The sequence below is a fragment of the Tenrec ecaudatus genome, chromosome 7, assembly GCF_050624435.1.
Source record: "Tenrec ecaudatus isolate mTenEca1 chromosome 7, mTenEca1.hap1, whole genome shotgun sequence".
NCBI classification, from domain to species: domain Eukaryota; kingdom Metazoa; phylum Chordata; class Mammalia; order Afrosoricida; family Tenrecidae; genus Tenrec; species Tenrec ecaudatus.
In genome coordinates, this window is record NC_134536.1 from 108,506,300 (window position 1) to 108,578,388 (window position 72,089).

Below are 72,089 nucleotides of genomic sequence, written 5' to 3' on the forward strand. Positions count from 1 at the left end.
TGCTTATTAAAACTTTCAAACTTAAAATATCTAATTTTAATTGTACATTATGACCACAAATATTTATTTCCTGGTTAATGCTGACAACTCAATACATACAGATGAGGTGCCAAGAGCTTTAAAATTCCAAGTAATGCTAACTTTTATATATTTTAAATGACAAAATTCCATAAAATTTCACTCTGCTTTGTTTTCAATGAAAACAATTCTAAGACATCTGTAAATATGAAATTTGAGGGATTAAATATAATTAATAAATTGTGGAGATAATTATTAAAAGAGAAAAGAAACATCTTACAAAAGAGAAAGGCATGTGGAAACATTAAAAACCAGAAGTTAGCAGTATATGCCTTAGTTAATCTAAAAATAAAGTTGCCACGCATTTGTTCCTGTGGGTGTATTTATGCTAAAGCTCTCTTGCACATCTTCATTCATCAGGCATATGGAAAGGGATTGCATCTGAATTGTTCCTAACCGTTCCTGTTTACTAGCTTTGTGTCAGGTCATCTTAATAGGACAAATGCTCCTGAAAGCCCATTTGTGAAATCTGGGCTGCTCTGCTGGAATTTTTACTTTTCCACACTAACTGTGAAGTGGTTTTGATACAAGCTTGATAAAACAAGTGACAAATGAGATATTACATTGCTTCTTGAACTAATGCATCAGGGACTATAGCTATAATACTTCATGTTTTGATCTAATCTTGACGAAAGGCTAAGTCAGAACAAGAGGACTTAGATATAATTAATTCACCAGACCATGGCAGAACAAAGCAAATGCTCTAACATGATGTACCATAATAGGGGTATCAAACAATTTAGAAAAACATTACGACTTTAAATCAATCCCATTTAATACAAATGTTAAGGCTGTAACACACATACCAGAACAGATATGAACTCTGTTGTGTCTTGAGTTACCATATTAATGAAACTTGCTATATTAAATTTTTTGAATTGGTTCAGTTCTTCTCAATCAAATCATTATAAATATTAATGAGTTGGTAGGTGGGTTAAATTGATTTTTCCCTTAAAAATCATACAAATAAAACAAAAAGCCACCAATCTGCCAATTCTTGAAAAGTCTAATTTTTATATTTGCATAATATTGGAAATAACAACAGTGACATGTGCAGAGTGCTTAACAGGTGCTTGGAATGGTTCTAAGCACCTTTCATGTATTAAATCATTGAGTACACCTCACAGCAATTAGCTTAGGGTTAACATATTCCCTCCAAGCTTCTGAGAACTTACACCACAAAAAAACCCAGATCTTATTAATTAGATTAATTAAAGGTATCAAAAAATCAAGATGTTCTAAATCTCATTGATGAAGCAAGAGGCTTATACATCATTTAGTCCTGAGAGCAACACTTAATTAGAGAGCTCTAATCTATTTCAGTTCTCTATTGCATCTTTCAATCAGCAGCTAAAAGCACCTGTTGATTTCTGCCCTCAGCTCTGGCACCTAGCCCACAAATACCTGCCAACCTTGTTTGCCAACACTGAACAACAGGCATAAACTAACATGGAAATAGCTCCTGGTTTGGAGTTTAGGAATGATAACAACCATATGCATCAATCTCCTTATCCATTTGAAATCTGATATCTGCTGTCAGTGCACTAGGACTGCAATGTTTAACTCACATATTAGAATTTTTTTGATTCAGGCATTTTTTATTCAGATGCCTTTTAGATGCATCTATCTACTCCCATCAGATTATAGTGAACTCCAATATAAAACTCATTCTATCTTCCTCTTTGAAAAGACTCAATTGGAAGAGTTTGGTTGGTTTGGGGTTTGCATTAAAAATGCTAAATTCAACAATTCCCTTTGCATTTCACTCATTCTTTTATTTAAATTTATTTTAATTACTTTATTTACAATTACTAAAAAGACAGGCAAATCCTTATAAAACCCAGATGTTCACATATGTTTCTACCATGAAATATTTCTGACAAAACAAAATCTCTATTATTTTTTTTCAATAAAGGAGAAATTGAATATCTTTTTATGAAACCATTTTATTGGGGACTCATACAACCCTTATCACAATCTATATATACATCCACTGTGTCAAGCACTTTGTACATTTGTTTCCCTCATCACTCCCAAAACATTTGCTTTCTACTTGAGCCCTTGGTATGAGCTCATTTTTCCCCTCCTTCACCACAACCCGCTCCCCCATGAATCCTTGATAATTAAATGTATTATTATTTTGTCATATCTTACACTGTCCGTCATCTCCCTTCACCCACTTTTCTACTATCTGTGCCCAAGGGAGGTCATATGAATATCTTAATGAACACATTAGAAATCAGAAGTACCTTACTTCTTTTTTTTTATTAGGGGGTCATACAACTCATCAAAATCCATACATACATCAATTGTGTAAAGCACATCTGTACATTAATTGCCCTCATCATTTTCAAAACATTTGCTCTTCACTTAAGCCCCTGGCCTCAGGTCTTCATTTTCTCCCCTCCCTCTCTACTCCCCCATCCCTCATGAGCAATTGATAATTTATAAATTATTATTTGTCATATCTTGCCCCGTCCGACATCTCCCTTCACCCACTTTTCTGTTGTCTTTCCCCCAGGGAGGAGGTCACATGTAGATCCTTGGCATTGGTTCCCTCTTTCCAACCCACTCTCCCTCTACCCTCCAGTATCGCCACTCACACCTGGTCCTGAAGGAATCATCCTCCCTGGATTCCCTCTGTTTCCAGTTCCTATCTGCACCAGTGTACATTCTCTGGTCTAGCCAGACTTGCAAGGTATAATTCGGATCATGATAGTGTGTGGGAGGGGGGAAGGGGATAGGAAGCATTTAGGAACTAGAGGAAAGTTGCATTTTTCATCGCTGCTATACCACACCTTGACTGGCTCGTCTCCTCCCCTAAACCTCTGTGCAAGGGGATCTCCAGTGGCTGACAAATGGGCTTTGGGTCTCCACTCTGCACTCACCCCCCTCATTTACTATGGTAAGATTTTTTTTGTTCTGATGATACCATATACCTGATCCCTTGACACCTCCTGATTGCACAGGCTGGTGTGCTTCTTCCCTGTTGGCTTTGTTGCTTCTGAACTAGGTGGCTGCTTGTTGACCTTCAAGCCTTTAAGACCCCAGATGCTATACCTTTTGATAGCCAGGCACCATCAGCTTTTTTCATCACTTTTGCTTATGCACCCATTTGTCCTCAGAGAAGCTGTGGGGTAGGCATTGGGCTGCTATCAGAAGGTCAACAGGTCAAACTCACCAGGCTCTCCACAAAAGAAAATTGAGACTGGCTGCTTAGGCAAAAATATGCAGTCTCAGAAACGTTATACAAGATCACTATGAGTCAGAATCAACTTAATGGAAAGAGATTTGGTTTGGGTTTTCAGTCCTTTTTACTTTATGCAATATATATATTTATTGTTAGTTTGAAAGGAAAAGTATCAGATCATCATATTTATTAAGATTTCTATATCTTAAGAAGCAAGAGCAAAAATAAAAATTGTATACCTAGTGGCCCTTTAAATTATTTTGCATGTCCTAAGTATTCTGCATGCATCCTTCTTTAGACTTTTCTGGAAATATTAAGCTATTTTCCCAGACTTTCTTTTTAATGTATAAAATATTCAAGATAGAAAATAAAGTAATTTAATTCTATTAAATGCCAGTTGAGCTTCATTATCAGTAAATATAAATGTTTCTAGAAAATAAATAACATGAATATATTTAATGGAGTTCCATAGGCATCTTTACAAGTTAAACACTTTTTCATTTAAACAAGCAAACACTTTACTGCCATTGAGTCGACGTAACTTACAGCGACCCTACAGGAGAGCGCAGAACTGCCCTGTGAGTTTCTGCAACTGCAGCCATTGAGCAGAGTAGAAACCCCGGTCTTCCTCACACAGAAAGGCTGGTGATTTGGGACTTGGGACCTTTTGTGTAACCACTAAGCAACCAGGGATCCTCACCTAAACCAGGACTGTGCTAGTAAGTCTTGTTAACGCAACTTAAAATATGTATTAAGACTTTGTGAGCCATATGGTCTCTACCACAAACACTCAACTCTAATGCTGTGCTACAAGAAGCCATACTTACACACCAACAATGACGATGACAGCAAGCCTACCACTGTCAAGCCAATGCCAACACGCAGCTGTTCTTCCGGACAGGGCAGAACTGCCCCTCTGAGTTTCTGAGCCGGGAGCCTGTCTTACTTACAGAGTGGCTGGTGAACTTAAACTGCTGATGTCTTGGGCCACAGCCTAATGCATGACCACTACACACCAGAGTGCCTCATAAGACAGGCACAGACAATACGTTCCCCTAAAACCTTCTGTAGGAAAACAACAATCTCCTCCACAGAGGGCCCACAGGGCGGGGAAGAGTCACCAGGGGGCAATAACGCATGATGAAACACACACTATTTCTCTGGTTGCTTGAGGCTTGCTCACCCTCAACTACCCTGGTCCCAGTGCTGCTTCCCAGAGCAGACTAGACCAGTACCTGTACACAGGTATACAAAAGGGATGGGAGCTCACAACACACAGAATCCAGGAGTGGGAATGGTGATGCCAGAAGGGTAGGGGTCGAGGGGGAGAGAAAGGGAGAAAGGAGGAACAGATCACAATGATCGACACATGGCCATACAACCCTCTGCAGGGGGAAGAACAACCGAAAACATGGAGGAAAGGGGAGAGCGGTCAGTGTGAGAGATGAAAATAATAACTATGTACAATCTATCAAGGGGTGATGAGGGTGGGGAGCGAGGTGGGGGGAAGAGCTGATACTGAGGGCTCAATAGAAAGTAAATGTCTAGAAGAGATTGAGGGCAACATATGTACAAACATTCCTAATTCAACTGATGTATGGATTGTGATAAGAGTTGTACAAGCCCCCAATAAAATGATTTTTTAAAAGAAATAAACATGATCATATACTTAAAAAATGATGATGGCAACATATGTACGAATGTGCTTGACACAATGGATGTATGGATTGTTATAAGAGCTATAAGAGCCCCCAATAAAATGATATTTTAATATAAGAAAGAAAAGAAAGCAATGCTGGCCTTTGCTTTCAAGATAAATCAAACATCCTTCAGATTTAAATGTTGATAGATGGCGATACTTCCCCGGCAAGAGGTGAGCTGAGAGGGCGGAGCTCCAGAAGAGACCTCTGTATCAGACAAATCCACATCAGGGAGCCTTATACAAAGTATATGACCAACACTTTTTTTTTTTTAGAAATATATGTATAATTTTATTTTAAATGTATAGTAACTTTTCATATCACTTTGTTTTTTGTTTGTTTGTTTTTTACATCATTTTATTGGTGGCTTGTACAATTCTTTTCCCAATCCAGGCATACATCCACTGTGTCAAGAACATATGTACATTTGTTGCCATCATCATTCTTAAAACATTTGCCTTCTTCTTGAGCCCTTAACACTTTTATTTTAAATTAAAGTTCTATCAGAAAGACAAAATGCATGCGAAGTTGTTCAGTGGTTATAAAACAGTGCGTCGAGAGGTGACTTCAGAAGATCAAAAGGATAAACTGACTCGAACAGTTAAAACTCTGTCAGTTGATGCCCCATCTGATGCAGGCTGGACCTGATCAGGTTGTCAGTATTGTCTGCATTGTGTTCAGTTTGGGTTTTGGTTGTTCATATTGGGGTTTATCTCAGAGGTGTTATGCTATTGGGGGTCACCCTCCTGAAGCTGTTGTGTTAGTCTAGGTACTTTAGAGAAACAAATCCACAGAAACTCATGTATAAGAGAGAGTTTTATATAAAGGGTAAGTGCACATCAAGAAAACATCTCAAACCAGTGCTGCCCAAGCCCACAAATCCAACATTAACCCATATGTCCAACACCAATCCACAAAGTCTTTGTCCATCTCACAAAACACATGCAATGACGCCGACTGTAGTAGGAGGAACGCTGAATCAGTGAGCGTGTAAACATCTCAGCGTTGGCATGGGTCTCCAAACGGCTGCTCCAGCACCCCGGGCTGCATCTAGGTAGGTCCATGCTGCTTCTCCTCAGGGATGTCTTGTAGGAAGTGAGCCTTGCCAGCTGAAGCAGGGAACTACTGGCTAAGGCATCTGCACCCTGGTCCGACCATCAGAAGCAAGAGGCCTGAGAAAAGTGAGATTCGCTAAGCCATATATCCCTCCGCCCTTCAATTAACCTCGCATGTGTTTATTCGCCAGGTTAGCACAATAAACTTTAACTAACAATAGGTATTTATCTATTTTCTACCTTTTGATTCTTAAGAAAAGTTTTTCAAATACTCAAAAGAAAGGTCAATTAAAAACTGGCTTCTTTAAGTATGTGCTGAGCCAGTTATATTCGAAGCAGAAAAGTCACTTCAGAAGATTATGTGAACTGCGTTTTAGAATTCCTAAAAGGCAGTCATGATAGATATTTCAAATGACACAGGAAAATCGTGTGAGCTTATTGGGAAGAAATGTTAAGAAAATAGAAAACTGCACTAGTGAGAAGGGCCAGGAAAGTTGTACTGAGGACTTTTTTCCCTCCCCCCATTTCATCTGCTCATTTTTCTCAGGTAAAGGACTATCCTGTGAGAACTTCATTGGGAAACCCTAGCCCAGTTACCCACATGCCTGATCTTGAGTCTTCAGTCTTCTTTTTTTGTTTCCAAACCTCAGGAATCTATAAGAGTGTGTTCACACTCTGAGCGCTGTGAGGATGCCCTAATGGTGCCGTGAGGTATAGCCTGAATAGCGCAGAGTTATTTGGGTCAGGTTAGAGAGCTGGAGATGGTGCCTTCGGAAGTGCATAGACTCTCATGGGCGATATGTCACGTGACTTCACATTATGTTATTATGGCTTATGTGTGTATTCTTTTATTGTTAAGCAGTGCTTTTTGACTCGCCCTTTTCTATGAAGGAGTGTTAAAGAGTTTGTGGAGAAACTGAATGCACCATGAGGTAGTTAATTGCGCCAACCTGGCCGATAAACACAAGTGGGATTATTTGGAGAGCAGAGAGATAAATGGCTTGGTGACCCTCACCTTTCTTGTCTCTTGCTCTTTGGTTATTTGACCAGTGTGTGGCTGCCTTGCTTGTTCTGTGCCTCACTTTGAAAGCTACACTACCTACGGGACACCTAACCCGTGGACCGTGTCACTAATTTGAGGTTCCTTCAAGACATGCTTCACCACATTATTGGAATCTCTTGAGCTGGTGATTGTCGGACCCTGTCATCTGGCTGACTATTGGTGATCTGCCTTGTTGTTTGCTACCTGTGCCAGGATAGCCTGAATTGCTCCAGGGAGGACTTCCAGGGGGCCCTCAAGACTCGAAGGACTGCCAGTGTCTCACAACTGTCTCATGGGATTGAGTTGTACTAAGCCATTTGTACTGCTTTATAATTTAATTAACTTTTTATTTCTTCTGTTATATATCTATTTGTATAAATATATAGAAAATTATTAGCTTTCTGGTTTTGTTTCTCTAGAGTACCTTGTCTAACACTGATGTTTTATATGTTTGTTAGCGTATGACACCCAGGATTGATGAACCTATAGGAACAGCAAGTAGAATGAATTTTTTTTTTGTTTTCTTTTGTCTGGGGGGAGTTTACTGTGGTGGTGATGGAGGTTGGGGGTAAAAGGGAGAAGATGTCAAAAGTACAGGAAGAAAAGGAATGTTTCAAAATTGATTGTGGTACCAATTGTACAATTCTGCTTGATGTGCTTGAACTATAGAATTATTTGATATTTGCATTAACTCCCAATTAATAATAATATTTTCTTAATCTAAAGATACATAAGAAATAAATGTAATGTGGTGGCCTTGATAGGATACTGAAGTAAAAAAAGGGAATTAAATAAAAATTGAGGAAATCTAAATAAAGCATGGATATTATCTAAAAGTCATATATCAATATTGGTTAGCAGATTGGGATAAATAACTCACTAATGTAAATTATTGATATTAAAGGAAACTGGATGTGGCATATATATTGGACCATGTATATATTAAATATATATATATAAAACATAACAGCATATAATTAAATCATAAATTAAATAAAGAGTTAAACATGCCTGAACTGGAGTATTAATGAGAATAAGTAATCATTTTTTAGGTATGATGGATTGCTTTTTCCTTTATTATGCCTTCATGAGTTATCATTTAAGGCATTTAAATAATAAATTGTTTACTTGAATAAAAACTTTTAATTTTAGAAGTTTTTGTTCCAAAGAAGAATGTTGATAAAAATGCAGTTTCCATATCCTCTCCCCTCCCCCACTACTAACCCTCATGAGAACGTCTACATTCTGATGATATTGTAGTAAGTTTGTCACTATTGCTGAATATTAACTGAAGTCCTCAGTTTACATGAAGGCCCATTCTTTGTGCGTTCCTCGGACGTTTGCTATAATGCCATATGTCTATCATTATAGTAAGGACTCTTGGTGGTGTTATGACATAAGCATTGGCCTGCTAACTTCAAGTTGACAGTTCAAGCCCAGCAGCTGTTCCACTAGAGCAGGAGTCCTCAAACGTTTTAAACATGGGGACAGTTCACTGTGTCTCAGAACACTGGAGAGCTGGACTATAGTTTTTTAGAAAACTATGAACAAATTCCTATTCACACTGCACATATCTTATTTTGAAGTAAAAAAACAAAATGGAAACAAATACAATATTTAAAATGAAGAACAAGTAAAGTTAAATCTACAAACTTACCAGTATTTCAATGGAAACTATGGCCTACTTTTTGTTAGTGAGATGGTCAATGTCCAGTTCCATATCTGTCACTGCTAGTCATAACAAGCGATGCAAGCGTGCATCAGTTAGTCTAGATCTGGTTGGGGATTTCAGATGTTTCTTTCTGGAAAAAGTCTGTTCACAGACATAAATGCTGCCAAAGTTGGCTGCCATTTGGAGTGTATGGTTCCTGAGACTAGGACATGTCTCAGGGGAGCGAGGCATAGAAATTAGGGAGGCTGCTTGACTTGAATGCTTCTTTCAGAGAGTCACAATCCTGCAGTTCAGCCAGTTCCATTTGGTAAATTATATCCACATTTTCAATGTCAATAGAAAATGGGTTAGAGAAACTGTATGTCCTGTTCATGATGATGAAGCTCTTTAAATCTAAATTGGAACTCCTTTTGCAACTTTTCCAATGAATCCACAAATTTGGTTTGGGAAGGCAACCAATGGTTTTTCTGCTAACAGTTTGGGATGCCCATGTGATAACACTGAGCACTGATCGTTTGCATTAACAATGAGCACTTACTATTATCATTACCACTGAGTACTATTTGCATTACCTCTGAGCACTGACCATTTGCATTACATCTGAGTGCTGATTATTTGCATTATCACTGTGATGCAACCCCCCTAAAAGCCACCCCCAACCAACTAACCAACTTTTAAAAAAATGACTTCCTAATTTCAGAAAAAAAGGCCCTACTAACTGCAAAAAAACCCCAACATAGACCTCTTAACTTCAAAAAAATCCTAACTTGTTCTTACCTCTCTTACCTCATTCCTCAGCAAGCAGCAGGCTCTGCACAGACAAGCTCCTGACTCCTCAGATCACACCTGAGACTGAGAGGAGGCGTCTAGAGACAGAGAGAAGGAGGGGAGTCAGAGAGTGTGGTGCACATTCCACACATGCGCACTGCAATCCAGGGGCCATATGGCTGCTAAGGAGGACAGGCAGTGGTGGCAAAAACACCTGGCAGGCCGGATAAATGTCCCCGGCGTCCGCAGTTTGAGGACCAGTGCACTAGAGAAAGAGGAGACTTCCTGCTGTCTAGGACCCATATAAAAGATCGGAGGCCACTATTATTAAGAATCCACTCCATAACAATGGTTTTGATTAGGTATCACTGGAGCATCATGAATACTGTTTGCATGTCCTCCTATTTCTTTAGTGCTCTATTGATTCACCCCTCCCTTCTCTCCGTGTTTCTTTCATTTGTTGCTGTTCAGTACCAACCAATTTGATCATGTCCCAATTCAAAGCAGAATAAAACACTGCTCAATCCTGATAATGTCCACAATGCATAAGACAAACTGACCATCCTAGTCTCCAAGGAACATTCTGACTTTACTTTTCCTAAGACAGTTTGATTTTCTAGAAATCAATAATGTTTTCAATATTCTTGGCAAGAGCATATTTCTAAGGCATCAGTTCTTCTAAAGGCTTCATTGTTTATTCTCCACCCTGCCTTTGTACATGAAGCACATGAAGATACCATGGTTTGGGTCAGGTGCAACTTAGTGTTAAAAGTGGAATCTTTGATTTTTAATACTTTTAAAGGTTTTTTGCAACAGAGTTTCCCGGTGTGATACTTCATTCATCTTCTTGACCTTTGGTAGTGGGTCCAAGAAAAAGAAACCCCTGACAACTTTGAACTTTTCTTTATTTATTATGAGGTTGAATGTTGGACTATTGTGTTTTCTTTATGTTGAGTTGTAATCCACACTAAAAGATGTCGTCTTCATTAACGAGTGCTTCAAGTCCTCCAGGCTTTATGCAAAGAAGGCTATACATCTGCATATCATAATAGTTAAGGAGACATTACTCAGTTCTAATGGTGCATTTGTCTTCATGTAGTCCACCTTCTCAGATTACATATTCAATATATAATGAAAGGTGAAAGGGTGCAATTTTTACACATACCTTTACCAATTTTAAACCATGGAGTATATTAAATTTTTTCTGCTCAAACTACTGCACCTTGGTTCATGTCCCATTTCCACATAAACAACATGAAAAGTTATGAAATTCCAAGTCTTCTCAGGGTCATCTATAGTTTGTTATGATCCATACAGTTGAATGACTTTGCATAGCCAACGAAAAAAAGCAAACACTTTTCTAGTATTCTCTGCTTTCAGCCAAGATCCATCTGATCACAACAGCATAACCACTCTGCTCGAATCAGAATTTCTGCTAGTTCCATATCTATGTACCATTACATCTGCTTTTTACTTATCTTCAGCAACATTTTACTTACAGGTGCTATGAACAACATTAATAGATAATTTCTATATACTGTTTGTTTTGAAAGGTCATAGATAGTGATCTCTTCAAATTATTGACAAAGATGTTGTCTTCTAAATTGCTTGTTAGAAAGTAGGAAGACCTTCCAGTATTGGATTGCCATGTTAGCTGCCATTGTTTTTATATTCTTCAACTTCAACTTGATCTTGTATATGAGCAATTGATAGTGCATTCCACAGACAGCTCCTGGACTTGTTTCACCTGATGCCACTGAGCTTCTCCATCATCTCTAGCCATAGGTGTAGTCAGACTGATTCTCGTGTATTTTATATGACAAAGTTCAGGTGTATCGTTGCAATTTAGGTTGTTGTAAAAGGGTATTTACAAATAGGAATTCCTTGGTCTTGCAGAATTCTATTTTGCTCCAGCTTTGTTTATATTATCAAGGCCATATTTTACAACTACTGATTCTTTCATATTATTTCTAAATTTTCCAATCTTGATGGTCCCACATAGAGTCACTGAATCTTGGTTGTATAGTTGATCATTTTTAGACTGAAGATTTTGGTACAATTATTCAATAATTTCATCACTAGCTTTAGTAAATTTGAATAATAGTTGTATTCATTGGACATCCATATATATATATATATACACACACATAGTCAGTATTGTATTCCAAAGTCAGTATTGTACTTCTAGATATCTTCTTATTGACAATGAATGTATTACCATTCTTGAATATGCCATTTGCATCATAATAAATCATATAATTTTCCAATTCAGAATGATCACTACCAGTCCATTTCAGCTCACTAAGGCCTAGAATATAGACCTTTGTGTGTTGCATTTAATTTCAAATGTTGCATTTAATTTCAAATGCCTTCCAGTTTTCTTAGGTGCATAGTGAATTCCATATTCCAATTATTAATGGATGCTTATAACTATTTCTTCTCATTTTTGGTGTTGGGTAATAAGCAAATTAAGTTCCTGAAATCTTTACTCCATGCAATGTTTACTGTTCTTTGAGAAGCTATTTCTTCTGAGTGGCTTCCAACGTGAGGATCTCATCTTGTGGAAGTATAACAATGGTTCAGAGCTATTTGTAAGCTATTCAGTGGCTAATACTTCAAAAAGGTACCACCTGTCCCTTCTTCATAGTCTTTTCTGAGTCTGGAAGCTCCACTGAAACTATTCACCATGCGTAACCCTGCCTGTATTTGAAGTATAGGAGGTAAACCTGCCGACAATATGTGCAAGTTGGCGTACTGACCCACTAATGCTATTTCTTCCACTTAAAACTGTTTAAAGTTTTTTTCATGTCTTTCAGTGATACAAAACCTCATTTATTTCCTTCCTTCCTTCCCTTCCTTCACTTCTTTTCTTCTATTTTCCATTCTTCCTTCTTTCATTTTTTAATATTTTGAATATTATCCCAGTGCACAATTATCCCTGTAATAATAAAATAAAACTTCAATAAGGATTAATACACTCGAAGGGATCAAAAACCTACTTTTTCTAGATTCTTGTCACTTTCTGAGATGACATTGCATTTCAAAATATAGTCACTCTTAAGACCCTGCTCCTTTGTTTCCATCAGGTATGCTGTGTAATACCTGTATTTATTTTTCCTTGGTGATTTAAGTTTACTCATCTACAGATTTTTTACAAATTCTTCATGAGTATTATTAAATTTTGAATTTGTCTCCTATTTTTCATTCTTTTTTTAAATAAAACTTTTTATTGGGGCTCATACAACTCTTATCACAATCCATACATACATCCGTTGAGCAAAGCACCCTTATACATTTGTTGCACTCGTCATTCTCAAAATTCACCTTCCACTTGGGTTCCTGGATCAGCTCGGTTTCCTTTTTTTCCCTCCCCCTCCCTCCCTACTCCCCCCTTCCCCCTAATTATTTTATCTTATCTTACACTGCCCGGCGTCTCCCCTCATCCACCTTCCCATTGCCCATCTCCCAGAGAGGAGGTTACACATAGATCTCCAAGATCAGTTCTCCCTTTCTACACCCCCTTCCCTCCGGTGTCGCCACACCCATTGCTGGTGTTGAGGGGTTGTCTGTCCTAGATTCCCTGCGTTTCCAGATTCCTACTGCACCGCTGTACATCCTCTGGTATAACCAGGTCTGCAAGGTAGAATCGGGGTCATGATAATTGGGAGAGGATGAAGCATTCAGGAACTAGAGGAAGGTTTTGAGTTTCATTATTGCTACACTGAACCCTGAGTGACTCATCTCCTCCCCACTACCCCTCTGCAAGGGATGTCCAGCTGTCTACAGATGGGCATTAGGTCCCCATCACGCACTCCCCCTCATTCACGGTGATGTGATTCCCACCCGCCACCCCCAACCCCCACCTTTGTTGTTTGAGACCTGGTCTCTGCCCTTCACGATCACCCATGTTGGTGTGCTGCTTCCATGTGGGCTTTGTTGCTTCTGGGCTAGATGGCCGCTTGTTTTCTTTCAAGCCTTTAAGTCCCCAGACGCTATATCTCTCAGTAGCCGGGCACCATCAGCCTTCTTCACCACACTTGCTTATGCACACCTTCGTTTTCAGCGTTTATGTGAGGAAGGTGATCACACAATGATTGTTTTTGTTCCTTGGTGTCTGCTACATGGTCCATTCAACACCTTGCATTCGCTTAGGCTGTGTGCTTCTTCTCTGTGGGCTTTGTTGCTTCTGAGCTAGATGGCCGCTTGTTTGCCTTCAAGCCTTTAAGACCCCAGACGCTATATCTTTTTGATAGCCAGGCACCATCAGCTTTCTTCACCACGTTTGCTTACACACACGTCTGTCTTCAGTGATCATGTCGGGTAGGTGGGTATCATGCAATGACAGTTTAGCAGGGTGAGGTGCTATTGTATTGGGGGAGTATCCGTGAGGAGGCCCAATGTCCATCTGCTACCCTACTACTGAACCTATAAATATATGCACATATATTTCATTCTTATCACAGAAATCATTTTCCAAATGATTTTGTTTTGTTTTTGGTCGAAGAACAAACATACTCTATCTATTTATATCTCTTGGATATAAGAGCTTCAACATGTAAAATGAATATATTCATAAACAGTATTACCTTGTTGTCACATTTAGGTCAGAAATGACCAGAGGAAGGTACATTTTTTTAATACTACTATGGCCATGGTGTTGTCCCCTGTCTCAACTAGTGTCTAATTTGCTTTTACATTCAACTACTCCAAGAATGTCAGCTCCCTGCAGATTTCATGAAGTTTAAATTTAATGTATTCAGGACCTCAGGAGGCATAATTGTATCTTTAGTAGTTGCTAGAAAAAAAGTTTTGAAGCACAGCACTTCTGACTTCTGACATTTAACATTGCAAATGATTAAAATGAAAATAGCAAGGACCCATACTAGAAAAAGAATAAAAAAGAGTGTCCACAGCCAAGTTATTTTTGTCCATAAGGCATAAATAGCTGCTGGCTTTTCATATGGTTTAGCTATATGACTTTCAACAAAGTATCTGTGTTTGGACAGGGAACTTTTTTTTATGGATGCTAAAATGTATAAAGCAATGGGAAAATATGCCATGTGACTTAGAATAAAAGCTGATTAACAATATAGGATGATATCCTAGAGTAGATGTGAATAGGGAAAAATGGTACTTCAAAAACAATTCACAATTATTCACTTTTTATATAAAATCAGTTATATTTTCTAAGATCAAATGATCATGCTATTATGTCATCATTTTCTTATTAACCATATTGATGTTCAGTAATTATGTTCATCGTCAGGTAATGAAAAACTTGCTGAAATAATAAAGTAACTTTACTGTATTTCTAAAACTCTTCTGTGCCATAACATATCAATAATAGTCACAGGGCTATTTTTGTGTCATAAATAAAATTAAGTATATTTTAGTTATTTTTAATCACCAAACATAGAAAAGTTAATATGAAATCTAGAAAAGTAATGTAAGTGATTGCACTTAGGATGGTGACTTTTTATACCCTATAATCATTACTTATCAAACTTTATTAGTATTCAAATGAGTCAAAATGGCCTTTGTAGGGTAGCCACAAATTGCATCAATTTTCATAATAAGTGGTAGTCATTTATCCCAAAGCATGCTGTGGGGCGCTAACTGAAATTTAACAATAGCCACTTGTTTTTAAAATGTCATACTAAACAGATTTTTAACCCCTGGAGCCTGTTCCCAGTGCATACCTTGTAACTATGTCCCCACCATCTGCTAGCCCTGTAGAAGATACAACCTGTAGCTATAAAGATGCTGAAGTGCCACTGCCTTTGGGCCTCTTTAACCCAGAGACTAATCCCTTTGTGTAAAATGATGGTGAATAAGTTAAATATAAGCTCCTTTTGCTCCTCTCTTGGAGTTTTCATGCCCTCTTCTCAAGAACCCTAGAGGTGCTATAAGGGAAGCTTCAGAGTAGTAACCTCAAGGTTAGTAGTTCAAACCCTCCAGCTACTCCACAGGTGAAAAGGGTGGGTAAATATTTAATAGTCTCAGAAACATAAAGTTCCTATGAGTCCGAATCCTTCTGTAGCAATGGACTATTCTTTTTTCCCCTTAACTCAGATATCAACAACCATAATTTAGTCCATTTTCTTAAATATCAATTGGCTTCACTATAGAAATATTATAGAAGAACATGTCAGTCAACAGATAAGTTAAACAATGAAAACTCGATGAGACATAAATGCTCCCATTAATCATCTATAGCAATATAGAAATAGAAATAAATATCACCAAAGTCTTCCGGTTGCTCACATTGTAAGGAAAGACTGCACGCGTGCACACACACATGCATACACACACCCCATGTTGGAATAAATATTGTGTGTGTGTGTGTGTGTGAGACCTGTGATAGCTGGAACTTAAGAGGATTGCTTTGTTTTTTCAGGTCTTTTCTGTCTTTTTCAGGTGAAGTCTTAGCATTGTTCTATTTCTGTTTAGTGGGAGAAAACAGACTTTTTTCTCCAATGACACGTTTCCAACTTACTCAAGTTCTGGCCTTACACATGTACATATTTCAGGTGCATTATAGATGCACAGATTCGGTTATACTCTTGTAAATTACTTTATAACCTAGAATACTTACAGAAACCCATTTTAATTCATGGGAAATAAACTACATTTGTCTAATAAAATACAGTTTAATAATTGTCACTTAAATATTTGTGGCCTATTCATTGATCAAGTGGTATAAAAATTAAAATATTATTATTAAACAAGGACAAACTTAATTGTCCTTACTCATTTGGTTGTCAAGACCGCACCATAAATGTATGCATGTTACAAGTGCCTGAAACATATCGAAGCACAGAGCACTGCCTTTACCCCTTTCCCACCGTGAGCCTGTGACAGCCTTCATTCTTGCTGATCTCGCCACATCTTGTGGCTCATCAATGAGCCATTCACATTTCTCGTATGTTTCCTATTTATTTTATTTTTTAGTTTAGGATGGTAGAAAGATAAAGGCTTGAAATAAATAGTTTTCAGAGGATAGGGTCAGAGGGCGCTTTTTCCACATTCTTTCTGATGAAAGGCATCCTAGAGTTCTGAGGCTAAAAAAAAGGGTGTAGGAAGGCATGGAAGTCTAAACAGAGATTCTCCATCTCTCTCTTGTTCCTTATTTTTCCCTCTCCTTTATTTTGTAGTAAATATCTTTAGAGGTTTTTTTTTTACACTTCGTATTTCACTCTTTAACTGCCATAAACCCAATATGTCACTCAAATCTTTCTCTTCCTATATCATCAATTAGGCTATTATCAAGGATATTACCAATATAATTAGTAAACTCACTTCATGATGTAAATAACTATTAGCCCTTTATTTGCACTATAAAAAATGGAAAGCAACTCTGAAATATGTTCTTTCACTTACCGCTTGGAAATTATTTTTGTCCGGGATCTTGTCACTGCAATCTTTTATTTACCCAATTCCCTGCAGTTCATCCCATGTTGAACTGAAAAACATTTTCTTAGTAATTCTTAGTAGTTCTGATCTAAACTCCAATTCTTTTATCACAGTTTTACTTATTTCAATTTAATTGTATGTTACAAATATTTGCCCTTTTTGTCCCCTCTTTTAGATTTTTAATCCTTTGTGGGGGTGGTGGTTGGGGTGGTGGGGTAGCAAACCAACAGCACTGACATGCTGATCCATTACAGCCCAAAGCAGAATTTCAGAAGCTGCCATCTTTATGGAAGCAAGCAGCCTCCTCTCTTCCCCACAGAGCCGCTGGTGGGCTCAAATTGCTGGCTTTACATATAGAACCCCCCCACATAACTCACTACACCATCAGGGTTGTTTTTAAGGCATACATTTCTATTCCATCCCCATCTTCAATACCATATAAAAAGTCAAACATCTGTCCTGCATCTTTCAGAGGACAGGCATGAAATATTAGAATTCCTATGTCAATTCTTCTCACACCCTTTGATTTTGTATAAGGAGATTCTCAATTCAAAATTCCGACATTTTATTTTTTAAACAACATAAATGATATTTTAGTTGAAAATTTATTCAGCAAATTGCCTCAAATCAGCACTTTCAAACTGACTATTTTTATTATTATTACTATTATTATTTAACCCACTGTTTCAACCTTAGTGAGATCAAACCCAGCTCAGTCGCATATTCTCAGGATATGATTCAAGCATTCTTTTTATGCTTTGGCTCAATCAAGACACACATGTCCTTCAAGTTATGACGAGCGTTTTGCTTTGCTTTGAGGACGTTATCAAATGGAGCCATGTAATCGATAGTCAACTCAGCCCACACTGACTCCTAGCGCCCTAACGGCCATGTAATCAATAGTCAACTCAGCCCACGCTGACTCCTAGCGCCCCTAACGGACAGGGTAGAAATGACCATGGGAATACCTGCGACAGTCATGTTTTATGGGAGTAGAAAAACCAGTCTTTCTCCCTCTGAGGGCTTGGTGAATTCAAACTCCTGACCTTGCAATGAGCAGCCCTCTGTGTAAGCACTGTGCGACCACACCTCCCGCATGCTCCTAGACCATGCAAATGTGATTATTGTGCTCACATCATATTTTACCTTAGAAATTAATCACAAGTTGATCACAAACATATAATTCCAAGTTTTATGCAAATGTGTTCATATTTTTATAATTTCAGAATTCAATTTTTTGGTAAATCGTGGAAATTCTTAGTTAAATCATCATGTTTATTTTCTTCTGAAGCAAACATAACTTTACAAGTACATTTATTTCTAGTTGCCACTAGAATTTTAGAATTGGAAAAATCCTATTTTGCTTTCTGAAGATCTTGTTAGGGTACTGAAAATTCCTCTGCATGAAAAAGAAGTATTTCTGTCTGTAGGAAACTTCAGAATGATCATTGACAGGTAATTGTCATATGTTTGGCATAAGTATTAGTTTATATTATTACATAAGAATTTATTATAAATTAAGGAGTTTAAAACAACTCCAGCATTTTTTTGCCTAACACGAGTGTTTAGGAAGGCTTAGCCAGGTCCTCTCCTCTATGGTTCCCAATGAGGCTATAACCCTATAACCCCGGTGTGGGCCTAGACGAAGCTGTCCACTGTAGCTTACCTTAGTCACAGGCTTACCTCCAAGCTCAGGTTGTTGTAGGCAGCAATTTGTTCTCTGCTCGCTGACAGGCTGGAAGTCTCTGCTCTTTACTACTTGGTGATGAGTAACAACCTATGGTTTCTTACCACAAGAGTCTTTCAGGTGATAGGGTTAGGAGAGAAGAAGGATTGGGGCAAAACCATAGGAAGAAGAGGGAAGTATGGTGATTCACTCAGGGGATTGCAATGAACGGAAGCTAAGTGTTTACGAATCCCTGAGTTTAAAACGGTGAATCTAAGCTGTAAACATCCACTCAGTTTACAACAAAATGTTTTAAAAAATCAGGGAATCAGTGGATCATCTGCTAGCGAGGCTGGGGGAATCATGGATTATTGAAGCAGTATTAACTTTAGTGAATTAGACTGGTTTCTAAGTCATAGGACTCCTCACAATGAAGAAAAGGAAATTACAGACGTGTGTCAACACCAAAGGTCAGGATAAGAAGAGGTCACCTTGGGATCTATTTCCATTGTAGATGGCGATGCAAGTTATTTATCGGGTATTTATTTGCATTAAAATATCATATTCTTACTGTCATTGAGCTAATTCTGACTCTTAGCAACCCATTAGGATAGAGTAGATTGGCCCCAGGTGAGTTTCTAAACCTGTAACTCTTCACAGGAGTGGAGACCCTCATCTTTCTCCTGCAGAGTGGCTGGTGGTTTCGAACTGCTGAGCCTGCAGCAGGTAGCCCAAAGCATAAACATGCTTCCATTTTGGAATAATTTATAATAAAAACCTACATGCTACCTTATAAGAGAACACAAGCAATAATTCGTTATCACTTGAGTATAACTCTTACAATGTTTGCTTATGGGTGTTGTGTTAGTCATTTCCAATTCCAAAAAAAAGAAAATGTATTATTTTTCTTTGAATGAGCTTATAGAAATAAAAACTTTACTTTCACTGTTGTGATTTATAGTATTTAAACTTATCCCAATAAATTTTTCAGCTATAAAAAGGATAGTTTAGCACATTAGAAGTTGGATACTAAGATTAACACAGCTTTTACAGTACATTTAGAAAACAGAGGAGAGGAAATGTTTTATAAACTTTATTATATTATATATAAGAAGCAAGAGACAGTGATACAAACAGAACCAGGGAATACTGCATGGTTTAAAATTGGGGAAAGTGTATATCAGGGTTTTATGGTCTCCCCATACTTATTCAATCTGTATGCTGAGCAAATCATCAGAAAAGCTAGATTACATGAAGAATTCAGCATCCTGATGGAAAGAAGGCTATGAACAACCTGCGTTAGGCAGATGACAACTTTACTTGGTGAATGTGAGGAGGCCTGGAAGTGCTTGCTGATGAGGATCAGGGAACTGCAGCCTTCGCTATGGAATATGACCAAAGGTAGAGAAAACCAAAATCTTCTAAATGTGATCCATACGTAACACCATGTTAAATGGAGAACATATTGAAGCAGACAAGGCTTTTGACTTGCCTGGGATCCATAATCAATGCTTAAGGAAGCAGCAGTCAAATGATATATCTTTTAGTATATTTTTGTTGTATCTACCCTGTTTTCCTGAAAATAAGACAGTGTCTTATATTAATTTTTGCTCCCAAAGATGCGCTAGGTCTTATTTTCAGGGGATGTCTTCTTTTTCTATGAAGAATAAGATACACATTTATTGTTTGTTGTTTTGTTAAAAGAGACCTCTCACTTCCTGTCGGCTCGGGCTGCACTGCAGCCAACAGTGAACTGTGTGGCGGGGCCCACCGCTGCGGTCCAGAGGCCAGAGTTACAGTAGCCTCGGGGCGCCTTATTTTCAGCGAGGTCTTATTTTGGGGGGGTCTTACTTTCGGGAAAACAGGGTATTATTTTTATTTTCACCTACAAATGTCAATTTTATTTCCTTATTTTCTCTTTATATTTTAATAAACTTTGGAAAATAAAACAGTAACTCACTTGTTACATATGATACACAGGATATTTATTACCTTTTGCATTTTCAGATAATTTTTTCAAGTATAGTTTTAAGTTTTTATGTTGTTTATAATGTTAGGAATGCTTTAATGTTTGGAGGTATTTTGTGTTCTTAATTATTAAAATTTAGAATTTTGGAAGAAAAGAAATTAGATAAACATATCATTATTTAATTTTTTTAATGGAAAAAGCCTGCCATTGTGTAAGCCTTGAATAGGTCCAAGTATAAATATTTATAAAAATCTAAACACCACACCGGTGTATTGCTTTTGTCTCATGGCTAGCCCGTGTTAATCAGAGGACAACTGTGCTGCAGAGACTTTCACTTACTGATTTTTCAGAAGTGGATCACTAAGTCTTCCTTCAGAGGAAGCGCTGAGCACACTCAGACCTCCAGCCTCTTCGTTAGTAGTGAACTGTTTAACTGCCTCATCTAGGCACAGTTAAGGAATTCTTAACCATGCCAACAAGTTAAGGAGTTTTAAAAACATCATAGACACAAATTAAGTAATTTTTAGATGTTTGGTCTTTAGATTGTTTTTTTTGTTCTACCTATCTAATATAGCTAAATATATTCATTTCAAAATATTATATGGCAATATAAGGATTCATGAATTTTTCTACTATAATATGCCTATTTAAAAAATCTAACAATATACAAGTCAAGATATTTTGTAATCATCCTTTAAATATTCCATATATAATGATAGTATAATATTTTATCTGATATAGGCATTTAATTTTAAAATTCAAATTATTTTAGCACTGTATACAAAATCATAGGCACTCAGTTTGACTGAGTGGATTCACTTTGGGTAGTTACTTAATAGCTATTAATTTATTTGTCAATAGTGGTAATAAATGGATCTTCCACACTGAATTCTTCATGGATAAAGTGGCACAATGTAAAATACGGTGTTTATACTATGTGCCGGAGAAACAACCATAATCAGTCAATAACTAGTGGTAGTAGAAAGTGAGAATGTAGGATAATTTTAAAGTCTAACTTTCATGTACATAAAGTACTAACAGGCATAAAAGTTAATGAAAATTACATTATGTTTTAATTCCATTTTCCATGAATGTCTTAAACACTCTAATTTGTATAATAAATTTTCTAGCAAGTTATCAATATCCTTTGAGAAAAACTATTAAATCTGAGAATTATTATGATTTATCATGCTAAATAAATGTGCTTTTATGAGTATTCTTTTCAGTTTATTTTTGAAGTATGTATCTGTGAACAATAGTACACTTATAAATGATACTACTTCATGACTTTGCTTACATAAACTATATTTGTTCAAATCTATTCCTTACTTGCTAAAGAGTCCATTCACTGTGGTTGTTGTATGTGACTGGGGGGAGGTTATCGACACTTTCGTAGGGAATCTACAGTTGGCCTTGATGGTCGTATTAGGTAAGCATTCAATTACAATATGCAGTGTGGTGATTCAAATCCACTAGGTCCTCTGAGAGAGACCAACTCATGTAAAAATGTGCAACCTCATGAATCCTACATAGGTTTGCTATGATTTGGTATTGATGAAAGTATTTTTTTGTTTTGTTTTGTTTAACTACAAATGGTATATAAAACTGACACAACTAGCATCAGAAATACTGAATATCTTTTCTTGTGAAATAGTATCAGGACAGCACCGCCACCCAATGCTGTTCCAGCTATGACGATGGCTGATGCTCTCAATGGCTCGGCCCGCACCAGGAGTTCTAGGCTACTTGGCACCACAATTCTTTTTTGAAGTCAATACTACGTAGTATCAAAGTGATTCTCCATTTTATCTGGTAAACACAATGTGAACAGATGTGTGTGTTCATATGTGAGCAGAATTGTAAGTAATACTTTATAAATGAAGAAAAAATCTCATAAATTTTACATCTATTCTTGTAATCCAAATCACTGTTTCTTATTTAAATTTATCCATTTGTGATAATTTTTTGGACCTAGTTTCCCAAAAATTCCTAAACATTTTATAGCCAATATGTATAGATAGATGCAAAGTGATTTTTGGGAGGATTTAAATGTTTTTTTCTCTGATGCTATTTTTATTTACTTAAGTGTTCAGGAGGTAGAAATGCAGTGCATCAAGAAACATTTTCATTGAAAATATAAATGTGCAATAATTAGAGTTCTAAGAAGCACAGGATTAGCCATGCAGTAATGCAAGCTCACATCTGCAGCCAATCTAAAAATGTCACACAGACCTAATTCTGCTTCAATGCAAATGAAATTTGTTTCATAGCATTTGAACATGGAATAAATTGGTGTGTGAGTTTGTTTAAAGCCATTTTCCACCTAATTTTGTATTTTATCACTTTTCAACTAGGCTAAGAGGTGTATATGACACCTGTGCAGGCCGGTACCAGCATACATTTGTGATTTAAAATCTAAAAGATATTTCAGTATCTTTATCTTGGTATTAACTACTCTCATGCCTCATACAATTTATCTCAACACTAATCGTAACAATGCAATGTACACTTGAAATGAATAATACCTAGTTCTTTATCATGACCATGATAATTTGGATATTGGACTTTCAGATCTATGGGTTTTGGGGTTTTATTAATCATTTTATTGGGGGCTCATACAATTCTTATCACAATCCATACATACATCCATTGTGTCAAGAACATATGTACATTTGTTGCCATCATCATTCTCAAAACATTTGCCTTCTACTTGAGCCCTTAATATCTGCTGCTCATTTTCCCCCTCCCTCCCCACTCTCCGCTACTTCATGAACCTTTCATCATTCATGAATTATTATTATTTTATCATATGTTACACTGTTCGATGTATCCCTCCGCCTTCTTCTCTGCTGTCCATTCCCCAGGGAGGAGGCTATACGTAGATTATTGTAATCAGTTCCCCCTTTCTACCCCACATTCTCTCCACCCTTTAGGCATCTCCACTCTCACCACTGGTACGGAAGGAGTCATCTGTCCTGGATTCCCTGTGTTTCCAGTTGCTATCTGTACCTATGTACATCCTCTGGTCTAGTCAGATTTGTAAGGTAGAATTGGAATAGTGGGGTGTGGGGGGAAGTATTTAAGAACTAGAGTAAAGTTATATGTTTAATTGTTGCTACCCTGCACCTTGACTGGCTCATCTCATCCCCACAACCCTTCAGTAAGGGGGTGTCCAGTTGGCTACCATTGGGCTTTGTGTCTCCACTCTGCACTCACTCACATTTACAATGATATGATTTTTTTGTTCCATGATCCCTTCGACAGCTCATGGTCACACAGGCAGGTGTGCTTCTTCCATGTGGGCTTTGTTGCTTCTGAACTAGATGGCCACTTGTTTATCTTCGAGCCATTAAGACCCCAGACACTATATCTTTTGATAGCCGGGCACCATCAGCTTTCTTCACTGCATTTGCTTATGCACATGTTTGTCTTCATTTATCATTTTTATTGGCTTATTTTAGAAAACAGATTACCAGACTTTTCTTCCTTGTTTGACTAAATTTGGAAGCTTCACTGAAACCTGTTCAGCAGCATGGGAACTGGCAAGTCCTCACTGAGAAAAAGGTGGTGGCTGGACTTAAATCACTGAGGCTGAAATAGAAATTCCAGTTGTTCCCACAGACGGAGACATTCTATCATTGTATCACTGATGGACTTTGATCTTTCTCAAGATAACATGATGGAAATAATCATTTTTAGAAAACCAACTTAGCTGTCTCTTGTGCTTCTTATTTGATTGTATAATTTATTTCTCAATAATTTTATTTTAGGACCAATGCATCTCAAATTAAACAAGTGCCAAAGGAATTCTCACTCCCACTCTCCATTCTCATCTCATTTCTCCACAGAGGACTCCTGGGTTTTTCTCTTATTCCTTAGGCCCCAAATCCTCAAGACTTTGATTCTACCACTGTTGGCCTCCAGTGCTGTTATATGTCCACTGGTACTGGTTTAATCACGTTATCACTATTGCATAACTAGATTAGTGCTGTTTCCACTTCTGCAAAGATCTCAACACTTTGGTTGTCCCCACGAATGCAGTTCTTGTTCTTCAAGTAGACTGATGTTATTAAAATAAAATCTACCCTATGTGAAAGTTTCAATAGACTCTCCTCTATCTCTTATGCAATCCAAGTTCTTAATTGACAATGTCAATTCAATCTTGATATGATCTCTCCAAAAAGCAAAAGCTTATCTTTCATCAAAGCTCATATCTCCTCTGCATTTAGAACCCAAAGCATCTTGTTTCTTCAAAGTACCTATTATCACACTGGCTTAAAAATCTTCATTAATATATAGTTTCTTGAAACACATCTTCTCTCTTGATAATTTCCCATACAACTTTATTTTTTCTTGCAAATCTAACCTTAAATCCTCTTTCCTAAATTACATTAAATGACCATGTTTCCTCAGAGCCTTCCCAGTGCCTCCCAAAGCAAGTGAAGGACAATGAAATAATACAGTGGGGTTCCAAAATCCAATACCTATACTATACTTCATCCCGCATACCTGTACTCTATCCTGTATACCTGTACTCTATCCCATATACCTGTACTCCATACCGTATACCTGTACTCCATCCCATATACCTGTACTCTATCCTGTATACCTGTAATCTATTCCGTATACCTGTACTCCATCTCGTAGACATGTACTCTATCCTGTACACCTTTACTCTATCCTGTATAACTGTACTCTATCCCACATACCTGTACTCTACCTTGCATACCTATACCTCATCCTGTGAAGCTATACTCTATTACGTATACCTGTACTCTATCCCGTATATCTGTACTCCATCCCGTATACCTGTACTCAATTCTGCATACCTATACTCTATCCTGTATATCTGTACTCCATCCCGCATACCTATACTTCATCCTGCATACCTACACTCTATCCCGTATACCTGTACTCTATCCCATATACCTGTATTCCACCCCATATACCTGTATTCCATCCCATATATCTGTACTCCATCCCGTATAACTGTACCTGTACTCTAGCCTGTATACCTGTACTCCATTTCGTATACCTGTACTCTATCCTGTTACCTGTATTCTATCCTGTATACTTGTAATCTATCCTGTATACCTGTACTTTAAATGTAGTTAATTGCCTGGAGAGGAAGCAAGTAGTGTTTTGATTGCTTCTGAAAAGGAGGAGATAGCCGAGTAAGTTTAGAAATGTACACATCTGGACTACACTTTTTGTAGCACTTAGTATTTGATGATGTGGTTGACTAATTTGTATCTTTTAATTAAGTTTTTAGTATATTATAAACCAATATACTGTAGGGAACTGCATATCCCTCAGCCCTGGATCAAAGTCATATACAACCTTCATGTATTTACTCTGTTTTCTGTCATATAAATTGTGCCCAGTGGTTTTTCTGCCCTTGCTTCCCCTGCGATCATTAGTTACTTGGACCTTTGCTAGGATTGGTGCCCAATTGCTAGCAGCTGCTACGCTCATTGGACAACACACACCTGGCGGCACTTCCGCCAGGCACCCGGTATGCCTCATTGGCATGCGGACCTGTTTGAGCATAATCACCCGCCATTTATTCCTTATTTGGTAGGTGTGTGACTACTGGCTACCCCAGCTATACCTTATTTCCATATGACGTAATGGTGCCCGCCCTTCGCTGGCTATTTAAGCCTCTGCCTTTTGCTCAATAAATGAGACTTGATCAGACTCCTGTCTTGTCTCCATTCTCCGCATCTCTTGCCTATCTTCATTCCCAGTCCCTCTTTCAGGTACCCACGCTGTTGATGACCCGCGGGATGGGTCAATATACAAAACAAGTTTATTTTTAACGAGCTGATTCGGAATCATACTGATCTTATTGCTCTTTATAGAGATAATTGGTCACTGAAAAATTGACATTATATATTTAATGTATTATACTAGTATAATGTAGTATACTAGTATTATATGGCTACACTAGTATATATTGTATTGTGGTAGTATTATGTAGTACACTGCCTGAAAAATATTTGGGTTCAAATATACTAGTTTAAAACATTATTTTAATGTATTCTTTAAAGCAAGAGCTTTATATAATTATTTTTTAACCAGCTAGTCTGGAGTAGATTCCTAGTCAGTGCTGCCATCCATAAGATTTCCAAGGCTTTGGAAACTTTTTCCAGAGCAGACAGCCTTGTCTTTCTCATATGTAGTTGTTCAGGTGTTTGAACCACTGACGTTCAGTTAACTGTCCAATATTTTCCTGACAACAACACTAGCAACCCCTTTTACAATTATTAATATATTAGAAATTAACAAAATATTATAGAACCTTTCATTTTATAATAATTCTACCTTCCAAAGTGTAGAGTAAAGCAATATATTACTTATATAAGCTTATAATTTATAGATTAATAAGGTTCACCATTGAATTCACAGAGGTAATTTATCATTATAATTATATTTATAGATAAAATAAAATACCATTTAATATATTAGTCTTACCATTATATTTCATATGGTTTAACTATTCAGTTTTTAAGATATTTGCATAACATGATAATTAATTTAGCAATATTTAACTGGGTCATGGCATCATAAAAAAGCTGAGATTTTGACCTGAAAAAAGATAAGTTTCAATCCAAAACACAGCACTTACTGTGGGGAATTAGACAATAACAAAATATACTATTTGTTGAATGAGTAGAATGTGCTTAGGCCATATAAACACTTGAGTTAATTAACATACTAAGCCCTGGTCTTAATATAATATGTGTGATATGATATAATGGCATGTGATACAATATGATAAAATAATAGATTTAAAGAACATGCTTTTTCCAGTTCACCTGTTTACCTTTATATTTAGAATTTGATTTTTTTTCCCGGTGACTACAGTTTATTTCTTTACTGAATGATAGAGTAATTTGCATAGAGAAAGGTGACAATAATTCTGTTGGTGGTGTTTTTTATTTTAATTAGGTGAGTATCTTTTCTTAGAATCATTGCTTGTCTTTTAGATGGTAACAATTCCCTCCAATACAATTAATACCCTAACCTCTACTTTCATTCCAATAGTGGGAAATGAAAGAGAAAGCTGCTACAATTTTAATTCTGCATACAATCCTTCCATCATTTCATTGTATGTCTTCCAATTCAGTTGTTTGTACAACACACCTTTCTATGAGAACTTTGAACACTTGAGAACCCAGATTGTCATCTTGAGCAACATGATATTTCACAAACAAAAAGCAAAGACATAGAATTTTATGAAAATGTTATAAACAAAGTATAGTTCCTTGTTTGTAAGGTAGTTTTTGAAAATGAATCATAGGAAGATTATTTGCATTTACAATTTTCAAATCCATGTATAAAAGAAGTAGCCTAGCTATTGCTGTATTTCAGTTTGGTTCAAGCTTGTGACGGAGTGAAACAAGCCACCCCACCATCATTTTCTAGCTTAGTATGCACAGAAGCAGAGTAGCTATGCAGGGAAGGCTCAGGTGCAATGGTTTGTGCTCATGTTTTCCCTAACATTGATTCTCCAAAGAAAGGTGCTAAGCTATTAGTACCCCTATCCTTGCAGTGCAAGTCCTTGTTTCATTTAGGAAAACAACTAAATGTTGGCTAGCTCATTGTGTAGGAAGAATCTCATTAATAATCTACTTTTTTTTTCCTTCAAAGGTACATTGAAAACATTTAAACACTACTGTTTCTGGAACCTGTTCTACTGTCATCAAAGCCACTTGCACTTTATTGTAGAAAAAGTCATTAAGTCAACCCTGAAAAACAACATAAAATATCTGCTTGGAAATTTCTGGAAATAATAAAAGCACATAGTTTTCTACAATTTTTGTACAACACTTTCATAGTAGACTATAAATTGCAATTGTTCCAAAATGACAAATAAATCAATTGTGCTTTTCAGCATGGTTGTTCTTCACAACTGTCTTACGAGTGAAAAAATGACATGTAAATGGAAGCTGGTGGAAGCATGGCAGCCAGGATGCACATCCAAGACGGTGAACTGGACATTACTAAAAAACAGTTTCCTGGGTTTCACTGGAGAGTGTGTATTCTAGAATGCAAACAGTAAGAAGAATACTTCAGAAAACCAAGGCTTTTCACAGATTTTGACTTTCCAAATTAACTTGGAAGATACCTTTATAAATTCTACTGTGTCTTCTCATCTGTATCCAGAAATAAATTTGATGAATATATATGAATCTTTTATTGATGGTCTTCAGAATACTACAAATGAAGATCAATTAATCTATTGTCACAAACTAAGAATAAACTGTGTTATTACTGAGTGGCTTAAGTTTGAGAGACATTATTTTATTACTTTAGTGGAATGTGATCAATTGTTTTGTCAGCCTGGACTTCTATTAAATGTGACAGTTGACCAACAACTCTGCCTGGAATATATGAATTCAGATTTCTGCTCTGGGCATGAAAAATGTCTCCGTAAGATTTCAGACAACACCTGTACCTGCCACTGTCAGACTCCACTTTCTGGAAAATTCTGCCCAGAACTTGTATGTTTTTACAAGCTACACCAAATTAATGGAAGTTGCCCTAATAAAAATGGAGAATGGAATAAACAAGGGTATGAATCTACTTATCACTCACAATATACAGGTAAGTTTGTTTTTTGTTGTTGGTTTTAAATTATGTCATTTTAAAACATTAGTTGAACTCATAACCTGCTGCAAAAAAACAAGTTTCATGTTTAAAATTTTGGGTGTTCCTTATAATATCTAAAAGTTAAATTCTTTATATATTAATAATCAAAATATTTTATTTTATTAAAAAATACCTATTGTTTATTTTTAAAGTGGAACTCTTAAGCATGGACATTTTCAGCTACATTCTGAATTTCATGTAGTCAGTTGATGAGATTCTCATGTATATAATATTTGGGTAAGCAGCATGATAAGATAAAAATAGAATTAGGATTGGAATAGAATTCAAATAATTTTGTGGTTGAGAAAGAGACTTAGAATTTGCTTGAAATACTTTCCAGAGTTGTAGAGGAAAAGATTGTGAGTTTGAATGATGTTCTGAATGAATATTGTTTTGAGACCTGTAAAACAATTGATAAGTAATAATTGTGAGGCTAGAGTGATATCGTTAGTAAGTAAATGAGAGGTAATTACTTATTGATTATATAGGAAAGGGTTTCCAAAAGAAGGTAGTTGGCAAACAGACAAGTCAGAGGAAGGGCAATCTAAAAACAATCTCTAAACAAGTACACAGTCTGAGGCTCAAGTGAGGGCTTACGGAAACCACTATCTGTCCTTGATATTTCACTCAAAATTGTGTCAACAAAAACATGTGAAAAGAAATATTAAGAAGTACAAGGCACATACAATATTAGGGTACTTAGAAAAAAACTTTAATGGGTAGTTTAGACACCTGGAAAGAAATACCAAGAAGATAAGTCAAAAAAATGTGATTTAATAAAAAGAAAGTTTAACTTACCTGGTAGTGATACTTTTGGTGAAGTGAAATTACTTCCTATGGCTTTTCTGTACAGAGTATTTGTTATTCCCATCAAATAAGCAAGTGGGAGAATGTAAAGAGCGTATGTAAGGATGCTCACGAGGGATTGTTCTGTTGGCCATTCTATTGGTTGTACAGTGAACCTGAGTCAGAAGCAGGCTATGAGAATCCATTGACTATTGAGAAAGAAAACCCACCAGCCAAGAACATCATAGATTCCTGTGTGGAGAATTAGGGACCACAGCAAAGGTGCCAGAGGATGTCCTGAAACTGTGACACCATGTGGGGCTGAGGGAATGAATAAAGCTAAGTACATTGAGTGATAGAGCTGGCTTGCAGAATGGGATGAATTTGGGGCATTTATTAGCGCAAAAAGAGTTATGTGTCTCTTGCTCAAGCAAGATATACAGAGCTCAAGGTCCTCATTGACGAAGAGGCTAAAGACCAGAGAGAAAGCCATGTCTTTTGGCATGGAGGAGAAAGACCTTGTGGAGAAATGAACTATATCCTTAATATTTGCTGATTCTGACATATGACCTATTTACTTCCCCAATAATTTTAGATACTATCTGTAGCTTTGTGTGGACACTCCAGTGGATTATTGAGATAGTTAAGGTTTACTGTGATAAACACATGTGGGTTTAATTGAAGAGTGGAGAGATAAATGCCTCTGTGAACCTCGGCTTTCTAGTTCTTGGGTCTCTTGCTTTCTGATGGTCACACCAGGGTGAAGCTGCCTTCGCCAGTTCCCTGCATCAGCTTGCAAGGCTTACTTCCTGCAAGACATCCCTAAGGAGAAGCTGCATGGACTTAACCCGATGTAGCCCTGGGTGCTGGAGCACCCGTGTGGAGACCCCTGCCAGCACTGATATGCTTACACGTTCACTGCTTGGACTTTCCTTGTGCAGTCGGCAGCATAGTGTGTGTTTTGTGAAATTTAGGAGGACTTTGTAGGTTGGTTCAGACATATGGGCTAATGTTGGGCCTATGCAATTGAGTAGCACTTGGTTGGGATGCTTTCGTAATGTACACTTACCCTTTATATAAAACTTTGCTTATTCATATGAGTTTCTGTGAATTTGTTTCCCTAGTTTACCCAGACTAACACAATTATCAAACTCAGCAAAGACATAAGCTGCTGTAGGAGGAAAGATTGTTGTCAGAGTAAAGTAAAAAGGTTGGAGGGTAGAGCTATGTCTGAACCCTGCCTCAGGAAAACCAATAGTGGACTTCTATGGAGTTGGATGATATTTTCCATTAGGTAGCTGAGGGGGTCACATTTGACCCTATGTCACTTTCTCAATAGTAAAAATGATAGTAATGTACAGTGTATTTTGATCAAGAGAGTAGAAGGAGGAACAGCGTTAGATATGATTATTGTAGGTCAGGCTTAAGAAACTCAGTGTTGGGCTGTTTGAGCAAATCATTTCCTAAACCTAAGTAGCTTTCCTAAGCGAATCTTTACTGCCACCACATGCCAATCATCGTGTCAGTGACCTTTTGTGATTGATGGCTTGTGTTTTGCTGTGATGTTGGAAGCTATGTCACCAGTATATATCAAATAGCTGCATGATCACCCACAGTGGGAAGTACATTGTGGACCAAGGTGCCTTTGACTGAAGCCATGGCATTTTTAATAGCCTCCTATGCATGTGAAAGTCAGATATGGGATAAGGAATAGCAGAGCTTCCAACCTAAGAAAGACTACAAAGAAGAAGTGAATAGGCTGTCCCCTTATGAAGAATTAGCCATGGAAAGATAGTCAGATATTTAAATCTAAATTAAAAAGGAGAACTATGTCAGAAATAATGCCACAAGATGAGCCCCTCAAGTCAGAAGACACTAAAAATATGCATGAGAGAGCGCTGCCAACCTAAACTCGAGTCAGCAATAGTGGCATGGATTGAGTAAAGCCTGTGGGAGTAAAGCCTTATGGGAACTTTATTTAATGATGGGACACACTCAAAATGAGAAAAACAAATGCAAACATCTATTCATAATTGGAACTTGGAATGATTTTGAATCAAGGAAATTTGAAAGTTATAATAAATCATGTGTAATGTGTAAAAGTCAACATTCTAGGCATCAGTGAGCTGAAATGGACTAGTATTGCTCAGTGTAAATCAGAAAATCATGCAGTTTACTGTGCTGGAATGACACGAGCATGGCAGTGCATGCATTGGCAAGATGGGCATTTCAAGACCTATCTGGAAGTACAATGCTGTCTGTGACAGGAATGATTCAAGGAAATCCAACCAAGATAATGATAAATCAAATGTATGCACAAACCCTGAAACAGTGGTGTAGAAATTAAAAAAATTATACCAAGATCTTCAGTCTGAAATTGATCCAACATGGCTTCAAGATGCACTGATAATGATTAGTGATTGGAATGCAACTGTTGGAAACAAAGAGGCCAAGGCTATATATATATAAAATGTAAGAAAAACATCTCTATTCAGCTATAATAAAAATCATTGAAATAATGCCACATGAAATAAGAATACAATATTAAAAATTAATATTCTGACACAAAGCAGAAATATTGGACTAAAGAGTCTTTCAAAACTGTTTGTACTGGTTAAAATTATTTTCAGAAGTATTCATGTAAATTATTTTTCATTCATTTCCAATCAGAAATTTGATATATTTATCTTTTTCTCTGACCTTCCTTCATTTTATGTACCTGGTGTATTTCAGTATGAATTAGAGCAGTTTACATGGTGTACTCCCCATGTCAGTTTAGTCAAATAAGAACTTGATCCCATTTGGAGAGAGAGAATGTTCAATGAATATTATTGATATTGGTACTTTCCTGTGGTTGTAGAGGTGTGATCATTAAATGGATACATAATTATCTCAAATCTGCAGGATATAGTAAAATTGTCTTGAAATACATATTTCCAAGTCTTTAAGTCTCTGAGGAAGCACACTGTCATATCTTTCTATTGTGTAATAGCTAGTGTGTTTGAGTCATGGATATTTCCATTATTAAATAGTGCTTACCCAGACACATGAAAAATAGAAAAATAAACTCAAAACCCACTACAATCGAGTTGATCCCCACAAATAGAGACACTATAGGACAGGGCAGAACTGCCTGTTTCTGAGACTGCACCCTTCATGGGAGTTGAAAGCCCCATCTTTCTCCTGCTAAGCAGGCTGGTAGTTTTGAATTGATGACCTGGCAGATCAAAGCCCAACATATAACCACTATGATACAAAGGTTCCTACAGTATCTACTAAATTTAAATTACCCCCACCTCTTATTTCGCATAGCAACACAGAGGGAAACACTGCCCAGTCTTGCACCATGCTCAGGTTTAGCTTCGTGCTAGAGGCCATTGCTTCAGCCACTATGTCCACCCAGTGGCTGCAACAATGGGCTCAGGCATAGCAGCAATTGTGAATGTGGCCCAGGACCAAGCACTGTTCACATGGTCCAGCTTCTTGTACTATTTTCCCCAGCTATCCACTGAATACAGATAGTGAAAAGATACGACCTAGACACATACTTTCCTGATATCAGACCTCAGCACAATACTCTTGTTCTGTATGAACTACTATGTTTTGGTTCTATGTACAAGTCTCCACATGAGCGTATTACGTGTTCTGGAATTCTTGTGCATCTAATGTTATTAATAATTTGTTAGTATCCATAGAGCTGAATGACTTTGTGGATCAATAAAACACAATTCAGTATCTTTCTGATGTTGTCTATTTTAAGCCAAGATCTATCTGGCATCATCAAGGATATTCATCATTTCATGATCTACTCTAAATTCAGCTTCAATTATTGGTAGCTCCCTCAAGGTATCACTACAACTATTTTTGTTTTATCATCAGCAAAATTTTACCTAAATGTGATGTCATGACATTGTCCAATATTTCACACTCTGTGAAATTGTGTTTCTTTTAAACAGGAAGGCGGATGCACATTTGTGAGTGCACAAATGTGGATCCTTTCACTCAAATGGCCAGGATCCAAATAGGCTATTGAACATTTTCAACATTATACTCAGTTTGTTGAAACATCTCAATTAGTATTCTGTTTGTTCCTCTGGATTTGTTTTGTTGTCAATAACTTCACTGTAGCTCATACTTCATCCTTCAAAACTACCAGTCCTTATTAGTATGCTAGTTCTTAAATTATCATTTTTAATAGAATGACCCTTTGATTTTCCCATTATTCTTTTGATGCTTCTGTGTTGTTCAGTGTTTTGCAGGTAGAGTCCTTTTATAGGAGGATAAGAAAAAAAATCATTGCTACTAAAGCATAGAACCCATTGTTAAATAAAATTAACACAGTATGATGTGACCTGTATACAGGCCTATCCACTTCTGAAGACTTCTTCCTTCACTCGAGCTCATCTCATAAGAATTCTACACTTTTCAATTTATACCAAGTCAAAATGACAGTAATAAATATTTTTATTGGGGCTCATAAGGCTCTTATCACAGTCTGTACATACATCAATTGAGCAAAGCACCCTTATACATTCGTTGCACTCATCATTCTCAAAATTCACCTTCTACTTGGGTGCCTGGAATCAGATCGGTTTCCCTTTTTTTCCCCTCCCCCTCCCTCACTGCTCTCCCCTTCCCCCTGGTCCCTTAATAGTTTGTAAATAATTATTATATCTTATCTTACACTGCCCGGCGTCTCCCCTCACCCACCCTCCAATTGCCCATCTCCCAGAGAGGAGGTCACACATAGATCTCCAAGATCGGTTCTCCCTTTCTACACCCCCTTCCCTCCCGGTGTCGCCACTCCCACCGCTGGTGTTGGGGGGTTCGTCCACGCTAACTTTAAGTATTTGCACATTTTTTATAATGTGTGCTGTGTGTTAGAGTTGCCCTTTAGCATCTCCTGTTCATCTCTTTTATCTAATCATTTCCTTAGCTTTGGCTAATCTGTGTTTAAGAGCAAGTTTCAATCTCTTCTGATCTCCACTTTGCTCTTTTCTCTCTTTACTACCAATTTCATGATCTTCAACTTTATTTGTGTATATGTATAGCTGAGGATTTAGAGTCCAGGTGGAAGTCTACCATTATAAGGCACCGACAGTTGTCAGATTTCAACTGCTGCCAACCACAGTAATGGAAGTTGAGTCTTTGTATTTTCCAAGCTAGGGTCCCTAGATAATGCCACAAGATTTCCTCTGTCCCGTCCTCACAAACGTAGACCTGGTGGTTTGCTTGACCACCAGTTACTACATGGGAGAAAATAAGAGTTTCTACTCCTGAAAACAACTATGTTCATGGCAGTAATTTTACCCTGTTCTATAGAGTGTCCCTATGAGAGGAATTGACTGGATTATCATGAGTTTGGTCCTAACAAAAACTATAACTGATTCTAAATATTTATGCTGATAAGAATGTACTTTAACAACATGTTCAAAGTGTTTTAGGGTTGGAAAAATTTCAAATCTCCAATATAATTTAAGAAGAACATTGATTAAACCTTAAATAAGAAAAAAAAAATACACGCCATGTCATCTGGATGAAGAAAACCATTAGCACAAGGCTGTAAAGAGGATCAAGCATTTGCAGAGCTTTTGAGACATTAAAAGGACATGGGAAAGCATGTGTGGTGACAGGTCGATACATCACAGTTGGTGGTAGGATGACAGAAGCAAAACATGATGAAGATTGTGATATGTTCAATAGGTTAGACAGGCTAGTTCATAAGATTCGTCCAGGGCCCTCTGACCAAGGTACTCAGAATGTGATGCACGGGACACTAGCACACCTGGGCAAAATCCTTAAAAGTGATGCCACTTCTCCCTGATTCAACAAGGGCAGCGAAAGCAATCTATTCTCTAAAGCTTATGCTTGAGAGTATGGTTCTTCATACAGTTTGTTAATGAACAGAAATAATTCATTGGAGGGTAGAATAATGTGGAGACTCATAAGTACATTTTGAACTTCCTTTCCAGAGTTTAGCCTTCTGCAAGTATATTCAATGCTTGGAAATTTAAACTATAATAAAATCTCCTGTTTAGATCCTGAATTTTATTAAAAATCCTTAGTCACACTGGCTGGAATGCTTCCTCTGCATAAGTTTGTTGACACCTTCCTTAGATGATTGCTTGTCTTTTAAAGCTTTTAGGACCAAATAGAGTCTTTTTTCTGATAACCATGTACCATCTAATTTTTTCACTTAGCTATTTCTAATGGCACTCATATCTTCAGCAGTCATATCACAAAAATAAGTATGAAGCAGTACAACTGCAGAGACAGTATATAGCTTCTTGAGAAATAATAAGTTGCCTCCATGTGATATTTGATAATTCCAGTAATTGGAATTTCATTATTCTATGCAAGATTATACCTCTAAAATACTAGTGAGAAAGGGAAATGTGTGAAAATAAAGGAAACCTTTATGACTAGCATGTGTGAAAAGGTTCATTTATACAAATTAACAAAGCCCTGATGGTATAGAGTTGGGCTGCTAATACGGTGAGCAGTTTGAATCCAGCAGCCATTCTGAGGGGAAAAAAATGAGGCTTTCTACTCTCATAAAGAGTTCCAAACCAGAAATATACACGGTCACTACAAATTGTGATTGACTCAGTGGCAGTTGGAACAAAGAGAAGAATTCTGAATAAAAAATAATGAGGGTTGTGCAAAAGGGTAAAGTTCAATGACAAACATTCACTAAGACAAGGCTGTTAGACTTCAGAAACTAAACCTGTAACAAAGAGCAAATAATATGACATTAGATGGTAAATATAAAATACACCTAAAATTGCCACTTATGAGACAACCGAGAAGGCAATTGAGATTCAGACAAAGTGCGATGACTTTGAAGTCCATGAATTTGGGAAATTCGTCCCCCACTTTTGTTACACTGACCATTTCAGATTTAAGTCCAAGAGAATATTTGTTTCTTACATCTGCAAATAGTTGCTTAAGGTAAAGCTTGGTTTTATTTTAATGGAGTACCAGTTTGAGAATATTCGAAGTGACTTATGAAAAATGCTATATATTTCACAAAGACCAAGTCAATATTCTAATAAAAAAGAGAACAACATTGAGAGTCTCCACATTGTATTGCTTCAAACAGTGACCAATCCACAATTTAACCTTACGTATTATGAGAAGAAGCAGGAATATGTTACAAATTCTCATTCAAAAGGAAACTGCAATAGCAATTAATACAGAGGAGACTCAAATCTTAGAATTAAAACATAAGTAGGTTAAAGCAACTATTTATGCTTATAAATTTAAAGGAAAATATAAACTATTTTAAAATTAAATGTATATACTTAAAAGAAAACATAGAATGATTGAAAGCTGTATAACTAACTTAAAATATTGAACAACAGAAATCATCAAATAAAAAGTGGGGGGAGCAAGCCTGAAATAATACCATCAAGGTCTCAGTGTTCACATGTCAACCAACGAGTCGGCCATTTGTTCAACTGGAGTCTCAGGAGGAAAAAGATAAATCATTTTACTTCAAAATAACAGCTTGAAATTCTTAAATTTGATGAAAAGAATTACTTTATCAATGAAGAAGGTATATGCTACTCTCCAAGTAGGATATATATAATGAAAATCATGTAGGGACATCATAATCAATAATGCTAGACTCATCATAATCAGTAATATAAATAAAAATATTAAATCAGTTTGAAAAATGCACATTAGTAATAGAGGGAAAGGATCACTCTTTCTGTCTCCATCTCTGTGACAGCTGGATTTTCATGAGAAACATGTCTAGTAAAAATTTTTGCAAGTCAGCATTAAATCTTCATATTAAATTGAGAAAGTCATTATTAAATTAAATTAAAAGTAATTAGAAAAATATGAATAAACAGAATATATAAATGAAACAGAAATAATAGAGGAAATATATATTATAGGCAATAGTATATAGAGTATTTCTTGAAAAACAAATACAATAGTATTGATGAAAACCTATATGATTAAGGAGAAAAGAGAAATTAAAATTTAACATATTTGGAATGAAAGAATGGATATATTTTTACCTTACAGATATTTTTAAGGTTTCTTGCCTAAGGAAGAATTACTCACTGTCAAGTCTGGACATAGTTATTTTATGTGTAAAGGATACAATTTCTGGACCATCTCCCTAATGATTTTTCAATATGTAGTGAGACATCGGAATGAGTTGGTGCGTTCATGGATTTTGACAAACTGTGAGTTGTGTTGATGTTGTCCAAATGTCCCTCATACGGAATTACCTGATTTTCCTTTAATTACCCACTCAGACCTTTCTTCTTCACTCACCCCCCACACCCGAGCAGAGAGAAGTCAGGAACATGGTTCTGAAACATCTGAAGGAATCCTTTTCTTTTGAAGCTAAGCAGTCACGATTTATGGTCACTTGTTTGTTCTACTTGAACTTAACATATTGTTATCAATGATGAATGTGGTTGGGACTATAGAATGATAATGTTTCAGTATTCTATAAAGTATCTTTGACCCTCCTCTCAAAGCTACAAAAAGAAAAATATTATGAACTTTATACTAAAACTTCTACAAGCAAAATGAAACAAATACTTTGAAATTCACAATTAATCATATCTGAGAGGAATTGGAAACTAAATGTCCTTATATATGTAGTGGTAATTGAATCTTTAAAAAAAAACACACAACAATAAGTCCAAGCAAGGTGATTTCACTGATGAATTCCAGTGAACACAATACAATAAAATAATGCCCATAATCCATCATATATTTCAAAAGGTAGAGTTGTATAACCATTATGTCACACCCTAACAAAAGCATTGTGGAAAATAAAACTTCAGATAAAATTTTACATGCATATGTATATATATTAAATATCATAAAATTTATTCTTAAATCAAAAATTATATGAATGATTAATTTATATTATATTTATAAAAACAGTGCAAAACTTGGTTTAGTTTTGAAGCTCTAGAATATTAAACAAACTGAAACATCATTATATTCAAATGCAGGAAAAAAGCATTTGGCAAAATTACTCATCATTTTCCCCCCAAGTTAGAATTGTATTAGTGGACAGAAACTTTCTTATCTTGACAAAAGATAGCTATTAAAATCAATAAATAAATAACCTACAGCTAATATCTGTTTACAATGTTGACTGTTTCCCCTTGAGAGCAGGAAAACATGAAGGGTGTCCCTGTAATGGGGAACCGTGGCGATGCAGTGGTTATGCATCGGGCTGCAAAGCAATGGTCAGCAGGCCTGCAGGAGAAAGACTGGGCTTTCTACTCTCATAGACAGTTATGGTCTCAGAAACCCACAGGCCGCAATGAGTCACCATTGATTCAAAGGCAGTGAGCTTGGTTTTTGGTTTGGTCTCTTTAATTTTTAAACAGTGTATTGTAAGTCTTATACATTGCAATTAGAATAAAATCAAAGGAACAAAATTTTAAATATATAAACAATAACTTTATTTACAGACAATAAAATTGTTTATTAAGCAAATAGAAAATCTTCACTTTGTCTCAACAAAAAAGAGACTTAAAAATAAGTTTAGTAAGACCTCAGTGTATAAAGGTCATATAATCCACAATATTTTCATATGTGGAGATGAAATAATTAGAAATATTTATTTCCAATTATGTTACAATAACAAATAAAATATTTAGAGCACATTGATCAAAAAGTCAAAATATGTTTAGGTTCCCTTCACAGAATACTAAAGAAACATTAAATTTTTCTTTAATACTACATTTCAAATATTTTGTATACATACATAAATATATTGATCATAATTTGAAAGAAAGAATGAATATTAATAAACAATTTTCCTGAAATTGAACTATATATTTCAAATAGTGCTAGTGAACATTCTAAAAGTGATATTTTGAAAAATTTCTAATTTGCATATAAGATTTTCTACATCCCTATGGGAAATATCGGGAATAACCAAAACAGTATCAATAAAAACAAAAGAATTGGAGGACTCATACCTGCCTTCAAAAGTTAACAAAAATCTATACTTATTAAAACTAAGCATACCAACTAACGGATAACCGAAAGATGAATGGGAGAGAACTGAGACTTTAGATGTAGACATAAATATATATGTTTAATTGGATTTGACAAAACATTCCAGGAAAATTCCTGGACTAACCAAATACTTTTCAAATACTTGATGGCAATGTGGGCTAGGTAATGGGTTACTGATGGTAATGTAGGCCACAGTCACTCCGCAGGAGAAAGATGAAACTGCTCAAGTAAAGAGCTTTTCCACAAACCAATAATACAAAGAAAACTTAAAATGGCAAATTCAGGGAGACATGGAAGCTCACAAGATCTATAGAATACTCTGAGCCTACACAGTACTAACTGGTGCCACTGTCCCATTGTTAAAAAATAACCAAATTATCCATAAATAAATCATAGCATCTCTCTGCTCAGACCTGGCTCCTGAAGGAATGACTGAGGAGACACCAGCTGTCATGAAGTCCAAGCAGCTACATGTTGAGACCACATGCAGCTTTTCTGGCAAGGCCCCAGCTGCAGACCCAGCCAGTAGCTGGAATCAACCATCAAGCCTCAAGGGAGCAAGTCTTCAGCTGACTCCAGCCTACCTTTCTGGTCTCTTCAGGAAACATCCTGAGAGAAAAAAAACAGGAAGCAGGTGTTATTGTCCCTGTTCATCTCGGCATCTTGGTGAGAGGGAAAACATAGCTTCGGCAGAGCAAAGCATTGGAACAACTGGATGTCCATCAGTGGAGGAATGCATGAATACATATACACAACCGAATACTCCACCATGCTCGAGAATAGGGCGAGTCTGTGAAACACTCATGACACGAATGGATTTGGACAACATTATGCCAAATGAAGTTACCCAACCACAAAAGGACAAATATTGTGTGAGGTCGTAATCATTAAAGAACCAAGAAGAGGTTTTAACACTGAAAGTAACATTCCTTCTTTAAAAAAATATTATTGGGGGCTTTACAGCTCTTTTCACAATCCATCCATCCATCCATTGTGTCAAGCACATTTGTACATATGTTGCCATCTTATTCTTTGATGATTGCCAGTGAAGGGAAAGAGAGAGGGGAAATCATAGGTTACAGAGGAAGTCAAAGTGTTAACTTACACATTACAATATATGATAAGAGAGAGGATGGCAAACAATGATGTTGACAGAAAAAGACATTTGATAGTTTTGCCACGGTTAAAGGCCACCAAGACTAATACTGTTATATGTGCAGTCCTGGCATAGCTGTGGTCTGTGAGTGGATGCTTAGGTAGATTCACAGAAAAAACAATATTCTACATCCTGCTTTAGTGAGTAGAGACTTGGGCCTTTGAAGCTTGAAAGCAGCCAGCTGAGGTGCCCCTCTCTGTCCAGAGGAAAGAAGAGTGACAGCAATCTAAAGACAAAGAGAACAAAGTCCAATGGGCTAATGGACCACACAAACACCAGTCGGCTCCACCCTGAGACCAGAAGAACAAATGGTTCCCAGCTACCCATAGCAATTGCTCTGAAAAAAGAGACTTATTAGCAGGTGCTAGATAGACTGGGAGAAATATGTGCAACAAAGCTCAAGATCCTGGGATGAGACTCAGGTTAGCTAGAAACTGGGGTGAGGTGGGGGGAGTGGTGCAAACTGGTTTCAGTCTCTCTTCAGGCCTGGAACTGAATTCACGCCTGTATTATAATAATCAGTCATTTAAGACCAAATTGTAGCATGTACCTCAGGATAAAGTTCAGGGGCTAGGAGTGAAGGAATGGAAACAGGAAACAGGGGTGATGTGGGATAAGTGATGTTAGATTGAGGGGATTGTAATGGGTCAGTTGAAACTAAATGTGTATAAATTGCTGACTGCAAAATGAATGTTCTACTCTGTAAACCCTCATGCAATTCACAATAAAGTGTCTAAATTTTTAAAAAATAAATGAATCAGAGAAACAATAGCATATTGTTTTAAGATAAATATCTTTGGATTTAAATAACTCAAATCCTAATTCAATAGCAGCCATTTCCTAGATAGATGAAATGGAGGTGATATCAATTATGCCATGCATTTCTTTTCTGATAAATCATTACACAAAATAAATAGTATCTGATTTATTTAATAATCAAAAATGACATCAAACTGTCCTATAAAAAAGGAAAAAAGAAAAACAGGCAGACAGGCAGATAATTGAGCATTCAGCCCTGGAAATCATTTTGGTCTCTCATTCCATAACATAAACAATGCAAAATCTCACTAACAGTGTTAGATATTATAATCATCAACAATTTCTACTGTTACATATCTATTGTATATGAGATTCTAGTTCTATATTTCAACACGAGATAATTTACATTGCTGTGGTGAATCGACATTCTTATTTTTGTCAATCAACCAATATATCTATCACAATGGGAGACTAATAAGAACATGCATGAAAAGCCTCAATGGCTTACAAGATAAAGTGAGGTAGCAAAGATAATTCCTATACGTAATTGAATTCAGAACTTTTAATTTTTAGCATTATGTTAATGTGGGTTATCCTATGGTTGGAACTGTAGTTCACCATCAATACTTATAATGGCCAGAGAATCAAGAGAAAAAGCTTGATGCTTGGAAATATTAAAAAAAAATAATAATAATACAATGTAAATTCAATGAAATCTGTCCTGTGCAGCAATAACTCGGTGCCTTTTTTAAAGTATATCTATCACTACATAAGTTGGATTAATTTGTGTTACAGGTTTTTTTTCCCATTGTTATAAATTACAATTTTGTGAATGCTAAACCTTGTAGTTAACTTTTCATAGTGTGACTAACAGCCAAAGTAGAATGACTAACTACTCACAGTAATTTTAAAATTACACTCATATGAACAAGGACCAACTCAATTATCATGGCAGGAGATTAGCACTGGTGTTGAATTGACTAAGATTAATTTTCTAACTTTCTCAGAATTGACTATCAAAATTAGAGTAAATTCCAAATTTTTAAAAGAAAGCTATTTCTTATTTAGTGCCTGCCAGCTTTTTTCCATAGACAAAATACCATTCTCTATAAATTCTACCCACAGATGGAAGTTGCTCAAATGCAGAAATAAATGATGAAGCAATATAACCTGTGAAAAATATTCTGCCTATTCCTTGTTTTAAAATAATAACCAAAATCATTACAGTATTTTCCACTGATCAGATTAGACATCTCATTACTTGTCTGAATGAGATCAGAGGTGATCACACTCTGATAATTGTTCATGCGCCAAAGGCCATGGTATTAACTCCTTTAAAGCGTTCTTCGTGGATGCAGAGATCTCAGTTGTCTTATAAATAAACATTCCTCAATCTCAAAATTAAATTAAATTTGCTTTTATAGCTGTGCATAGACAAAAATTAAAAATTGTTCCATCTAAACTATATTTGAGAAGTTTTAAAAATAAGTGTCACAAAATGGCCATAGAGTGAGAATTTTTATTTAAGGATTTTAATGCAAAAATCTAGGTGAGAACTGTTTAAAAAATACGTATTTTAACACTTATTTTGTTAAGCAATACCCTATGAAGTGATACAATTTGAGGGAATCACTGTAAAATTGATACATAATCTTGTTTAATATGTACACATTTGGAATTACCATAAATAATTTATTTTCACACACTTTTATTTTAGAACTTTCATTCTTAATTTTACTTCTACAGTGTCAGAGATTATAGTTCTACCGCATAGCTAATTATTCTTATTTGTATCTATTAATATTTTCAGATGACTAAAAACTCTAGAATTGTTTTTCTTTTTTTGATTCTCATAGCAAACCCATGCACAAAAAAAAGACATGGCCCAATCCTGTACCATCCCCACATTTACTGTTACATTTGAAATTTTTCAATAGCTTCATTGGAATATAATTCCATGTCACACAATTCAATAATTATATCATATATTTAAAAGGTGTTCAATCATCATGAAAATCAATTTTAAAACATTTTATTCTTTCTCATATTTATTGTTGTTAGCTCCTCATATCCTACCAGCCTACTGTTCCACACCCCTAGACATTATTAATCCAGTTGCTATCTCCATAGATATACCTAACTGCATTTACCTATCCTGGGTTTCATATTCAGAAAATTATACAAGGCAAAAATAAGAAGAAGAACAAAAGCAAAAGCAAGCCAAGAATGAAAAATTAAAATCTCAATAGAAAAGAAAGCAGAAAATATTAAAAACTGTCACAATTTTAAATAGGTCAAAAAGGAGATCAAATTAGGAGACCAAATTATTCAGTTTTGTGTTTGAGGGAGGTTATTATAACTGGTTTGGGCACCATAAGCCTGGTGATGGTGTGAAATTTCTTAATATGGCTTTTCTATCCAAGAGGCTATAACACCCACCAAATAATTGGTATGTGTAACACTAATAGAGGGGGTTTGTCAGTGTTTGAAATCCACCTCCCTCATAAAGGCTATAAAGATGAGCAATCTTTGGAGGAGCATCAGGTAACAAACCTGCAAGAAGACCTTGAAAATGCATGTCAGAGAGCTCTGTCAGAAGTGGTAGAGGCCACTGAAACCAGATACATCAGAGACTGTGGCAGGAGATTCTGTGAAGTTACTCTGAGAACTTACACAATTTCTCAGAAGGAGGATATTTCTCTTCTGGCTCTAGACTACTGAACTGTGGACTACAGAACTGTGGGACCATAGGACAAAGAGGCTCCCTTCCTGGCCCATGGAGGCAAAGGCCAAGAGATCATGTGGTTGAGAGACTGGGAACCAGAGAGAAAGACTTGGCACAGACTGAGGAGACCAATAACTGTATCTTCACTGTGTGTTTGATGATCCTGACTCATGAGAACCTATTGATTTCCCTAAAACCCTCCTAATTGTGCAGATTGTCTGTGATGCCTGTGTGACCGCTGCAGGGATTGATTGAACCTCGCATAGATGTAGAGTGGTGTTGGAGGAAAGGTTGGTGTCAGAATATAGAGAGAAGAATGGAGGTTGGAAGCATGTCTGTCCCTGTCTTGCTGCAACAAGGAAGCCAGAGAAAATGAGATCTGGCCCTCCATTGGCCTTGACCAGAGTCATAGCACCATATAAAGCAGTAGTTCCAAAATTCTCTGTGTGTTATGAAATTCAAGAAAAATATCAATTGGATATAGACTCTAACATATATAATACACATTGGATTGCAAGGAGTTGGTATTATAAAATTTCATCATAACATTGTTATTGCAAATAATTTATGAATCCAGTATTATATTAAAATATTCATATGCAGAATTTATTATAATGAGATAAAGGATTACCGTTCACTTTTTTCAGAGGATTTGTAAAATAACTAGTATAAAATATAGGAGACCTGGTGTTATAGTGGGTTGAATTGTTAATTAAAAGTTCAAAACCACCAGATGCTCCAAAGGAGAAAGATGAGGCTTTCTAATCCTATGAATACTTACAGTCTTAAACCCAGAGAGGGAGTTCTGCTCTGTCCTACAAGTTTGCTATCAGTTAGAATTGACTCGATGGCAGCGAGAGAGTATAAAACATAGAGTACATATGCAGTAGATGGGTTGAAAAGATAACTAGGCATCATCTGTTGATTTGGAGTCAGATCTGCATCTAGAGGACCCCCTGGAGTCACAACAGAGCTGTGCTCCGTCGGTTTTCGGTGGATCATTTTCAGAAGAACACTGCTAGACCTTTCTTCCAAGGTTTCTGGATATCTCTTGTTCATCAGCTCAGTGCATTAGCCATCTGTACACCACAGGGACTCCAGACTGACAGATACATCAGTAGATGGATGGAAGCTGTAAATCAGAATTGACTAGATGACAGCAAATGGTCGGTAAACAGGTTTTACAAGATTTTGAATATAATGTTTTCTGTATCACAGTCGGTTCTTTCACATATCAGAATGATGCAACATGCACTTAAATCCATCAAATTTCAATATAGTTTCTAGACCATTTAATATTCCCAATATTGTAGTATTCCTAAATCAGCAGCAGTTTGTGCTCACAAACTAGATTTAACGCTAAACCAATTCTCTCCGATGATCAAATCATGATTTCTCTTGGATTTTTCCAACTAGACATTACTGTTCATAATTTAATTAAAATAAACAGAAATTCAATTGATACCTACACCTCCATCTCTTACTTTTAACTATATCATTGCATGGTCTATGGCTGTGTGTGTTATATTTTTAGTGAATACAGTTGTAACTTGAACATAAGGATGGCAAGTTAAGAAGTGATGACCTACTTTTCCCTCCTTCTGGATTCAAAGACAATAATCTCTCATTCAAGGGCACATTGCAGGAATTTGAAGACACAAGAAACTTCGGGCAGCTTTTGTCTCAGTTGATTGGCGGACAAGCATCACATAATACTTCCTTGCCATGACAAATCTACTAAACTACCAATAAGGTGCTTCACTGGAGCTATGGAAAGTTATAAATTACATCTATGTTATATAGAGGCTAACAATTGTTTTTCAGAGTTGAAAGAGAATTGTCTAAGCAGTCTTACTATATATTTGTCTCATTTGTATTTTATGGTATTAAACAGGTGTTAGCAAATGATAATAACAAGCTGAATCTGACAAAGTGTCAAATTACAAACAACAGTGTGTGTATGCTTGTAAATGAATTTGCATTAGAGAACGTGCTACAATAATAGAGTGAATCATTGTGGTGCAAATCCTATGGTCTACAAACCTAAATCACTTAGTATCTTCCTCTTTATAAGAGGTTAGTCTACCCATAGGATTAACCTGCAACCATTTATAAATTTTAATCTATCCTGATGTTTACTATTCCATAATTTTAATGTAATCAGTTCAAAAGAATTTCTATTTTTAATTTTTTAAAATTAGATTTATTTTACAAAAGTTGATGGTAAATATTTCATCTGTTCCTACATCATGTCACTATTGACAATTATCCTAATGAATATTAATAATATAACTTAACTTGTGATAAACAGAGGGTATCATTTGCAGAAGAACCATACACTAAAATCCACTGCCATCTTGTTGGGTCTGTTTCATAGCCACCCTATAGAGATTTTACGAGACTATGAATCTTTATGAGAGTAAAAAGAATCATATTTATCCTCAGAGTGCTTTGTGGTGATTAACAACCCAATATCGATTCTTTAGTGACACCCAGGACTCCTTGGAAGAGCTGTACACATCGGATTTACTGCTGATTGTGATTTAGGAAAACCACTTGTTAATGACAAGTTGATGAGCAGATCAAGATGATTTTGTGAAACACACTTATTCATTTAAGTCAAAGAAATGATAATTTCTTTCATTTCTATTTCATGTTTCTCTTCATATGTTGTTGGTGGCTGTAGGTGACTTACAGTTGGCTCAGATTCTTGACAACCCAGTATAAAACAGAATCCAACTTCTCCAAGTCCTATAAAAGCCTGGCAATTGTAATTAAGTTGAGATTATTGTTGCAGCCACAGTGTCAGTACATTCTGCTGTGGGTCTTCCATTGTCCTCTGACCCTCCCTAAGAATGCTGTCCTCCTCCTGAGACTGCCTCACCTGATAACTTATTCAAAATGTATGGGACAAAGTCTCACCATCCTAACTTCCAATGATCAAATGATCTTTCTGGCTTTACACGTTGCAACACAGTTGTTGCTTTTCATTCCTCTGGTAGTCCCACATATTGTGAACATATTTTTGCAAACACCATACATCAAATTCAGCAGTTCTTCTTTGATCTTCCTTATTCATTAGCCAGATTTCACATGCCTATGAGGTACTAAAATCCCCATGGCTTGAGTCAGGGAAATGTTAGTCTTCTTCAAGGTGACAGTTTTGTTCTTAACTACGTTAAAGAAGCCATTTTCAGCCAACGTACCCAATGCAATTAATCTTTGGATTCCTTGACTGCTGCTAACATGATTTCTGATTTGGGATCTAACTAAAAGGAAATTCTTGATGTACAAAAAGTAAATTGACAGTTGTTTATGTGTTGATTTCTATCTCACATTGAGTTTTCTAAAGAACCAAAACAAGTGACACTCAAAAATGTCTAAAAGGAACTTTATATCAAGATTGAAATTTATATCAAGGTAACAGCCTAGCCCAGGTCAACTCAAGTCTGTGGGTCAGATGGAGCTACAAGCCCCTTTGATGGTCTCATAGATGAAGTCTGATGGAGCAGGAAAGTGAAGCAGGAATCTGAGAGATCACAAATGTGAGTGTAGGGTCAGATGGATCGAAGGTTGGCAAGAATATGGCAAAGCACTGACAGGTACCAGGGAAGCAGGCCACACAAGTTACTGGCCTTCAGTAACTTTTCCCTGAATTTTTTTTACATATTCATAAATTAAACTGTGTGCAACAATATTTGGCAGTTCTTATATGTTGTTCATAATGACCAATTATTTTGTAGAGGTATATTCATCTACAAAATAAAAAACTAAGTCTATAAACAAGTCTTAAAATTACTCTATGAAAATGAAAACAATATATTTTAACCAATTTAAAATAATTTTCTTAAATTTTAATGTTTTAATCATTTTATTGGAGCCTCATACAGTTCTTATCACAATCAATACATACATGCATTATGTCGAGCACATTTGTTACCATCATAATTTTCAAAGCATTTTTGAGCCCTTGGTATCAGCTCCTCATTTTTTTCCTACCTTCCCCCATAGTCTCTCCCTCATGAAACCTTGATAATTTATAAATCGTTATTTTTTGTTCATGTCTTACACTGACCACCATCTCCCTTCACCCACTTTTCTGTTGCCCATCTCCCATGGGGTTATATGAAGACAATTGTGATAAGTTCCCCCATTCTACCTCCACCCTCCCCTTTCCCTACTGGCATTGCTAGTCTCATTAGTAGTCCTGAAGAGTTTACCTGTCCTGGATTCCCTGTGTTTCCAGTTCTTTTCAGTACCAGTGTACATCCTCTGGTCTATCCAGATTTGTAAGGTAGAATTGGGGTCATGATAGTGGGGTGGGGGAGATCATTAAAAATTAGAGGAAAGTTGTGTGTTTCCTCAGTACTACACTGCACCCTGACTGGATTGACTCTTCCTCATGATCCTTCTGTAAGGGGATGTCCAACTGTCTACAGATGGGCTTTACTCTGTACTCCCTCTCATTCACATTGATAGGAATTTTTGTTCTGAGTTTTTGATGCCTGATACCTGATCCCATTGACACCTTGTGATCACCCAGGCTGGTGTGCTTCTTCCATGTGGACTTTGTTCCTTCTTAGCTAGATGGCTGCTTGTTTATCTTCAAGCTTTAAGATGCCAGATGCTTTATCTTTTGATAGTCAGCTACAGTCTGCTTTCTTCACCACATTTCCTTCTGCACACATTTTGTCTTCAGTGATTATGTTGGGAAGCTGAGCATCAGGACACACCAGGTATTGAGAACAAAGTGTTCTTGCGTTGAGGGGATACTTGAGTAGAGATCCAATATCCATCTGCTACCTGAATACTATATATATATATATATATATATATATATATATATATATATATATATATATATATATTTCCCTATTATTATATATAAATATGTTTACATATGTACATGCCTGGATTTAGACCTCTATAAATGTCCTTTGCTTTTAGTTCTTTCCTCTATTTCATTTTATTTTCCTCTTGTCCCTCTATCATGTTCAGCCTTCATTTAGGTTTCAGTAATTCCTCTCGCCTACATTGACCTCGATCAAGCCCCACCAGGTATCCTATACCCTCCTCTCCATAAATTTTATCACTTGTTGGTTGCTCTCCCCTTTCTTTCCCCCGCCTCCCTCTCTCCCATGTCCTCAGAACTGTCAGTACTGTTTTCTCTTCTGATTGTTTATCCCACCTATCTTATCTAGGTAGACATGCAGAGACAATAATAAGCACAAAAAACAGATAGAGAAAACAAAACAACAAAAGAAAACAAACTTAAATAGATCAGCAACAACAACAAAAAAAGAAAAACCTCTAAGTAGTTTCAGGTCAATTTGTTGACCGTTAGGAATGTTTTCTGGTCGAGTGTGATGGTGTGCCACGCTCTGGCCCCAAAGCCCATTTTTGGTATTTCCCAGGACTTCATCACTTTGCTCCCCTTGCTGCTCTGTTGCATGCCCTTAGTGTTTAACCTTAGAATCATTTTCAATTGATATAAATCAAATGTGAGCATCGCCTTTGCTCAAGTTCTTAAAAAAATTATATTTCAGAACATATTGAGAAATTAACTTTTATTTATTAAATAGTACTGAAAAATATACATGGAAACTCTAGGAAGAATTGATGACTGAATTATAGTTGGTAAAGAACATTTAATGTTCCAAAAAATTTTATAGGAACAAACAAATCTATGTTGAAATAATGACAGCCTGAGTGTTCCTTAGAAGAGAGGTTGGAAAGTATATCTACGTACTTTGAACGTATTATTGGGAGGGACCATTCCCTGGAGAAGGACATCATGGTGGATAAAGTTGAGGGGCAGCAAAAAAGAGTAAGGCACTCAAAGAGACGGACTGATACAGGAGTGATAATGATCTGTTCAAATCAGGACCAATTGCTCTGGTTTGCATACATGTGGTGATTAAGAGTCAGAATTGACTCAATAGTCTCTAACATCTACAATATAGTTAATTTAAATGAAAAGATTAGCTTTGATAATTTAAGAGGTAATCAATATTTACCCCTTCAAACCTTGTACAATACAATTGAAACCTTGCCCGATTGTTTATATTTTAGATTTAGTTGACCTTAATGGTAATCTCAATTTTTATTGTGCTTTACACAGTAGCTAAAGTGTTTATATGCTAGCCAGAAGGTCAGTCATATCCACCAGTCAGTCCATGGGAAAAGAGGCAGCAATCTGTTTCCACAAAGGTTTTACTCTCGAAACCTTGATGAGGCAGTTCACCTCTGTCTGACAGGGTCACTGAGAGTCAGAATCTACTCGCTGTCAGCGTGTTTGGTTGGTTTGTAATATTGATATACATATGCATAAGTGCTAGTTATTTAATACATATTTATAGCTTTGTGGAAGTAGTTCACAGAGTGAAACATTCCATTGTCTCAGCCCTATCACCTAGGCAAAAGGATAACTAAAAATTTTAAAATGATAAAAATGAGATATTCTCAGAAGACAAAAATGGGTTTGTGAATTATGGACTTTCTCGAGCTTGCTGATATATGAAGTTTTGATTCTATATATATTTAACATTCTCATAATAGTAGAGAAATATATCTAAAAAATATAAATATAAAATGACATGGAAAATATTGCCACAAAACTGTTGTATATATTTTAGCCATTAACCCAAACCAAATTGAATTCTTAATTTATGTTGTAAACAGTGTTTACCATTGTTGATTAATGCCTTTTAAGTGTTTTATAGAATAACACACTTGAATCATGTATGTAGTACTCGTCTTTCCTTGTTTTTTCCAACCAAAGACCATCACAAGGAATTATAAGATACAAATCAATACAATTGTGTATCAAAAGTTATATTTGAAATATATATACAAAGAAATTATCAGTAGAAGGTTAAATATGCCACACTTTATATATAAAGCATTCACTTGTTTGTTTATGGGACTTTATAATGCTTATATAAATATCTTCATCCATCTCATCTTCAGTTCATTTCTAAATCATATGAGGAAAATAAATCACACATTGTTTCCTATATTAGTACTTTCTCCTTACTTGCTACATGACATGAATGCTATAGAACCACAGCATAGGTGGGGTTCATAGCACTGGCCTTGCATGTGGGAAACTGTTCCAAACCTATTTCTATGCTCCCTGGAGAGCTGACCTGAAGCATGGTAGGTAAATTCTTAGAATTTACGTTCCTGCTCTCTAAAAGTGTGAGCATTAACAATGACCCACATCATGTTGTTCTTGTTTCCATGAGGATTAAAAGAAATGGCCAAGTAAAACACTTGGTAAAATGACAGATATATTGAAGTCATTGGCTAAATGTTCTCTCTCTTTAACTTGTTATTGGGGGGGGGGGCATAACTCCTTTTAAAAATATTTATTTAATTTTGCTAATAAAGCCATACCTAATTTTTATGTAGAATCCAAGTGTCTGTACTTGTACCTCCTATCATAAAATTAGTTTTCCCAATTTCCCCAAAGTGACACTCTGCTTTAATCAGATAGTTTGTCTGTTTTTGTTAGAGCAGCCATAAAGATTCACATTCCCCTGCTGTTGCTTGTATTTAATTTAATTTTTTAAATTGACTCTCCCTTACATTATTAAATATGCTTAATTTCTTCCTTCCACTGATTTATAAACTCCTTAACAATGAGGTAGATGATCTTGTAGAACTTATAGTCCCGTTTTAAAGCACACATAAGGTATTACATAAATGCTGGATACTAAAGAATGCAAACATAGTTTGGCTGTTCTTGATTTAATTCTAAGGAAATCTCACAGTTTTAAGATTCTTTTCTGAAATATGTATGTTAAACATTAAGCAGAAGTTTTGTTCCAGATGAGCTTATGAGGTTATAGTTGAATATTTTGTATACTTTTGTATCAGTATATAGGAGGAAAGAAAAAATAAAACAACACTTTGTTGTATGTTTATTTAGAACACTTGGAAAATATTGAAAAAGGGGTCAAAGGCTTGAAGATAAACAAGTGGCCATCTAGCTGAGAAGCAACAAGGCCCACATGGAAGAAGCACATAAGCCTATGTGATCACTAGGTGTCAATGGGATCATGTGTCCGGCATCAAAGCCCCAGACTAAAAAAATCATAATGTCAATGAGGGGGTAGTGTGGAGTAGAAGCCCAAAGCCAATCTGTAAGCAATTGGACATCCCTTACAGAAGGGTCATGGAGAGAAGACGGGCCAATCAGGGTGCAATATAGGACCGATGAAACATACTGCTTTCTTCTGGTTCTTTAATGCTTCCTCCCCCCACCACTCCCCCCCACCACTATCATAACCCTAATTCTACCTTACAAAGCTGAGTAGACCAGAGCATGTATGTATATGGGTACAGATAAGAGCTGGAAACACCGGGAATACAGACAGATAAACTTCTTGGGACCAAAATTGAGAGTAGCCATACCAGGAAGGTAAGGGAAAGATGAGAGGAGAGAGGGGTAACTGGTCACAATGACCTCTCTATTACCCCCTCCCAGGGGAATGGACAAAAGGCAAGGTGGTAAAGGGACATATCTGGCAGTGCAACACATGAAATAATAATAATAATTTTTAAATTATCAACGGTTTATGATGTAGGGAAGGAGGAGGGAGGGGAAAATATGAGGAGCTGATACCAAGGGCTCAAGTAGAAAGAAAATGTTTTGAAAATGACGATGGCAACAAATGTACAAATGTGCTTGACACAATGAACGGATGTATGGATTGTGATAAGAGTTGTTTTGGCCCCCAATAAAATGATTTGTAAAAAAAATGAAATGTATGTTATTGCTTCTAATGGCCGTGTAAATATTACAAAAGTCTGATGATCTTTTTCTAAGATTATGTTCAATTTTTATAGCAACTATGAAAATTACATGTTGCCTTTTAGTTTTTAAAAGGGAAATAGCCAAGTATATTCTTGTAATACTGAAGATAGCATTGTCTCCACCTGTGGAATGTTGAATTGGCTATCATTACAGACAGATGTTCCATACATGGTACTGCGTATATGATTGTGCTAATTTTCCACTTTTGGTTTGTTTCATTGGTTTGAAAATCACTTTATAGCTAACTGAAAATGAGTGACACTTTTCTTATATTAAGAAATTTCTGCTTGTTAAATGTAAGTCTTAATGAGTTCTTGAATTTTGTTGAAGTCTGCATATTTTCATTCTTTGTTTAGCAAAACAGGTGTGATAATTTGTAGAATTCCATGCAGAAATCTCTCTCTCTAATTACTCCATCTTGGGACTTTGAAATGTGTTTTATGGGGAAGAGCCATAAAATTATTTTTTTAGATACAGAAACATTTCTCAACATATGGCTCTAACTTTCATTTAGCACACAAACTCGAAAATTAAAATCTAGAAAGTTGAATTTACCAAATGATTTGCATTTTTCTTTCAGATCATTTATTATGTTGCTTTTCTGATTGATAACACAATGATAATGCAGTTTTTGAAACTAGATAAGAAAATATACACTAGAAATGCTAAAGTCTTATCATAAGCATGCATATTTTAAAATACATGATATTTTATTTTTATATGCTAGTTTTTTTTTAATTTTCAAATTTTGACACCAGATTTCATAATGACCAGGTTTATTTTTAACAAATCAATCACTATAGTATCATAAAGACCCTGAAACATTTTTATAAAATGTTTGAATATGTACTATTTCCTGATTTAAGAAATACATTTATATATAACTTATACATTTTCATTTCTTACAAAACTCATAATGCATTAAATTTCATCATGCTAAAAAACAACTTTAAAGACAATCCAATAGAATAAATTAAATTAAATATGCCCTTGTCATATCAATATAAGAAGTCGATGGGGTAACTTTATATAAAAAAGCAATTTCCTTTTGTGTATTTCTGCATTGAATATATTTGTTATCTGTTTGATGATATTATTCTGGAACATTCTTTTGATGGCAAGACCTTCTTGAGCTCAGACCTTGTGATCAAGGATATTTTTCACATAATATTATTCTGTTTTCTAAAGCATATAACTGGCATCATGACATAACTGTTATTTCAGACACAAGGCTCCACTGCAGACACAGGTTGGCAAGGGAACAGACTTTACATCGCCTGATCCTATCTTCTTCTTGGATGACATTGCATTCTCTTTTATCCTTTGAGAATATTTGTTCTTTGGAGATATCAAGAGATGACTTCACAAACAATTCCATCATCTTTTAATTCCATTTTTCCACACACTCTTTGAAGCCCCTTGTATTAATGAAATGAAGATTTTCACTGGCTATGATAAGAACTATATAACAAACGGACAGCGTTGTGCCTCAAGATTGGTCTTGAAATGTCCTTTTTGATCATGAATATTACGCCATTCCCGACATAGTAAACTGTATGAATGATATTCTCATTAAAAGTGGTCCCTGCAGGTCATTTCACCTCAATAATGCCTGGCATATTAATCTTTATGTGTTCCATTTCAGTTTTAACAACTTCTAATTTTCCTAGGTTCATACTTCCTACATTCCAAGTTCTGATTATTAATCAATACTTGCAGGAGTTTCTTCTCATTTGAAGTTGGGCCCACCAATGACGTCCCTGGAGGCTTTGTCTTGAGAACTGTGTATCCTTTTGCCTTCGTCTAAGTCTTTATGGGAGACTCTCCTTTGAGATGGCAGCTCTTCCTCATTCATATTTGAGTGCCTTCCAACCCGAGGTCCTCTTCTGCTCTATCTCTGACAATGTTTTCCTTCTATTTATGAGGCTTTCGGTGTGTGAGAATGTTTTGATGCAGCTGATAAGGTTTTCCATGGCTAATTCCTCAAAAGTAGACAGTCCGTGACTTCTTTGTAATCTGTTCCTAGTATAGAAACTCTGCTGAAACCTGCTCGCATTGGATGACCCTGCTTGTATTTGAAATACCAGTGACATAGCTTCTGGGATCACAAGCTTCAATAGTATGACAAAGTGACCCAAAAAAGTGGTAGACTGAGAAAACAACCAATAAGTCTATCTTGGGAGAAGTAAAACTGGAATTCCCCTTAGAAGCAAGGACAGCTACATTTCATCTCATGTACTTTGGACATGTGGTCAGGAGAGACCAGCCCCTGGAGAAGGACAGCATGCTTGGTAAAGTAGATGGGTATCGACAGAGAGGAAGAGCCTCGATGAGATGGGTCAACCCAATGACTGTAGCAACCGGTTCAAACACAAGAACAACCGTGACGATGGCACAGGACTGGGTAATATTTCATTCTGTGTTCATAGGGTCAGTAGAATCAGAACCAACTGGATAATAACAATAACAGCAACGACATAAAACATGTAGCACTTGTTAGCTTACTGCGTCAATGCAATCAATTCTGTGACATTTATTACTAATTATTTTTTAGTCTGTAGTTGTTAGGCTGTTCACTTTGGCTGACCCTGCTGGGATTTGAAATACCAGTGATACAGCATCTATTCAGTGGTATTTGCTGCTATTAAGGCTCTTCTTATGAACCTTAGCGACCTTATAAGCAACAGAAAGAAATTATCTTTGGTCTTATACGACTCTCACGCTGTTGTAGCCACTCTGTCAATCCGTCCCATGCAGGGTCTGTGTCTCTGTAACTGGCCTTTCCCTTTACGATGCATTGTGTGCTACAGAGATGTTCTCAACCTGACGAAACCCCTTGAGTAGAGGACAAAGCAGTCAAATAAACGAAATCACGCTCATGGAGTTGACAGCTGGGAGAAGCTATTTGTTTTTCAGTGGAAAGTATATTCCACTGGGCCTTCTGAAGAAGCTAAAGCAATGACGCTTATATATTTGTATGTAGAGATAGACGTTTATATCAAGAAAATGGCTCACACAGTTGTAGAAGTGGGCAAGTTCCGAGTTCTGGTAACTTCCAAGTCTCTTGTTCAGTTATTGAATGGGAGGCGCCTCCTGACTGGAGTAACTGAGGAGCTCATGAATCCCAAATCAGTAGCAAGAGAAAGGGCTTGTGGCTGCAGAGATGAAGGAGTCCAAGGTAAGCAAGGAAGTTGGCAGTCAGCTGAACACTCCCAGTACCAACAGGCAGTATGTCAGGCCACTGACTCAAGTCCAAGGACTGAATGTTAATGAGCTAGATGGAGGATCCAGAGTGGGCTAAAAGGAAGCAAACTTTCTACAAGTTCACATATAAGGGAAGCAGACCTCCGTATGGATATTGTTGCATTGAGTTAGACCTCATCATGGGGGATTACCAGCTTTAATTGCCACACAAGCAACGGACAATCCTGGTCCAAAAAGGTCTGCCTCAAGGAAAGGCAGAGGATTGAAAATTATAAAATAAGCATAAACTTAAGGTATATTATACCAGAATATGTCACATATGATTTCAAAATAAGAAGACACTGTTATAGTTCCATCAAATTCTGATAAAACCTTGGCACTTGTTTTCAAAATATTGCACTTTTTGTTTCAGCAATTGTTCATGAAAAAATTAAGTATCCTTTAAATTATCAATTAAATGTAAAAATATTTTAAATACACATAATTTTCCTCATACAATTCTGATCCCGTAGCATTATCTATAATTTGGATTTTTAATTTTGAGCTTTGAGGCATATTTGTAGAACATAGAGACATGTTTACTGAATACATTCATTGCTCATTGGTTCTATGTATAGAAGATTTAGGACAGACATATTAGATACAATCAGTATTGAGTAACCAAAAAGAAGAGCTTTTCTTTTAAATACCATCCATTATCAGTTGATTTTTACAACTCAAACCCAAAAACTACCGCCTTTATTAATCTAATGTTCTTATGCTTAATTTCGAAATGCAATTTCCTTTTGGTAGTTGTCTAACTTTCTGAGTTCATATTTCAGGAATATAAAATAAAGAATCCAGTGTTTATCATGTTTTCTCTCAAAATGTTTGAAAATTATATCATGTTGGGTAGTGTTTAAAAATGTATTCCTGTGTTTTTTATTTTGGGGGTGGGGCTGGGTTATGTTTATTTAATAAATGAGAATGTACATGAAGGCCTAATATATGGTACCTACATGACACTGACTAGTATATAATTTAAGATTTATATGGAAGTAGTAACAGTTTGAAGCATAGTATACCTAAACAAAATATCTCCTACCACTTGAGTTTTGCATTGCACCTCTGATTTTTAAAAGGCTAAGGGAAATTTTACATAAAGGGATTAAATTAGATACTTTAAATGAAAAGCTGACATGATAATATTACTTTATTTTGTGGATAAAATATTCTGATATTTTATTAAAAATAACCGAGTAATGTATGTAATTAAATAATTATCATTGAAAACAAAACTACAAAAATCTCTGTGATTCTCAGACTAGAGGGGAAAATCAATCTGTTTTCTATAGCAATTTATATTATAATCAATACTATTTTACATTTAATTTGGTATAATTTCTTAGATAATAGGATACTATGCTGATTTTTTTACCCTTAAATTTATTTATCTATGAATCATTGTACATTTGAACATAATTTGTTCTTAATTTCCAACTCATAGTGACCGTAGGTATAACAAAATGAAAGATTTCCCAGTCCTATGTGCTGGCCTGCTAATGCCAAGGTCAGCCCTTCAATGCCATCAGTAGCTCTGCAGGAGAGAGTTGAGTATTTCTATTTCTGTAAAGCAGCGGTTCTCAGTTTGTGGGTTGCCACCCCTTTGGGGGTCGAAAGACCCTTTCACAGAGGTCACCAATTCATAACAATAACAAAATTACAGTTATGAAGTAGCAACGAAAATAATTTGATGGTTGAGCAGTCACCACAACATGAGGAACTGTATTAAAGGGTCACGGCATTAGGAAGGTTGAGAACCACTGGACTAGAGGGTAGTGAAATTAGTTGAGTTCTAGAAATCCAAATATATTCAGTATTCTTTGTCAAAACCACAATATGAGCACATCATTTCTCATCCCTATGCTTTCTGGTCTAGCTATCATATGAAGACAGGCTTTGACTTGTCTCAGACACAGTTTACTGCAATCATATAAAGTCAGAAGCTAGTGAAAAACTGATATAAAAAGCAAGTTGTCCATACCCCCAAACCACAAGTGTTTGCTTATTTTGGTTTTAGTTATTGCTTATTTATTTATTTGAGAATAATCATAAGATCTTCTCTGTTGGCTGTGATTTACCTTCAAGGCATAATCTTAAAACTCTGCCTAACACAATCCCCTGCAGCAAATTTAATGTAAAACCCCATTTTATTAATCTTTATCTTATTTTTACCTCCTGAAACCTTTCTATGTCAGTCCTTTTCATAGCTCCACCTTCCCTTTCAGATGTGCACACTGGATTCACATCCATTTTCCTGTGTGAATTCGATGCCTGCATAACAATATCCCATCTTGGCACACTCCAATGAGCTTTAAAACGTCTGTCGATGACACTGCAGATACCGGTTATACAGTTCTGCCTCATTAAGTATAATGACATGAAACATTAATCTTTACATCAGCTCAGCCGTTTAACAGTATAAACTTACTTTAATGTCTCTAAACTGTATAACACAATGATAATATTTATTATTTAATGAGTACATTTACAATACAAATCAATATTAGGAAATATATTAAATCAAACAAGGACATTTAGCTCCAAATATTCTACAATGAATTTAATTCACTGAATCCATATAGATTCCGTAATATCCCTAATGACAACTATTATTTATTAAATGCTTGCTAAGTGCTTGACATAAATATTATATACAATCTACCATCAAACTATTTAATAATGTTAATTATAAATTGATGCCTATAGAAAATGATTATATAAAGCTTTCATAAGCCTTAAATGTTCTTAAGTGGCACAAAAAATATTTTAACAATTAATTTAGGCAGTTCTCATTTTTATACTCAACTGTAAGTAACATTTCAATCACTGTTATGGGTTCTTTCATTGTTTATCATTGGCCCTTTAATATAGCAAGTTTACCATGAAATCTTCTACAAATATACATTTTCCCTGAAATGTTATTTTCTAGTTCATTATCTAATATATATGTTATATATTATATATATATATATATCCCTAAGTAAATTTCAGAATACCATGTGCAAGAAACTTGTGCATTTTTCTTTTATATGATATTAAGTCACAGTGCAATCTGGCAATTTCTAAACTTAGGCTAAAGCTAGGGATTTAAAATCGTTGAAAATTTACTTACATCATTTCCTCAACAGATGCTTGGCAGAAGCGGTGGCTAAGTAAAGCTGAGAAAGAAAGTTCTTTGAGGATAGTGAGAGATTGATTGAGGCTTATATTGATTTTTTTCCTTCTTATGGTCAATTGTATGGAGTTCTGGTGCTGCAATATTTAAAATATGTGGTTGTTAATAAAGCTTTGTAGTTTGAAACTACACTGCAGTTCCGTGGGACTAAATACTTAGCTATCTTCTATCATCAGGACTACAATGTAGGAAACATTGAAAGGAAAATTCTGCCCTATCCTCTAGAGTCCCTATGAGCCATAATTTACTCACCACAAAAACACAACATGATCAATGTGAGATACGTGTGTTAACGAAAAAGGGTCTTCCTGTATTTTTGAAAAGTATACAGCAGCTTGCAGAACGCTATATTTTCTTTCATTCTTAGGGTTTGGTTTTACTTATATCTGTGCTTGATATCAAGACACAGAAAGATAATATAACTGAAAATTAAATGAAGAACATCTAGAGTTTTTTAATATTTGTCATACTAGAAAACTTAGTTGTTTATGAAAACAAGTAAATAACTGAAAGGATTGTGCTGAAATAACTTATTTCCTTAAGCTTTCTGTTTACACTACTCACAATACAAGAATGTTGTCATATGCTTGACAGAAAAATCTAAAGAGTAGTGATTAGTTGTTTGTACTCACAATCACAAAACTCTGTTATGATAACATGCTTATGGTTTTATATCCCAAATATTTTTCTTTGAACAAAGTATTTTACACTAAAAGTAGATTTTAAACTATGTATTATTAAAGATGTGAAATATTTCACTTATGGATATAATTTTTTCAAGTATTTTTTATCATTGGATTTGTATTGTTTCTTTACCACTATAGTGATAAAAGTAAACAAACTTCAGCAATGTAAAAATAAACAAATCTTTAACTGTAAGCAGAAGATTTTCAGGTTTGGCAAATACAAATACAGAACACCCAGGTAAATTTGAATTCCAGGTAATCAATGGATTTTCTTTTAAAGTATATTGTTCTTGTAAGATACCATTGAGTCATTTCTGATGGGGAGTCACCACCATACAACTGCCGAGACATTACAATCATGACTATGCTTGAGTCCCTTGCTGCCTCCGTTGACAATGCATTCAACTGAAGGCGTTCCTCTTTGATTGCATTCGATTTTAACAAGCATGGTTCACTTTGGAAAGCACAGTTTACTGTTCCTTCCTGAGAACACATCTGAGGTACATTCTTGCTTGATTTCTTCTACAACAGATTAGCTTGTTTTTGAGCTAGTCCATGTCATAGTCAATTTTCGATATTCTACACCCATAACAAAATGCATAGTTGAATTCCTCTTCAGTTTTCTTATTCTTTGTTCAGCTTTTACATCCACATTTGCTGATAGAAAATACCATGTGTGTTAATCTGGGTACATTAGAGAAACCAATCCACAGAAACTCATGTTTAAGAGAAAGTTTTGTATAAAGGTTAAATGCAATCAAGAAAATAACCCAACCCAGTGCTGCCCAAGCCCACTAGTCCCACATTAACTAATATGTCCAACAACAATCCAAAAAGTCCTCCTCCATCTCACAAAAACTTCAATATGGCGCCCACTGCAGGAGGAAAGCGGAATCAGTGAACATGTAAGCATCTCAGCACTGGCAGGGGTCTCCGCACGGTTGTTCCAGCACCTAGGGCTGCATCAGGGTAGGTCTATGGGGCTTCTCCCTGAGGATGTCTTGCAGGAAGTCAGCCTTGCCAGCTGAAGCAGGGAACTGGCTAAGGCAGCTGCACCCTGGTCTGACCACCACAAAGCAAGAGACCCGAGAACTAGAAAGGTGAGGCTCACGAAACCATTTATCCCTCTGGCCTTCAAATAACCCCACATGTGTTTATCGGTCAGGTTGGCACAATAAACTACCTCACCATGTTTGGCGAGGCGTACCTTAGACCTCAAAGTTACATTTTTTTAAATGTTTGAACACTTTAAAGAAGTTTTTAGTACAGCATTTACCTAATGTAATACATCACATGATTTATTGACTTAGGTTTCCATGAGTAAAGCTAAGCAAAATAAAATCTGGCAAGTTCTTGTTTCTGTTAACCATGTGTACATTGGGTCAGTTGTGAGGATCTTTGTTTTCTTTACATTGAAGTCCAATTCATGATGAAGACTGTAATCTATGTTTAACAGTATATGTTTCAAGTTTTTTTACTTTAAAAAAGAGAGGTTGTATCAAGTTGTGGCAGATTGTTAATGAGTTTTTAAAAAGCAGGATTGTGTCTGCTTTGGCAGGATGTTAGAGTCTTCCTCCAGTGTTTAATTTTTGTCAGGTTCAACTTAAAAATTTCATAGACACAATGGATGATCTATTCCACTGTCTGTGTCAGGCTTTATTAGAATGGATGGCATTGAACTTATCTATCTACCATTTTTTGCCACATATTTAATCACTTTGATTATATTATTCCATACAGTGAGGCTGATAAATAATCAACATTTGTGTTTGTTTAATGCATTTGCAGGGAATAAATCATTTGTCTTACAAAAATTATCTCATGCAATCTTTGGTATATTTTCTATAGCTATAATTTCCATAATCCATCCTTCTCTGTTTTGAACTTTGTATTTTAAGCACCAAGAAAACTGAGTCCTAATTACATTTTTATCAATTTCCAACTACATAGGATGGTAACATAGTCAATTTATTCACCTTTGGCATTTGTAGTTGGTATGTAAATTTAAATAATAGCCATATTAACTAGTCTTTCATGTTCATGATTGCATAGTAATTGTCACTGACAACAAGAATCCTGGTGATATGGGGGGGGGGGCTACACACTGAAATGATAACTTTGTCAGCAGTTGTAGGTGAACTGTCTGCTCCCATAAGGACTTAAAGTCTTAGACACCAAAGGAGAAATGCTATTGTTTTTTATGGGATATGTATGAGTAGAAATAGACTTGATGGCAGTATTTCTGAGATGTTTTTGTTTGGATTGGTTTTTTAGTTTGATCATTGGCAACATTGTACTTCAAAATAGATCTAAATTTTTGCTAACAATAAATGTGATATAATTCATTCTCAATTTATCTTTCTTTGCATGGTAGAACACTTGATTCAAAATGGCCAAAACAAGTCCATTTCAGCTCAGTATTGTTGAGCAGATATCTTCAAATATTCCCTTTTAATTTTGACAACTTCTAATTTTCCTAGATTTGGACAATTTACATTCCAATTAATAGATGTTTCCACCTGTTTCTTCTCACTTTAACTAGTGTAACTTCAGCACATAGAGATCTTGGAATCTTTCTTTCACCATGGCATTAAGTAAAGCTGCTTCTACTGTGAAGAGGCAGCTCTTGTCCAAGTGTATTTTGAAAGAAGCCCAATGTGTAACCACTATACCAGAATATAAAGTATATTACTGACATCTTCTGTCCAAAATTGATCAAACATGTTATCAAAATACAATGATAATTACTGATTATAAGGGTGGAAAACTTGAAAGAAAACTTGGAAAACTACTTGAGCAACTGACTGAAGGAGATCGATGTTTGTACCCTTTCCAAAGAAAGATGACCCCCAAATTATAGAACTATATCCTATGCAAGTAAAAGTTTGCTGAAGATCATCTAACAATGGTTGTATTTGTACATTAACAGGGAGCTTCCTTATGCTCAGGCTGGATTCAGCAGAGTGCATGGAACAAGGGATATGATTGCTGATGTCACATGGATTTTTGTTGAAAGCAGAAAACACCAGAAAGATGCTTACTTGTGTTTTGTTGCCTGTGATGCCAAGAACCAAAACAAACTCTGGATAGCCTTAAAGGAATGGGAATTCCAGAACACTTCATTGTGCTCATGAGGAACTTGTAGATGGATCAAGAGGCAGTTGTGGTTTAAAATTAGGAAAGGTTTGTGTCACAGTTTATTCTGCACACTATATGTGTTCATTCTGTATCCTGAGAAAAAGAATGAGAGAGTCTGGCTTATATGAAGAAGAATGTGGCATCAGGTTTACAGGAAGGTTAATTGTCAATCTGAAGCATGAAGATGTCACATCTTTGCTTTTGGGAAGTGAAGAGGACTTGAAATACTTGCTGATGAAGATCGACGAGTGCAGCCTTTGGTATGGAACACAATTCAATGTAAAAGATCAAAATCCTCATAAATAGACCGATAGTTAACTTCATGATAAACAGGGGAAAGACAAGGAATTTTTCCTGTTTGGGTCAACAATCAATGCCAAGGGAAGTAGCAGTCTAGGGAGCAAAGGACATGCTGAAGACCTCTTTAGAGTGTTGAAAAGCAAGAATGCTACTTCTAGGTCTAACTAAGGTGCACCTAAGCCAAGCTCTCGTATTTTCCATTGCTCCTATGTCTGTGGAATTTGTACATATAATAAAGAAGACTGAAGAAGAATCACTGCATTTGAATCATGGTACTGGTGAATAGTATTTAAAGTATTACGAACTGCTAAAAGAACAAACTAGTCTGTCTTAGAGAAGTAAGGCTAGAGTGTTCCTAGGAGAAAAGGATGGCTAGACTTTACCTTTCACACTTTGGACATGTTGTCAGGGAGACTGGCTCCTGGAAAAGGACATTATGAAGGAATTTTCAAAAATTGGAAAATATTAACTTTGTGATAGAATAAAAGTCATAAATTGCATTATAAAATTTTGCAAAACCATTGACTTCTTTATTGCAAATATGTACACCACCTCCAACAATATAAATGATGAATGCATTCATGGACCTCTCTGGATATAATATATAGGAATAACATTGACTATCGCTGTGGAATAGGGTCTACAGAGAAGCTCAACATCATCAGCCAAAACCAGATCATGGGCTGGCTGTGGAACAGACTATCACTGTAAACAAAAAAAACCTAAGCATTTCAATGAGGGGGAAAAATACAACTTTGAGCATATCCAACTTGAGTTTAGAGATCATTTCATTAAAGATTTGACACTGTGAAGACTAATGACTGAAACTCCGGTAAGTTGTAGGATAACAAGAACATCCTATATGAAGGCAGCAAAAGGTCATCAAAATGTCAGGAAAGAAAAAAAAAAGACCAAGTGATATCTGCTGAGACTCTGAAACATCTCTTAATAGTAGAGTAACAAAGGGAAATGGAAGAAATTATGATATAAACAAGTTCTGAATGAAAAAAGCCCACATATTATGATGAAATGTGCAAAATCTACAGTTAGAAAATCAAAAGGAGGAACCTGTTCTGCATATATAAATCTGAAAACACTGGGGGGGAAATAACTCAAACCTGACATTGTACTATTAAAGAATTCTATGGGCAAACTATTGAAGAATGAAAGAATTATCAAAAGAAGTACGGAAGACACGGTAATTTTACCAAATATAATGTGTTGAAATGGAACCCTTTCCAGATCTATCTGTAAGAACCAGTGGTATTGAAAGGAGAAGTCCACGCTGCAAAGAAGGCGTTAACAAATGGCCAGGTTCCAGGAATTTGTGGAAGAGCAATTGAGATGTTGCAACACATGGATGCAGTGAGAGACACATCCGTTTGTTTGTGCTAAGAAATTGGGAAGACAGCTTCCTGGTCAACCAATTGGAAGAGCTATATAGTTAACATATTTAGATTGATTCCAAAGAAAGAGACTCAATAGACTGTGGAGATTACCAAACAATAGCTTTAATATCACATTCAAGAAAATTGCTGATGATATTTGTAAAAGCGTTGGAACAGCGCATTGACGGGGAGCGGCTAGAAGTGCAAGCCAGATTCAGAAAAGGACTCAGCATGAGGGATATCACTGCTGATGTTGGATATATTCTAGTTGAAATTAGAGAATGCCAGAAATATGTTCACTTGTGATTTATTAACTATTCAAAAACATTAGACTGTTTAGATCACACCACAATTCAAAGTACTAGAATTCTAGGACACTAAATTGTTCTAATGGAAAACTGTATGTAGACCATATGTGCCAGGGTTGTGTACTCATTTAATCTGCTTACTGAGCAAATAATCTTAATAAGTCAATTAGATGACGAAAAGTGCAGCATCAGGATTGGAGGAGGTCTTGTCAACAAACTGTGATATGCAGATGGCACAACCTTACTTTGGGAAAGTGAAGAGGGCTTGAAGCACTTGCTGATGAAGATCAAAGACCATAACCTTCAGGAAGGTTTACAACTCAATGTAAAGAAAAAAACCTGCATGACTGAACTGGCAGACTACATCTCAATTGATAGGAAAAAGAGATTAAACTGGTCATGGATTTAATTTTGCTTAGATACATAATCTATTTTTATAAAAGCAACAGCCAAGAAATCAAGTCATGTGATACATTGTGCCAATATACTGCAAAACGATTTGCATCTTAAAGAGCAAAGATACCATCTTAAGAACGAAGGTGCAGTGACCCAGGCAGAGCCACATCAGTACGTGAAAGGTGGGCAAGGAATTAGGAAGACTGGGAAGAAGTGATATATTTGAATTACCGTGTTGAGGAAAAAAAATAAAAGTAACATGGACTTCCAGAAGAAAAACAAATCCGGTTTCGAAGAAGCACAGGCAGAAGGGAGAGTATTAAGATCGATGATATTTGATGATAGTAGAGTCAAGACCAAGTATAGATGAAGCCAACACTAAATTACTCAAGAAAGCAGAGCACAGGAAAAAGGACCACTTACAGTTAGTGCTATATGCAATTCTCAACAATATTAAAGTGCATGTGATAAGATAGGTATCTGTGTACATAAAGGCATATGTGAGGATATGAAAATGCATGTACAAATATATCTGTTGGCATGTGTACATACATGTCTCTTTGTATTGCATATACATTCACAATCACGTAGGAAGCACCATTATGTAAGCTTTCTAGACAAAGCCAAACAACTTGCGGGATTGGTTTACTAGGTTGAAAGCAATGGGACCACATCTCAGGTAAATTAGTCAATTGTCATTGTTGTTAGGTGCCAATGAATAGGTTCCAACCCATCGTGACTCTGTACACGGCAGATGAACCCTGCCCGGTCCCACGCCATCTCACGACTCTTCCTGTGCTTGAGTCGTTGTGGCAGGCACTGTGTCGATCTATTTTGTTGCCGCTCTTCTGTTTCTATTTACCAGTCATGATGTTGTTCTGCAGAGATCAGACTCCCCTGATTTTTCCATACAGAGCTGACCTTTTGTATTCATGTGTCTGGAGTAAACCTTGGCCATAAAAGTAGGGCATGCTTTCTGCATTCTATCAGTTGCCCCAGCATGTTATTAAGCCAGATATCAGCAAATACAGAAGTTATGTTCTTTTCAGGCTTAATGTGTCTGACAGTAGGATTGTTTTGTTTTGTTTGGCTGGGAATCTCAGTTCTGCAGTAAGGTCTCTCCCATAACTTGACCTAACAAGCAGTTGTGGGATGATTAGGGTGGAGTGCAACCCCTTCCTAGGGACTAATGATGTCTCCTTAGGATGTAACCAATTTCATATGCATGAATAGACAGTCTAGAGTCTTCTTTTTTTTGACAAGGTGCTTTGCTCTCTAGACTCTGTGAAGGATCAATATTTGTCTTTCAGCTTCTGTAGCCCTTTAAGGTACCTAGTATTTCTTGTCTTACATATTCAAGACAAAGTCACATTAACTGTTACAGAGATTAGTATTTCAATTTACTTTGGGGAAGAGATACATAAATTTAATCCATAAAAGTTATCATTATTGATAAACAATCCTTGACAAAACCTATTATGACATGTGTCTTAAAGTACACCTATAGTCACAATTATTCCTTTCAAATGCTAGCTTATCCATTTGTAGATATTTTTAAGTGTGAGTTTTAGTCTTGTTTTAATTGGTTTTAGTGATATTTTATTGCTCTCTCAGTGAAGTTCTACACAAAATTTAGGTTCTAATCCAACCCTCTTTAGACAAGTTGTTCAGTAGCATTAGCTATATTATTTTCAATGTGAGAAAATTCTCATTAATGTCTTCCTGGTTGTCCATGGAATTTATAGATATTTAAATTTTTCTATACTGTTTATAATAATAAATTTTACTTTAACAAAGTATTCAATTTTAGGTTCCTTAAATTAATACACTTATTTGGAAAGAACATTCATTTTCATAATCTTGTTTTATGGCATTTTATAAATTGGAATATGTCTATTTATTTACATTTTCTAATGTTCTAGCCTACAAGTTTCCTTAAAAAGAATCTGTGTGTGTGTGTTTTAAATGACTAATGCATACCAGATAGGTTTTGTTCTTCTAATGGATTTTGTATTATTTGTGATTTTTTATTTAATTGATATATTTATAAGGAAATAACATTGATTTCTGTGCATTTATTTTGTATTATTCAACCTCGTACAATTGCTCTTATTAATTGTAGTTCATTTGTTGATTATGGTCTCTGCCTTGGTAGATAATCAAAGTTTTCTACAAAAACTAAAATTCCCTATCCATACTTCTGTTGTTCCCATTCACTCATTCATTCGTTTGCCTATTGCTTTAATTTGTGATTTCATTGAATTTCTTGTCAATTTATGAGAAGGTGTTTTTTCTCTAGCGGGGGGAATCACTTAAGAAGAGTAAATTTAGTAAGGACCATGAGCCTGTCCATTCTTTTTTTTTTTTCTTCCCCTCCCACCCTACCCCACAGTTTCTCCTTTCTAGCACTTGGTATGTGACTGTAGGAGGAAAACAGAATCTTCTGTCTATGTATTCTACTGTAACCTACTTATCACTTGTGTACCTTGATTTCCACCAGAAGAAGTACAGAAAAATAGCAATAGGATTAATAGCTGGAATTTATACACCATCTTGATTTAAGCTACACATAGAGAAGAAGGGTTAGCCAAACTTCAGTAACTTATATCCAAAAATGAGCAGTTACTTTATGTTGCTACTGCATAATGTAAGGATAGTTCTGTCTTATGTTTGTCTTACAAAAATGTGCTTGTTATTTAAATTATCAACAACACATTTGGCACAAGTCAGGACTTTAGTAGTTACTGGTGGTTACATTTTCCCTTGTTCCCTGTAACAAAATAACTTTACCACAAAAAAAGCAATGATAAAGTTATAATATTATCTAAATTAAGCTCTATCACTACATGTCCTTAATATCCAAGTGAGCAGGGTATTTGACACATTTGTGTGTTTATTCATTCAATACTTATTCAATACAATTCTTCTTTAGGATTTATTATAAGTTAAGCTTCTACTAAACTTGAGGAAGAATAGCTAAAAATATGTCATTTTACTCTACTATTCATTACATTTAAGAGATTTCATTTGAAATCTCTTATCAACTTTATTATATATTCATCCTATGATCTTAATTTTTACATATCTTTAATGTTGAATTTGAAAATCAATAGCATTGACTCTTTAGTCATTTTATACCACATTTAGATGTCCCTAAATTCAAACTGAATACCTGTGCAAAATAATATACAGTTAATGAGAGTAATAATTCTGAATTAATATCACTGCCATTTAAAACATCACTGGCATATCAACTGCTGCTTCTTTTCTCATAAGTGAAAGTATTAATTGAATATTCCTGATTTTTGTGGCACATACGCTCAGCATATCAGCACATTATCTCTCCTGTTGTGTTATATGCTGTTTCAGATGGCTCTTCAAACCAGTAGGTGTGTCTTATTCAATTAATTTTGGCAAAGATCACTTAGTAGGAGCCTTCTTATTTCTTGATCGTTCTATATCTTTAATTAACACAGAACAGAAGTGTTCCTCTCTAATTTTTTAAAACTAAAGGGGGGAAAAGGGGAAAAATAAAGCATGTTTTAAAACACAATCCCTCAAACATCAACACTATTTAAGTTCTTCATGGTTTTCACTTTTAGTTTTCAGACAAAGTGCTGTTCTTATTACATAGATCCTGCCTTATCAAAGCTCTGTATTATGTGCAAGTGGAATTTATGTGCATATTAAAGTAGGGAGTGGCCCTGGTGGCACTGTTGAGTATGCATTAGACTGCTGACCCCAACGTCAGCAGTTCAAACCCACCATCTGCTCCAGGGCAGAAAACTGAGGCTATTTGATCCCGTAAAGATTTACAATCTCAGAAACCCTATAATAGGTGACTATGAGTCAGAACTGGCATTATAACTCCAATTGCACTAAGGCATTTTTTATGATTGTCTTTTATTTCACAGCCAGGATCTCAGGCAAATGTCCCTTGAATTTAAACCGGACACCAAGTAGAAGATAGGGGAAAGTTTATGGGGCTCTGTGACCATAGAGGTTCTTTCCCTCAAGAAAGTCACAGGTTGTGGACATGTGCATGGAAATCATCCTAGGAATGTGAATGTAATGGTAGACAAGTTCATGATGCTCTAATGACAAGTCATTAAAATACGTTATGCATGATTACATTTGAATTTTAGAATCATATCTTGAGTAAGAAGAGTGGAGAATAATTTGGAGGCAGGGAGCTTGCTAAAATGGAGCAAACACGGTTATTGAAACCTGAAGATTCCGATTTGAACTAAGTGTAGCTAGGTGAGAAATGACACAGATACCGAGTTTTATAGAACTCCACAAGACTTGCTGACCAGCAGTTATGTGAAGTGAGGAATTCAGGAGACTTTGTCTCTGCTTTCGAACTAAGATGATTAGGTAAATAAAAAGACGTGAGCATGCAGGAAATAATGAGCTAAGCTTTGTCTAAACTGAGCTTGGGACACTGTGGGCTGGCGTGCAGATGAGTGCACCAGTAGTTGAGGATTTTCCCCAGTCTTGTGCAAGCCTAATTGTGTGTAGGAATGTAGAAGTATGTTTATGTTTGATTCATAGATGGAAGTGTTAATTACTACTGACTTTTAGTATATTAGTGTAAGCTTGAGTTTGGTTTTATATGTCTGAATATAAAGTATTATGTTGCCATGAGAAAATAAATTGTGTAAGTGGTTTAGAACACCAACAACTATGACACCAAGGTTAATATCTCAATCAAAGGGGCAACTGCAGAGTCAGGTGTTGAGATGAAGGTGATACACAAACTTGTGAAAACAGGAAGGGGACGCAAAGCACTGCAGGAAATTCTCAGATGGTCAGACCAGTCTCTTCATGTGTCTTTCTTCCCTTTCATGACGACATAGTCATGTCCATAGAGAAAGGGGAGCGCCCCGGGAGGGACATGATCAAAGATGCTCTTTGGGTCTCACAAAAACCATTTAAGTTCATTGCAAGAAAGGGGGGGGGGAAAGAATGGGGGGGAAAAAAACAAGCAGCCCGGGAAAAGCTGAGAGACTTTTCTAAGTCTCTAGAGACAACAAAACGATTTAAAGCCAGGCCCCTCCCTCGATCGATTTATGGCCCAACTTATGGAGACAAATTAAAAGAGGAGTTCATTAGAAGCCTTCAGGCACTGCTGAGAGCCCAAGAACCGTCGGAGCATCTGTCCCTTCTGAAGCGGAGACCAGCTCAAGGAACCCGTGTCCCATCAAGTGTCTATGGAATCGCAGGGTCAGCGCCCTACTTCGGAAGTTGAAAGCCTTCCTGAGCAATGTCAGCGATGCATCTTAGAAAACAGTGATTCAAAACTTCAGACACCCCGTGAACCCTTTCATCTGTGTGCACCCTCAGCGCATCGGCTAAAAGCGAGTAGCTCTGACCCGACACTCAAGCGAAGAAAGACAATTTGAAAGAAACACTGGCTGTCTCTGAAGTACAAGTCACTACTAAGAAGCTCAAGTTCAACCCTTCAAAATCCACAGTGTCTTCAGAGAAAGAGAACAAGCCATAAGGAGATCTCTTGATGAAAACAAAATGTTGGAAGAAGGGGAAAAAATGATGGAGAGCAAATGTTTTGAGAATGACGAGGGCAGTGAGTGTCCAGATGTGCTTTACACAATTGATGTATGCATGGATTGTGATAAGAGTTGTATGAGCCCCTAATAAATGATTTTTAAAAAGAAAGAAAGAAATCAGATCCTAAGTAAACAGAAGCAAAGAATGGAAGAATTGCAAAACCTTCTGATAGTCGGAGCTAAGGCGCATGACCCACATGAAAGCTTAGCTCAAACACCTAAATGCAGAAGAAACTCCCTCAGGAGTGAAAGGGGAAGAATGAGAGAATGTCTACAGGAACTCGAAGAAAGAGAAGAAAGTCTTCAAAAGAGGCCTCTATTACTGGAAGAAATTGCTCACAAAACTTCAAGAATGGTGGCAGAAGAGGGTGATTTGCACCCTAAAAACAATAGGCTTATGTGATGAGTTTGTTTCAAAG

The 72,089-nt window shown here is 36.2% G+C and overlaps 1 protein-coding gene and 1 pseudogene across 1 annotated transcript; both read left to right on the plus strand.

Moving 5' to 3' along the window:
* Nucleotides 1-28,421: 28,421 nt before the first annotated feature.
* On the plus strand, nucleotides 28,422-57,467 carry EYS (eyes shut homolog). Its single transcript, XM_075553760.1, is given in 3 exon segments — nucleotides 28,422-29,163; nucleotides 56,447-56,641; nucleotides 57,460-57,467. Coding segments are annotated over 3 exon segments (945 nt in total).
* Nucleotides 57,468-70,961: 13,494 nt separating this feature from the next.
* LOC142452449 (protein FAM161A-like) overlaps nucleotides 70,962-72,089 on the plus strand; it is a 1,317-nt pseudogene continuing 189 nt past the window's right edge.